Source organism: Micromys minutus (assembly GCF_963924665.1).
Source record: "Micromys minutus genome assembly, chromosome: 21".
In the NCBI taxonomy this organism is placed as follows: domain Eukaryota; kingdom Metazoa; phylum Chordata; class Mammalia; order Rodentia; family Muridae; genus Micromys; species Micromys minutus.
The window spans coordinates 34850654-34922742 of NC_137956.1; positions in this window are offsets into that span (position 1 = coordinate 34850654).

Below are 72089 nucleotides of genomic sequence, written 5' to 3' on the forward strand. Positions count from 1 at the left end.
TTCTTTCCCTGATCGAATAAGGAACAAAAGCCTAGAGAGGACAACTGACTTGTCAAGGCTGCAAAAATGAATCGCCTTGTGTCCTTAGCGCATGCCCAGATCATTCACTCGACGGCAGGGATGCTGAGTCCTCAAAGGCGAGATGGCCGTGACCAAGTCTGGAGCAGGGCTCCGGGAGCCCTCCTGACCTCCAGTCAGCGTGCTGCCCCCTCCCCCCTCCAAACCTCATCTCCCTTCTCCAGCTCCTTCCACCAAACATCTGAGGTTTCCTTGCATGGAGATGAGAGTTTCACACAGACAATTATCACCTAAAAATGCTTTTCTAAATTGGTGTGTCTGGGAGTGTCGCATCCATTGGCTGCAATATGTCTTCACACCAGACTCCGAGAGTTTGTCGGTTGAGAACTGAAGAAGCTACTTGGCCACCATTTCCAGTTTTTAGCTTTTTTTTTTTTCTACAAGTAATTTTTAGGAACTCCATTGATCATTGTAGATTATCCCCAGTCCTTTAGACACATCACAATTGTGTGACCATGAGAAAGTGTCTAGGTCATAGCAGAAGAAATGGGTAGTAAAGGTCACAGTTCTTAGAATCTTGAGACCCTGTGTCAAAAATTAATAAAAGCGTTTGAAGAACGCAACTCTACTGCAAACCATCAGGATCCCAGGGCTTGAACTCAGGTCATCGGGTTTGACAGCAAGCTCCTTTATCTGCAGAGCCATCTTGCTGGCCCTTGATTAGTTTTGGCTTATGGTCTATTTTGCCAGACATTAGAATAATGGCACTGGTTTTTATTTCCTGGTCTTAGCTACTTCTCTAAGTGTTCACTCTAAGTCAATGAAGGAGATGTTAAGTGTCCACTTGCTTTACATGTTCTGTATCATTTTTTTACCCCACTGGGTCTCCCAACCAAAGGATGCTTTGAATTCTGCCACCTTTTCCTCATTGCAAATGTTTTATGGGAGCCATTCCTAAGTCTAGATCTTGGTGACATTTCACAAATAAATTCCCAGCAGTGCAAATGCTAAACACACTGTAACCGAGCTGCCTGGATACCGCTGAATCGTGCATCAGGAACTGGGCGGGGTTTTCACTTTAATGCTGGTCCTATCAGCAACCTCATTTCCACAGGCCCCTCCCCATTGCTAGCTAGCATTGAGCTTTTCCATTTTTTTGACCACAGGGGAAAGAATGGTAACTTGTTTAGATTTTTGTGTATTTAATTACAATGTTTAAGGCTTAAAAAAAGAAAACTTCTCAGCAAATACATTTTTGGAATTCATTTCAAGCCCCTTTTGAATTAATGTAGGTTATAAAAAATCCTATATATTGCATTTATTTAAATCACTGAAAAAGCAGCTTCCCTGCCACTAACTCGGCAGTTTTGCATCCTAGCCACATACTGAGAGACACCTGAAGTGCTTTTCAAAAGATACCTTTGCCTTGATAGAGTTTAAAAAGCTCCTTAGGTGATTCCCACAAACATAGCCAGGACTGAGAACTGTCGCTCCAAATGCATTATAGGGGATATTATAAATACTACTCTCGAAAGGCGGAGGGTTCCTGTATCCAATGGTACCCAGTGAATGAGCAAGCATTCGGCATCTCTCAAGCAGCTTTTAAAACAAACAGGAAGGGTATAGCTTAGCGGTCCTCACCCTTCTTAGTGCTGAGACCCTTCAACGCAGTTCCTCACGTTGTGGTGACCCCCCAACCATAACATTATCTCATTGCTGCTTCATAACTGTAATTTTGCTACTGTTATGAATCATAATACAATATCTGCTATGTGACCCCTGTGAAAGGGTCATTTGATGCCCCCAAAGGGGCTGTGGCGTACAGGTTGAGAAGTGCTTTCTGGTCCAACATTCTTGGTGCTGAGGTCACAGCCCCCTTGCTCAACCTCCTCCTCCGCTCCACCCCCGCCAACATGTCAGCAAACAATGAGAAACTCACACTTTACAAGTTAATAACTGATATGCCCAAACCAAAGCGCGTTAGCAGCAGAGTGGTACTTGATCTTTTTCTGATCAAAGGCACGAGCGCCGCTGTGGCAGGCTGTGACCGTAATTGGTGCATGTTCTCCTAGATGATGGAAAGTATAGACCATCAGCAATGAAAGCCACTGCCACCCTGCAAAGGAGGTCCTTTAAAGTTTGTCCGCCACTCTTTGGATTCCCTGGCTCCTGTGACAAACGTGTCACAAGCTGTCATCTTTCTCGTTGGAGCTAAACCACGGCGGCTTCCTCTGCCAACTCAGCGCAGACCTAATAGAGAGAAAGCAGCTGGGAAGGGACCCAGCTTTATTGATTCAACTTGAATTTTCCATGATATCAGAAATAGGCGAGATGAAAACCACCACGATAACTTATCAGATGATTTAGAAATCTGTGTTTGCCGTCTTTTCTGCATTTTTCAAGATTACATTGGCAAATACGTGTTCAAAAAGCAATGTCTGGTAACTGCACACAGTTATGCGGTGATGATTTGGTACAGGTGTATAATATAGACTGACCAAATCAGGCTAATTAGCGTGGTCTTGGCTCAGACATTTTTCATTACTGTTTCATCCATTTGCAGAGCTTTGAACTCCTGTTTCTGGCTCTCTGTGGATGCGTAAGTTACTGTAAGCTATGGACGGCCGATGAACACACACTTGTATTAACACGTTACTGAGAAGCAGTGGTAATGTGAGTGGAGAAACAATCATCAATTCTTACATTTCAGTTCTTTCTGGTTTTTCAATTCACATTCACTTTACCTAGTCTCTCACGGAAGAAGATACTTTTTTTTCCCCCTCAAGCAAAAGTTGCTGATAAGTCTCAGAGCATTGTTCACAATGGCCAGGTCACAGAACCAGCCCTGCTGCCCACAGACAGATGAGAAAATAAAGAGTATGTTTTATATATACATGCACTGCAATTTAACTATACAAACAATGGAGTCTTGTCATCCACGGGCCAGGGGGTGGAACTGGAGGTCATCCTGCAATCCAAGAGCGGTCAGACTCAGAATGACAGGTATTGCATGCCTTCCCTCCTGTGGAACCTGGGACTTACACAAAGACATGAAAGTGGAGGGGACTGTTTGGCAAGAGGAAGGGGACAAGGGGGGACAAGAAAGGGCAATGAGCTGCATACAAAGTGTGTTGTACACATTCATGAAGATGTCACAATGACGTCCATGCTGCCTGGGTTTTGTTTCTGCCCCTCACCCACATTCCTCTTGTGGACATTTGCAAGCCCTGGTTGGTATGTCATTTCCTAATTCCCTACACTTGTGTAATCCAACTCAGATGTCAAACTCCCCAAAGACATCAACGCCAGAAGACAATCTTAGTCAATGTGCACTGCTGCAGTGAAATATTGCAGACAGGGTAATATTAATTTATCCTCACAGATGAGATCTTGATGTAGAGCTAATTCTAACTTAGTTTGGCTTCAAAGTCTCAATCTTCCCATCTCCGACCTCAGTACTGGGATTATAAGCCTGTGCTACCATACCTGGCCTAGTTAATTTATAATGAGCAGAATGTGTGTGTGTGTGTGTGTGTGTGTGTGTGTGTGTGTGTGTAAATCTGTGAAAGTGGGGAATCCAAGATCAAGTGACAGCAAAACTAGTTTTTCTGATTCTAAGATGACACTTGGAAGCTGTGTCCTCTTTACACGGTAGGAGGCATAGGATGAAGAGGCATGGGAGGGGTCAAAGTCCTCTTTTATAACATCATGGCTGACACTCCCTGAGGGTGGACCCCTGAACACCTAATCATCACTTAAAGGTCTAATGTCTTGCTATGGCTATAGCAGCAATTCAATATGCTGAGCTTTGGAAGAGATAAACATTCACTCCGTAGTCATGGCAAGCCATGTGTATTTTAAGCCCTTAACTCCAAGTAGTTGTCACAATAGTGACTGAACAGACTAAGGTTAACTTCACTTTGCAAACACTTTACTTTTTTTTTTTTTTTCTTTTTTTTTTTTTTTGTAAGATCTTTTCATTGCCCCATGTTTGGCCGAGCTAAACTAATCCTTAGCCCCACATAAGACTCTAGTTCCTAACTTTTAAAGCTAAAATTATAAATGTGTGTGTGTGTGTGTGTGTGTGTGTGTGTGTGGCCATGCATCATTGTGGTGCATGGAAATTATGAAGAAACTCTCAGGAATCTATTTTCTCCTTCCATCCTGGGATGCAGGGGTCACACTTGGGCTATCAGGCTTGCACTGCTGAGCAATCTCCATGGCCCTAGTTTTTAATTTTGCATTTGTAGAGCCTGTCTTTGGATAGAAAAAAAGTCCATCAGAAGGGTTTTCAGAAGACTGGGCTGGTAATGGTTCAATCTTTGAAGACCTTCAATGGTCCTGGAGCCAGAGAGGAGCTAGCAAGTGGGGCCAGAGTTGCTGATACCAACAACTCTTTTTTAGCAGAGTGTATTGAGCCCAAATAGACTTAGAAAGCTATTTTTAAAAGCCCTTCATTCTGTGCCTGCTTTATATGGCAGACACTAAAAATATTAATAAGTAGAAACCGTTCTGATCCCCGGACGTGATGAGCTTTCAGTTTCTGGAGCCCCCAAGGTGACAGACTGTCATGGAGAGGTTTGCACGCTCATAGCATCCAACTCTGAAGAAGACAACACTGGTATTTACAAGTCTTAGCTTGGCATTTAACTGTGTCAAGTCGTTCTGTTACGCTGGCATCTCTAAAATAGCCTTAAGAATAAATAATTTACAAAAGCAGATTGTACTAAGTGTCACAGAGGCTTCTACATAAATGCCTTAAGCCCAAGAGGGAATCAGCAGTGCTGATGAGTTCCTCACAGTAGATTTCTTCCCCGAAACTTCATCCAGCTCTACTGATACAGGTCTAAGGGCGGTAAACAAAAGGATGTTTTGGTCAGCAGGGTACCAGCAAGAGAAACACTGCCTGAAACAATGGTGGAGACTTAATCAAGGAAAACAAGAGTTGGCAAACAGACTTGTCCCCAGACCAATTTTACCAGCCCATCCTTGCCAGGAAAGCCAGGTGCAGTACCCGCATGGCTTGAATAAACCATTATAATAATTATAAATAGAAAGCCAGAGCAAGGTATGAACCCTCTAGAAGGAGTTTGGCAGTGCTTAATGAAGCTGAGGATGCTGACACTCTCATGACCCAGCAGTTCCGTCCCTAGGTGCACAGCCTGCAGAAGTGCATTGCTCCTGTGCTCTGCTGGACCGCAATAAGAGAATTCAGCACATTCCTTGCAAAAGCCCCTAATCAGAAAGAATCGAATGTCTGCTAATAAGAAAGCCCATAAATAAACAGAGGCACAGTCTCAAAAAAAACAATACAATTTAACAAACAGCCACAACATGGTGAATGCTAAAGACACCATTGAGTGTGAATGTTAAATTAGGCACCATTGAGTATACTATGTCTAATTGGCCATGACTATCATGGTGTTCAGAAATAATATAATTAGTTGGTCAAACTATAAAGAATAGCAAAGGTGTGGATGGCCATTTAGAATAGTAGAGGCCCAAAGAGAAACGGTCTCGTAGCAAGGAGAGGCCCTGATATTTTCCCACAGTCTGTGAGGCTGTCTTGTAAACATTTCAGTATAATTGTAACATTTTTTTTAAGAAACAAAAATAGGAGAGATAGATTTTATGTCTCTTAGATTTTCACTCCTGTGTTACCAGGAGAGCTAAACAATAAATGGTTTTGTATCTTCACATGAACATTGTTAGAGGAGAACCATCGCTCTCCGAAACTCCTGCTGACAAAATGGTACTCAGTCCTGTTCTCTAAACAAAGTCATGGCACGAGTGAACAGGAAAGAATTAGAATACAGAAATTTGTTTTTTTTTAAACCGAAATCAATGTCTTTGATCTAAAAGGAGAAGAATAGAAACAATTTCCGGAAGTCACTACCTGAAAGCTGTCCAGGGATTTTTATCTCTGGATGGTTGCAGGGACCGGGAGGCCTCCTGTGTAGTCTTTTCTTTCGGCTTAGCATCTCAAACTATTCCCTTCCTGTGTCTGACCTCCGTTGGGTAGGCCACAAGCATGAAGTGTGGAGTCACTGATCTATCCCCAGGCCTAAGAAATGAGTCCTCGGAGCCCAGGATCCCAGAGTGCTGGTATCTTGGCGAGTGCCCCTGGCAACACTGAGACCCTGTTTCCTTTTCTCCATTATTAAATTGGGGTCATGGCTGTCATCTTCTGCTTTGCTGTCTCAGCACACAGATTCATCATTCCAAGGCCAAGAAATCACTTTGTTTAAAAATGCCTACATCCATGAGTAAACTTTCCTACATTCACGATAGTGTTCATTTTATTTTTCCATTGCACTAAGTCACCAGGACCACTCTCATGTGAGTTTATACTGTACTCAGAGCATGATCCCCTTACACCCAATGGCCATGTGAGTTTATACTGTACTCAGATAATGATCCCCTTACACCCAATGGTCATGTGAGTTTATACTGTACTCAGATAATGATCCCCTAACATCCAGTGGTCATGTGAGTTTATAATGTACTCAGAGCATGATCCCCTTACACCCAATGGCTCTCCTGCTTCCCACCTCAATCAGTTCCTTTTGTCCCCCAAATAATTTTGATTCTATTTCTTGTCATATGTACACATATGATATGTGTATACATATATATGTATATGTGTGTATATATGTACACACACACACACACACACACACACACACATATATATATATATATATATATATATATATATATATATATATATATATTCTTCTCTAGCCTTATAAATAAACTTTATTCCATCATTAGGAAGCTTTAATTTTTTAACCTCTGGTTAATTGGGGAAGTTTTATTTTTTTATGTATAACTGAAGTGACTTTTCAGGCTCTTTCCATTTTTTCCTAAATGCCCTGGGATTTGGAACTATTTGTTGGGTGAGAGTGAGCAAAATGGAGGAAGGCAGAACATGTGTGGAGGGGCACGCTGTGTGGGTGGTTGCTCTTTGAACTTGAAAGCCTCTGCAGTGTACTGTGAGGCCAGAAACCATGTCACTTCCCAACTGAGAATGTGACTTTTGACTCTGAACATCTTTCCCTTGCTCTTTATGCATCAGATAGAGAGAGAACTTTTACCTCATTTCTTCTAAGATAAAAGTTCTCATGTCAAACAGGGAGACATTGAAGGGAAATAAAACCTAGGCAGGCAGAGCACATAGAAAGAATTACCACCCCCAACTACCCCTGATACTTTAATACAGAGTTAAGATATTTAATCTATTAAAGAAAGGGCTCATGGATCAAACTTCCACAGACAACAGACCTAGCATTTGCTTTCTGTCTACACTGGTCTTAAATCATGGACCGAGAGGATCAAGAGAAAATTGTGAATAGTATTTCACCTCAGAAACATGCACACAGACAAATAGCTTTACTTACACTATTAGATGATTTGTAGATTTGCTCTTGACCAAGATGGTAGAAGTTCTGCCTCCCTTCCTGTATTGCTGAATTTATGTCTTTTATTGTTTCCTATTATCTTCAAGATTTTCCCTTAACAGACCCTATTGTGGCAGCCCAATTTATAACAGCAAAACAACCAAGAGACTCCCCAAAAGGTCCACAGATAAAGAATGAACTGCTAAAGAAGTCATTTTCACACAGTAGAATAACATAACAACGAAAGCAAATCCGTCACACTGCCCACGGAAGCACATGCCGCATGAAGAACACCAAGTACCCTGGAGTTTATTCTCGGAGTGATAATTCATGGTAGTGCTTAGAGAAGAGAAAGTCTGTCATAGATAGATAGACTTCAAGGGTGCAGAAAGGGGGACAAACAAACATTTGCTGCTGGAGTAATTCAGGCAAGAAATGGCATTGTCTTAGACCAAGATGATGGCAGTACAGATGCTGAGAAGTACTTTGAAGCTACAGCTCACAAAATGGTTTGGATGTCAGTAAAAAGAAATACGAAACAGGTATGAAAATGAAGACGAGTCATTGTTTCTAATACGAATAATGCCACAACCATATAATGATGTTGCAAAAAAAAAAAAAAAAAAAAAAAAAAAAAAAAGGAAGAATGACAAAGCTAACAGCTTCAGCGGCCCAGGGACTGCAGTCGTAATGGAAGTCAGAGTGGAGACTCAGGACACAGCTGTCTCCCCTCGTCTCAGGGGAGGATGCTTCCTAAGGTTCGTGTGGATACCCGAAGCCACTGACAATGCAGATCCTAGTAGGGGCGTTTGTTTTCCTGTACATATCTATGCCTATGATAAACTTTAATTTTTACACCAGCCACAGTAGTCAGTAAGAAAATTAAACAGTTATAGAAATGCACTGCAATAAAATTGTGTAAACGTCATTCCCTTTCCTGACAATATCATACTGTATTGTAGATACGAGCAGCTTCAGTGTATGATAATTTTCTTTTTCTTCTAAAGTAGATCGTGTTCAGGGTTCCCTTAAAGCAAACACTTTAGGCCTTCTCTTCGTCACATTCCAATTGTTACTCTTACCAACCTTACGCTTTGTGTCATTTTTAAGCCAAGTAAGGGCTCCTTGAACATAACCGCCTATACAGTGAGTGAGTTCATCTGTAAGTAAGATGGCTACTGAGTAACTAACGTGAGGGTAGCCCATATCATGGGAACACTCTGGGAAAAAAAAGAAAAAAGGATAATCCATAGCAGGTAGAACTGGGAAGTATGCCGTGTGGATTTTACCATGATACTCAAGAGGCGTGCCGTTTACCTACTTATTTCTGTAACTTTCCATTCAGTATGTTGAGGCCATGGGTAACAGAAACAACAAAAAGGAAACCACAAACAGAGAATGACTATACCTACACCATGCTCCTGTCCATAGCTAAAGGCTACAACTTTAAAAATAAAGATCTTGGGCTGGAGAGATGGCTCAGCGGTTAAGAGCACTGACTGCTCTTCCAGAGGTCCTGAGTTCAAATCCCAGCAACCACATGGTGGCTCACAACCATCTGTCATGGGATCTGATGCCCTCTTCTGGTGTGTCTGAAGATGGCTACAGTGTACTCATATATAATAAATAAATGAATCTTTAAAAATTAAAGATCTGATCTTATAATATGAACTGAACTGAGTTTCTTAATTTCTACATGGCTCCTATGAACAAACTATTCCAGTCCCCTTAAATATTATGTGGGATGGGTTTCTCCTCTCTCTGTGTCTGTGTGTCTATGTCTCTGTCTGTCTATCTCCCCACCCCAGCTTATCTATTTATTTACATCCCAAACACTGTCTCCCCTCCTGGATCCTCACAGAGTCTCTCCTGCCATACTCGTTTCCTTCTCCTTTGAGAGGGTACCCTCCATGTCTACATCCCTCCCACCCTGGCTCATCAAGTCTGCAGGAGTATGTGCATCCTCTCCCACTGAGGCTAGACAAAGCAGCTCTGTTAGGAACCAATTTCCACAGTCACAGTCACGCTACAGCTTTAGGGGACAATCTTCCTCCAGTTGTTGGGGACCCACATGAAGACTGGGCTGCACACCCACTGTACATGTGCCAGGCTCCTCGGTCCAGCCCATGGATGCTCTTTGGTTGGTGGTTCAGTCTCTGAGAGCTCCCAGGGGTCCAGGTTTGTTGAGTTCGTTGGTCTTCCTGTGGAGTTTCTATCCCCTTGATGGCCTTCAATCCTTCCCTTAACTCTTCCAATGTCCCCTACCTCCATCTAATGTTTGGCTGTGGGTCTCTGCATCTGTTTCCAGGGTGGGGAAGAGCCTCAGAGGACATTTTTGCTAGGCTCCTGTCTGCAGGTATAACAGAGTATCATTAATAATGTCAGGGGCTGGTATTTGGGATGGGTCTCAAATTGGTCCAGTTATTGGTTGGCTTCCATCTTTGTTCCTGGATTTCTTTGATACAGGACATGTTTTGTGGGTGGGTTAATGTCCTCATCCCTCCACTGGGGGTCCTGCCTGACTACAAGAGTCAGCCTCTTCAGGTTCCATGACCCCACTGCTGGCAACTTGGCTAAGGTCACCTGCATTGACTCCTGGGAGCCTTCCCATCCCAGGACTCTGGGACTTCTTAGAAATTCCCTCTACCCCCATCCCCAGAAGCTGCAGATTTCTGTTCATTCTCTTGACTCTCTTGTCTTTGCCCACACTTGATCCTGTCCCCCATTCCTTTACCCCTCCCCTCACTCACCCAGTTTTCTCCTTCCCTCTGCCTCCTATGACTATTTTATTTCCTCCTCTAAGTGAGATTTAAGCATCCTCACTTGGGTCTTCCTTCTTGTTTAACCTTTACACATCTTCACTTACCCTATAGCTGACAGAGGGCTAATATCAAAATTATGTATAAAGAAGTTAGACACCAAAATATAATAATTTAATTTTAAAATGGGGGTACAGAGCTAAACAGAGAATTCCCAACAGAGGAATCTCAAATGGCTTAGAAGCACTTAAAGAAATGTTCAACATCCTTAGTCATCAGGGATGATACAAGTCAAAATGACCCTGACATTTCACCTTATACCAATCAGAATGAAAACCATTAAAACCCCAAGTGACAGCACATGCTGGTGAAGATGTGAAGAAAGGGAACACTTCCACATAGCTGGTGGGATTGTAAACTTTAGAAGCACTCTGGAAATCAATCTGGTGATTTCTCAGGAAATGGGAAATAGTTCTACCTCGAGACCCAGCTATATCACTTCTGGACATATATCCAAAAGATACTCTACCATACCACAAGAACACATGCTCCACTATGTTCATAGTAGCTTTATTCATAATAGCAGGAAACTGAAAACAATCCAGGTGTCCCTCAACTAAAGAATGAATACAGAAAATGTGGTTCATTAATACAAGGGAATACTATTCAGCTATTAAGAACAGAACATCATGAATTTTGCAGGCAAATGGGTGGAGTTAGAAAATATTATCATGAGGGAGGTAACCCAGACCCAAAAGGAAATTCGCAGTTATGTACTCACTGATAAGTAGATATTAGCCATAAAGTGCAGAATAGCCACACTCCACTCCACAACAGGTTTCCTATTATTAGAATATGTTATCCAAATGAGACCACTATTATTACTTCTTGACAGCTTCTAGAGTCTCTTCAAGTCTATTTTTATTCATGGTTTTTACATAATTACCAAACTAATTTACTATGATTATCATTTTTAAAATATCAATCGGCTATCACAATTGCTCTTTACTTGTGTAGTGTCTAGAACTGAGCTATGTAGATCCTTCAGGTTTCAGGTTGCTGCCCAAGAGAAAGGTAGAGCAGATGTAGGAGAAGAAAAGTTTCAGATTTCTTATCTTTTAACAGTTTTATGCAGCGTAATTTCCCAATGGTAATATTTAACAAAATAGTTCACCTTCTAAAATATGCTAGAAAAAAATAACATGAGCCAAGTTTATCTCTTCTGTGGGATTTTCTTGTCTCCAAACTGAATTTTATTTTCCCTGCCTCTGCAGTATTTATTTTTCTTTCCAGGTGGATATTGGTTAGGAATAGATTCTCTATAAATGGTTTTCAGTGACACATATGAATTACATATAATAATGGTTTATGATAGTATTTTTATCCATGTAAATATGCGTTTCAAGCATAGATCTCTCAATTATCCTCTCTTCACTTTACCTCCCCTACAAGCTTTTTACTTTCGTGTGTGTGTGTGTGTGTGTGTGTGTGTGTGTGTGTGTGTGTGTGTGTATGCGCATGTGTGACTCAGTTTCATTAGCTTGTCTGGAGGAACATAAACACATTACCAGTTACTATATCACAGAAGATAGTATGTCTTCCTCCTCCATCATTTTTTTTTATTGAATATAGATTCTTAGAGAGTGACAGGTCCCAGCAGAGGCCCAGCTCTTCCATGACAGGGTGTCAACAGGCCCTGTCTTGTGCAGATCCTGTGCAGGAAAACTCTGCTGTTAATTCAGTCATGCAACTGCCAAGTCATGCCTGAAGGTCAGCAGTCCACACTGCTTCCTCTCTTTCCCCAGCTCTTGTAGTCATTGTGTCCTTTCTCCCATGATGTTCTGTGACTCTGAGTGGATGGACTTAGATGTCCCACTTATGGTTAGGCACCTAGTAGTCCTTTACTCTCAGTACCTCAGTAAGTTGTGTATCCATGTAGTTACTGCTGACAGTTACATGAAGAACTTTCTCCAACCAAAGCTTATCTCAGGAGCATGAAAAGTTATTTAAAAAGTAGTTTGGTGGGTGCATCACAACAGCAGTAGTTTCCCTCCTCACTGGCTTTTGGATGGCTTTACAGTACAAGATATGAATTTCCTGCTGTGTAGTATTATCAGATACAAACGAGAAAGCAGTTGGCTACTCCCAAAATAGACTGGCCACTGTTGTCCTAGTGGGCTCATCTTGCCTGGCTGGTTACTATTGTTACACAGAGGCTCCACAGCTAAGTAAGATTGTTGAAGTCTATTCTCCCACAGTAGACCCTATAACATCTTCCAGGACTACAAGATAGGAAGCTGATATGGATAAATCATTGATAGACTTGATCAAGGTTGCATTTAATGCATGATGCTGAAAACACTAGGCTTTACATTCAGGTACAATGGAAGTCACTAATAGCATCCCATATTAAATGACTGTTGTGGTTTGAATCTTAAATGTTCCCCATCAAGTTCACATGTTGGGTTTTGTGTTTGTGTTTGTGAATGAGCGGCTATATCTGAAGAGACTGGAGCCTTTAGGAGGTAAGAGTCTGGCAGTAGATCGATAAAGGTGAGCCTTTGACGTTAGAGCTGACCCGAATTCCAACATGTCCTTCCTGCTTCTTGATTTTCCGTTTCATTGGGAGTCTCTGTCACATTTTCTGGTCATCATCAACTTTGCCATGCCTTCCTCACCCTGATGGATAGAAACTTCTGGAACCATAAGCTGAAGTAACCCACCAACACGTGTGCATACACCCCCCCCACACACAAACATACACAATTTGTTTCTCTCATGTATTTTGTTCAGAGTGACTAATACCAAATTTTGGGTAATAATCAAAATTAGTACCAGACATGTAGAATTATTGTTGATATTATTAAGCCTGGCCACGTGGTTCTTGGGCCTTTGGAACTGGCTTGTGGACATCCTGAGTGAGGTATCCCAGTCACAAAAGAACAGACATAATATGCAGTCACTAATAATTGGATACTAGGCCCAGAAAGCTCTGAATGCCCAAGAAACAACTCCCTGACCATATGAAGTTCAAAGAAAGAAAGGAAGGAAGGAAGAAAGAAAGAAAAGGCCAAAAAGTGGAAGTAAATTAGTCTTTCTTAGGAAAAAAAGTGTATAGCACCCTCTCAGAGTGGGGTACACCTAGACCTTAAATCATTAATAATCCAAGAGCTAAGAATGTAGCTTTGTTGCAATTCTTGGTATTTAAAAATCATTATGTTTAATCTATACACACCAAGAAAACTTTGACTATTTCCATGTTACGTTTTGTTTTACATGTACTTTATGCTCATTGTAACTAGTAAGATTTCAATGTGTACTATTGAACCTTTAAAAAAAATCAAGTATGGACAAAAATATGTTCATATAGTTTTATGCAAAAATGCTTTTAAAAATCTGTACATGTATCTCTGTTTTTAAAAATAAAGTTGTTTTAAAAAAGAGAAAGCATCTCTAGGAGTGGATTAAAAATGATGCTATGGTCCATTACAACAGAGTTGATTTGGGGAGCTCAGGAGCACCCCAGATTCACCCCTCTGCCAAACCCAGAGACTTTATGGAGGTGCTTCTGCATTTAAAGTTGAGGCACAGAAGAGTCTTTCTGCTGTAATTTTGACAGAAGCATGCAGCCGCCACGGTCTCTGCCTTTCCTTCCTTCCTACTTAAACCAGCATGGTTCTGTCCCGGTACTTTTCAAATTCTCCTTGATAATTATCTACAGAAAGTCCCCTCCCCACTAGCATACATACTGCCTTATTACACACACTAACCTAGGTTGAAAATTTTAGGTAAACTTTGAGTGTCTATGTGCACATGTCCTCTTATGTGCAGGTATGGGTTTGCGTCCATGTATGCAGAGGTCAGAGGTCGAGTCAGATGTCCTCTGTCTTCATCTTATTTTTCAAGCCAGGGTTTCACAGAGAACCTGGAGCTTGCCACTTTAGCTAGACTGCCAGGCAAACAAGCCCCAGGGATTCCCCCATCTCCGCCTCCTCAACGCCAGAATTAAGAGTACACCACCGTGCCTGGGATGGTAGGTTCTGAAGATTAATTTGGATCCTCATGTTTGCAAAGTAAACACTTGCAGCAGTAAAACACCCGCTCTCCAGCACCTTCGCTAACTTTTAGAAGTGGAATATGCATATAGAAATGTGTAGGAGGAGTTTCCCTAATTGTTTGATTGGCTAAATAAAGACGGCAGGATCTAATTTTTGGGCAAAGATATGAGGGCAGGTTTTCTAGGTCCCGGAGAGGAAGAGAGCAGGAAGGGCAGGATTGGAATCAGACCAGGCGGTGAAGCAGATAGGAAGCAGCAGATATGTAGGTCTCTCGGGGGCACCGATAGTTTGTAGCAGCCACAGGCGGCTGCAGAGGCCAAGGAGGGTGGGGCAGGATATTCTTTGCCCCAGTCTTTGAGCTATCTGGTCAGTTTTAAAATATAAACGTCTCTCATGTTTTCCTTGCATGGGACTAAAGGGAGCTGGGTGAGACGGCACCAGCCAGAGAGCAAAGACTGCAGCAGCTTGGCGATGCTAGCCCTGGGATCTGGGTGAGATGGCCATTGAGGCACCGGGCAAGGAGCAGGCAGAGGCACGGGAGCGAGACCAGGGTGGGCATCGGCAGCTCGGTGGAGCTAGCCATGGAGCCAGAGTGGCAAGAGAACTGTGTACCTGAGGAACAAATGCAATTGCACAGAACAACACAACTGTATAGCTGTACCTAGCACCACCAGGTAGCGTTTCCGGTGCCCTACAAGCTCCTTTTATTCACATCGACTCCCAGCTCCCTGGACCCCTGCCGCAACATGAGTGGTGGATTCTCTATGGAATGGAAGTTCGTGTTCAGAACTCTATCTTCGCCAGTATCCCCGAGCCACAGTCAAGGTTGCACGGAGCCCTGGTACCGCCATCTGTCCCGGAAGTTTGCCTTATTTTCAGGGAATAGGATGCCATCCTGGGGATTCCCCTGAATTCAGTGGAACATGATCGGTGAGCAAAGACAAAGGATGAAGCATCAGCTCTGATGGAGACCTTAAAGATAGAGCACCACTCAAATCCCATTTCTCTCAATCTATAGGGAAAAAAAAAAAAAAAAAAAAAAAAAAAAAAAAAAAAAAAAAAACAAACCTGTGGTCCAGGGAGACAAAGCTTTGATCGCATAGCCAAGTAACGAGGCTCAGGCTCCTAACCCTTTCTGCTACACAGCAATGTCTGACTCTACCTTCTAACTCATCTGTAGAGGGGAGAGCAGACAGTCCAACTCCCTTACATGGGGTGCTATCCTCACGAGAGGAAGGGAAACCAGCGGTTTTCTCCCAGCCAAATCCACCCCTTTCCCTTGAGTCTCCAAGAGTTTCTGAGGACAGTTTGATACAGTTTGATAGAGTGTATTTGCTGTCTCATTAACTCAACCCGTTGCACTTCCTGAGTGTCTATAGAATATCCATGATGCGTTTGGTGTCATTCTATCTCCCAGAGGCAGGAATGCTCAGTGGTTAGAACAAGCCTGATGACTTGAGTTCATTTCCCCAGGACACATGCACACTGCGGGAGGAGGGAACTGACTTCCACAAATTGTCCTCTGATAATAGAATTAAGAAATAAGACATACGAAAAATTACATATTGAAGGAGGTAGTGGCTGGAGTTCTGGGAAAACAACCAGAGAAGAGAACACAGGGGACAAGCAAGGTAATACCTCGCCAAGGTGGTGGCCTGCTTTTAATAGTATACTATTCGGGACTCTGTAGAGGAAGACCAGTAGAATATAAAGGTTAGAAGGTTCCTTGGATTGGCTTACATGGTTGGGTTAGGTAGTCCAACGATGGGCATGCAGGAGAGGCAGAGACCCTCTAGAGGCCGCTCCATTTAAACAGCTCCATGTCTCAGCAGGTCCAACCCAGCACTGCTGGCCTGAAAGCCCCCTGGAAGGTCAAAGAAACTGACATCAGATGGCCGGCAGATGATGGCAGCAGCCACAGACCCAGCAAGGAAGGTGACCCACTCAGTCACACAGCCTTCTGGCTTCCCTCCATCACCAACCCCATCAGCCTTGATGGTGCCATCTGTCAATCATTACACATGTGAAATGTTCCCCGCCCCAGGCTCATGTGTTAAAGCTGTATGCCCCATTGGGGAGCTCTAGACACTTTGAGAGATGAGGACTAGCTGGAGAAAGTAGGCGTCTAGGGTTAGGTCCTTGACATTATCTTGTCACTGGCCCCTTCTTGCCTTTCTCTGCTTCCTATTCATCAGGCACATACAGTTGCCATAGCAATGGTTTGCTGATGCCCCTGGGTCCAAGGACCATGGACTGAATAAATGTAAACAAAATAACTGTCCTCTCTTTAAGTTGGTTCTTTCTGGTATCTGGTAACAATGTAGATAACCGGAGTGGTGCAAGTGGATAGAATCCAATTCTGGAAGTGACTAAAGGGGTAAACCATGGAGGTCTCTGGGTGGAGAGCGCCCCAGCAGAGGAGCCAATATGGCTCCAGGTGGGTGTAGCATGGAGGGAAAGCAGAAGATGGTAAAGAAGCATCAGGCAGACAAGATGTGCAATCTTGTGGGCTACCACTAGAGCTCTTTCTGCCACATGGAAACAGTGGAGCCCCTGAGGGTTTAGGCTAAGGAGTGCTAAGCTGTGAGTGAAGGGCTACCCTGTGAGCGATGGCTAAGTAGGAGCACTCTGCCAACTCTATTGAATCGTTTCTAAGAGGGCCGACATGAAAGTGTGATTCGTGCTAATTATGGATTAGGCTATCATGGGGTGGAGTAGGAAGTCGGGATGAATCCTGTCACATTGCAAGCATTGAAGGGGTTAAGTTGGAATTCATTCTGGTCTAAAGGAATTTGATGGCTATAAAAATGCGTGAATGTAAAATAACGCTGAGGTTCTTTCCTGGGGCTCATATGTTGAGGAGCTGGATCTTGTCCTGAGTGTGAGCAAGGATTACCACTGTATGCTGACAACTGTATGGGTAAGGGACATCCGGTGGCCTTTGAGCTAATTCATTTTCTCCCTGGTCTTTGGAATGCCCAACTCCTTCATAGACCTGCCTCTCATGCTGTGAGAAACTCACATAACAAAGGAGTTCCAGCAGATGGCTCCCACAGAACCCACCCAGCTCTTAGTGACTCCGGTCCCAGCACGGGAAGGAAGACAGAGTTTTGGACATCTACCCAGCTTTCCCCTCAGTGCCATCCTCTATAAAACCCACAAGAGTGCAAGTCTTAGATTTACCCTGTATTAGGAGGATCACAGGCAATTTCTGTGGAAATTTCTCTGCCAGAAACACTTAGACCATGGCTCCAAAGATATTTCACAGAGAAAAGAACAAGATTGCCCGAGTCCGCTGGTCTTCCTTTAAAGTTTTCATGACTGGGTCAAAAATAAATGTTGGACAGTGGGCACCATCAGAAAGCTCCGGGTGCTGCTGCTGAGACCTCAGATGTGGAAGGCAGTTTCCTCTCCCATAGCAAAGGGCAGTGATGAAGCTGCAAAAGTGGGCTGGGCAGAGAGGAGCTAGTTGGAGGAGAGCCTGATGGAAGAGTTGGAGGAGAGTCTGATGGAGGAGTCGGAGGAGAGTCTGATGGAGGAGTTGGAGGGGAGTCTGATGGAGGAGTTGGAGGAGAGTCTGATGGAGGAGTTGGAGGGGAGTCTGATGGAGGAGTTGGAGGAGAGTCTGATGGAGGAGTCGGAGGGGAGTCTGATGGAGGAGAGCGGGTAAAGCTGATGTGTGCCCACTCTACCGATAAGCAGGAAAAGGTGGCTGGCAGAGGAGATGAGTAAGTGGAAATCTCACCCTGGCTTTGAATTCTGAAAGGTAGCTTCCCCTCATCAAAGCAGTGATGTGAAACAGATGACACAGGTAACTATAATAGGGCCCAGAGGACTTTAACAGAGCTAGACGGAGAGCCCTGGATTTGAGGGCAGCCGGAGTTACCTAATCTACCTTGCTTCTTTCAGAATTTGGAAGAACAAAAATAATGTATGTTACTTATCAACAACACATCAGGAAAAAACAGAAACACGTGACTTATTAGCATTTATCCAAGGGCTCCTGGACCACACACTGAGCTGAACAATTTATATAGACCATTGTTAGCTGTTTGCTACATCTTTTCCGGTATGTTTATTTTCTTACATGCTGGCTTCTTCCACAGCTTTCTCTTTAAAAGAGCATCCTGTCTTAGGCTAGAGAAACACCCTATGTGGCCAGAGCCGGTTCATCTGGTATCCAGGGTATCTGACAGCGCCTGAGAATAGATGGCCCTCTGGGTCAGCTTCTTCCTAATGACTGAGAAAGGCGGGAATGTAAACACCCTAGGAGACAGAATCTTCCAGTTCCCTCTGCCTCTGTGAGGTTGCTACATTCTGTGTGGTTGAGCTAAAGTCAAGCCCCAGGCTTTATGGCTCACTCCCCTCCGCCTTCCTGTCTCTGCTTGCCCTGGTTTCTGAAACAGGCATTCTTTTTTCACTCATGAAATATCCTGACAAATGGTTTCCACACTCAGTTGATTTCAGAGTTTGCTCTAGTGGGTTAGCCTAAAACAGGGTCTAACACAGTCTCCACTCCCACCCCCATGCAGCAGAAAGGGTCAATCCCATTTCAGAGACTTGGAAACTTTGGCTTTGAGTGGACATCAGTATCTAAGACATGCCTTGGCTTTGAAACTTGTCCTGACTGATTTAGAGACACAACCTGTCTTAGGCTAACCTGCAAGTCCCTTGGCATGTTGACTGGTCTAGCCTGGGCTCATACCAACAGTGAAGTAAAGGTGGTCTTTATCATGCTGTCTGTTGAAACTATAATGCAGTAGAGTAAAGGTAAGCCAGGTGCTCTGATGCTCTTCTCACTGAGGGCTGGAGTCTGGCTCTGCTCCTTGAATCTTGGCTGACCTACAGCAACCATGACATACAGACTTGGGCGGTGTGATCTGAAACTACCTTTTGCTTTAGTGTTTCAGAATCCTGAATATCCATGTGATCCTGCAGGAAGGCCCTGATAGCGACTGAGCAGTTCATAAAGAGACCAAGATGCCTAACAGCCCTTTGAGCCATCCAAGCTTGGGCTACCACATCACAGAACAGAGATGGGTCATTTCCACCAGGCCTCGTCTGCGTTCCTGACCTACACAATCCATGATCAGAAACCAGAGGAGTTGTTTAAATGGCACTAGATTTGGATAGTTTATGTATTGGTGGATAACTGTTAATATCCAGACACACAGATTGGTACCCAAACACCTGGGGTGTCTACAACCACCAGGACTGAGCATCCTCAGCATCTCCACACTGCCCTTCCCTTCTATCTGCCTGCTTCCCAAGCTTCCTCACCCTGGCCTTGAACTTGGGGAGATGAACTTTTTCGAGTATCACCCACTCCCATTTGACTTCTAACAGGAAAGTCTATCTGAGACAGGGGACCACTCTTTGGGATCAACTAGTCCCATATAAACTTGTTCTGAAGACCACGTACCCTAAGCAACAGTCCTTCTCCTCTGCTTTCTAATTACCCTATAGATTATGTAGCCATTATGACAGGAACTCCAGCAGCAAGTTACCTCGAGACATACTTTCATCTATACTATACAAACATGTCCTTCCTTTCTAATGCTGCCATTCCTCCACCTTAGACCAGACACAGCCTCTCTAAGCTTCCCATCCTAGCTTCTGACATCAGACGGATGTCTCGTTTTATGGCCTCACCAGGCTAATGCCTTTCTGGGAGGGCTGGCTTTCTGTGGCTCCCTGTACACACCCATGCTATAAAATCACTCCACACACACCACACACATACTGTAGTTCTCTTCTGGAGCACAGACACAGGCAGAAAGCACCGTGTAGGCTGTAGGCTGGGAGCAAGGCAGATCTGGGTTTACCACATGGGTGACCTTGGACAAAATATTTACTTCTTGAATCCAAATTTTATCTCCATACAAAATAAAGACTCCCATGTTACCTTGGACAGTTTGTGCTGAGGATCAAGCTTAAAGAAGAAAGGCAGTAACTGATATTCTTAGCCTGAAAACTTTGTGGATAATTCATATTATTTACTTCTATTTGAATTTAATTGGTCTGAGGCAAAAATTATGGCCCTATAAACAGACAGAATATGGAATTCTATCAATCACTACACCCAAAGTAAAAGATTGCATTATTTTGAGTTCACGGGAAAGTGAACACTTTGCAAACTACCTACTAAAGCACACAGCACACACCTTCTCTTGTTGGATCCCAGCCTGCCAAACAGGCAAGGCTATCTCATGCTAGCCTGGCAGGCTTCCTCCAGCTATAGTCTGAGGTCATCTTCTCCACCTTCAAAAAAGCTTTTAAAGATAAGTCGGCAAAAAAGCAGGTCTCGGCTATTTCCACAGTCCACCCAGCAAGCTGGGGCAAGATGAGCCTCTTTCATCTTAAGGTCCCTGTGACAGTCAGCAAAACCAGGCCCCTGGGTCATCACCAGGAAAGAGAGGAGCCTGGATCCTGGGTCTGGCTGAGGTTGCTGACCAGTATTAGTGGCCTCGGTAGCCTGGTTCTACTTGATCTGCTCAGCACCCAGCATCCGAGTTTGCTTTATCCCATTGCTAAGATCTAAACACACACACATACACACAACTTTATCTAGGGGCATCAGAGCCCAAGTATTCATCTCTGACCCCCATCTCTATGAATCACTTTTCTCATTGTTCTAACAAAAAACAAGGAAAGAAGGAAGGAAGGAAAGAGGGAGGGGGAAGAAGGGAGACAGGGAGAGGGGAGGGAAGAAGGGAGGGAAGGAAGGAAGGAAAGAGGGAGAGAAGAAAGGAGGAAATAAGGGAGGGAGGAAGGGAAGGAGGGAGAGAATGAGGGATGGAGGGAAGAAGGGAGGGAGGAAGGGAGGGAGCGAGGGAGAGAAGGGAAGGAGGGGAGGCAGTGAGAAGGGAAAGCAGGTTTGTAGTTCCAGAGATGCACTCTCTCATGGAAGGCATGGGAATGAGAATTGAAGTCGGTCACATTCATCAGGAGGCAGGGGGAGATGAGCACTGTATCTCAACACCCTTTATCCTTTCTCCATTTCATTCAGTCTGACTTCACAGGAAAGTGGACAGTCTAGATGGTCCTGCCCACGTGCAGCTCTTCTCTGTTTAGTTAAACCCATCTAGAGACACCTTCACAGATGCACTCAGAGATGTGTCTCCTGGGTGACTCCAAATCACATCAAGCTGACCGTGACGCTTAACTGTCACATCATCTCAAAGCACAAAACCAAGATAGCTGACCAGGTGTGTTGAATGGATGGGTGTTTATGAAATGAATAGGTGTTTAGAGTGCACAGGCTAGCTCTTGTTTATGAAATGAATAGGTGTTTAGAGTACGCAGGCTAGCTCTTGTTTATGAAATGAATAGGTGTTTAGAGTGCACAGGCTAGCTCTTGTTTATGAAATGAATGGGTAAGTTCCTGAGAGGTGATGGCTCTTAATAATAGAAGCATGGGAATGCTGGTTCTGAGACCACTGAAGGGATCAGCAGCAGCAGCAACAACATGGTAAGTCAATTTAGTAGCAAGGGGGAAGAACAAGCGATGGCTACCAGAAAGTGCCAATCCATGTGGGTCTTCCCACAACCATTAAAACAATTTGGACAGTTCCTTCATGGGAATCCCTATTCAAATGATACTGTGTGACAAATCCACATTTAAACTAACCATAATACATGAACATATATCAGGGCTGCCATTGCTGATAGACCTCTGCTCCAGAGCTGACCCTGTGGTTTTGTGCGTGTGTGTGTGTGTGTGTGTGTGTGTTATGTGCTCACATGTGTGTTGCAAGAGCTCACTGAAAAGTAGTTTTTACTTCCTAGCAGCAGCCATCTGCAGTTCTGCCCTGGCCAGGCACAATGGGGACAAATCCTTCAAAGAAGACAGGCATCAAAAGTCCCCACATCACAGGGCTTCCAAGTCTGGAGGGAGGTGTACACGTGTGGCTTCCAAATCATATGACTTTCTTTACAAAAGAGTCAAGTCTTCCACACCTTCAGTAAACCGGGCATCTGGGTCAAAGCTGCCTGGCTGGGAAAGTGATCCTCATTATTAACTAGATCAATCAGGATGTAAACTCGGGAGACTTTGTTTTGACATGGTGGAAGTAGAAAACCCTCCGAAGTCTTCTGGTCCAACGCCCCCATTTTAAAAGAAAGAGAAGCCCACGTATGAAGGTCACACAGGAAGTGAATGAACAAGAGCAGAACCAGAAGCTTCTATCTTTTGAATTTTTTGCCATAGGGCAGCGTCTACTCACCCACCAGCTAGACAGAAGCACCCCACTCTGTATCTGTCGCCTTCTTGCCTTTCTCTGGTGGATTCTGCGGTTCTGCATTATCATCCCCAGCATCGCTCTGGCTGTAGCACCACAGTGCTCTGCTGATAAACGTTCACAGAAATGAGTTTGTTTTAATACGAACATAAGCACATGTAGTAGTTTTAAAACGGATTTGGCTAATCCCGCCTTATTCCACCTCATTACAGTGAGTCACTGGGGTCAAACTTGTGCATACTCAATGCGAAGAATCATCTTGGAAGTTGCTGTCTGACCTGTGAGTCAAGAGAACATATACACAGCACCCTAACTAGTCCCAGCTCTACACCGTTCTTCAGCTCCACACTAGGCTAAATCTCTATATTGGTATGTGTCTTTTTGGATTATTATATCTGTATTAGTCAGGGTTTCTGTTCCTGAACAACCATCATGACCAAGAAGCATGTTGGGGAGGAAAGGGTTTATTCAGCTTACACTTCCACATTGCTGTTCATCACCAGAGGAAGTCAGGACTGGAACTCAAGCAGGTCAGGAAGCAGGAGCTGATGAAGAGGCCATGGAGGGATGTTACTAACTGGCTTGCTTTCCCTGGCTTGCTCAGCCTGCTTTCTATAGAACCCAGGTCTACCAGCCCAGGGATGGCACTACCCACAATGGGTTGGGCCCTCCCCACTTGATCTCTAATTGAGAAAATGCCTTACAGCTGGATCTCATGGAGGCATTTCCCCAACTGAGGCTCCTTTCTCTGTGATAACTCCAGCTTGTGTCAAGTTGACACAGAACCAGCCAGTAAATTGGCCCCTTGTCAACTTGACCCATAAACAGATCAATATTAAGCTTCAACCCTTACTTTCTAGTTCATCCCCAAGATCTAGATAACCTTAAGAGTCCCACAGTCTTTACCAATTCTTACATTTTAAAATTGTAATACCTTTAAAATATGCAGTCTCTTTAAAAAAAAAATCAAAGTCTTTTTACAATTCAACGTCTCTAAACTGTGGCTCCTTTTCTTCCTTCAAGAGTGAAAGATATCAGGGCACAGTCACAGTCAAAGCAAAATCAATCTCTAACCATCCAGTGTCTGGGAATCCAATTACAAACTTCTGGGCTCATCCAAGGGCTTGAGTCACTTCTCCAGCTCTGCCCTTTGTAGCACACACTGTGTCTTCTAGGCTCCAGCTGCCTGTTCTCCACTGCTACTGCTGCTGTTCTTGGTGGTTATCTCATGGCACTGGCATCTCCAAAACACTACTGTCAGTCCTGGGACACTAATTGCCACTGAGGATGCACCTTCACCGATGGCCTTTCATAGCCTCTCACAGTGCCAAGCTTCAGCTGCTCTCCAAAATCCCTTCATTCCTTCCAAACCAGTACCACCTGGGCGACTCTTACACATTACCAAGTCCAGCCACAGCACGAGATACAATCTTGACTATCTCTGGAACACAACCTCTTTGTGCTCTCACCAAACAGTTCCCAGAAGATTTTACCTCAGTGATGCTGGTCTCTTCTTAATCACCATCAATTTCTTAGGTCCAGCTGACCAGCATCAATAATCCCAGTAATGCAAAGGTTTTGCTTTGCAATAGCCCTGATCAAAGAGTCTTTAATCTTCCCTCTGAAATTTTACAAGCCAGGCCTCCATCTTCTGCACTGTTCTCAACATTATCTTCCAAGATCCTACTGAACATCCCACAGAGCTCTTAACATCCCAATGGCTCTTCTAGCTCAAAGTTCCAAAGTCGTTCCACAGTCCTCCCCAAAACATGGTCAGGTTGTCACAGGAACACCCCACTATGCCTGTACCAATTTTTCTTAGTCAGGGTTTCTATTCCTACACAAACATCATGACCAAGAAGCAAATTGGGAGGAAAGGGTTTGTTCAGCTTACACTTCCATATCGCTGTTCATCACCAAAGGAAGTCAGGACTGGAACTCAAGCAGGTCAGGAAGCAGAAGCTGAGGCAGAGGCCATGGAGGGATGTCACTTTTGGTTTGCTTCCTCTGGCTTGCTCAGCTTGCTTTCTTACAGAACCCAGGTCTATTAGCCCAGGTATGGCACCACCCACAATGGGCTGGGGCCTCCCTCCTAGATCACTAGTTGAGAAAATGCCTTACAGCTGGATTTCATGGAGGCATTTCCCCAACTGAGGTTCCTTTCTCTGTGATTAACTCCAGCTTGTGTCAAGTTGACACAAAACCAGCCAGTACAATATCCTGTAGCTTAATCTTTCAGGTCTTCTTGATATTTGTCTGACCACCAACGCAGCTGCTATATTCAGCAAGTCAAGGGAACTGATGTCAAAGTTATGTATAAGAAGAGACTTTTGGTGCAGAAAAACAATATAGCTATTTCTAGGACAGAATCTAAGGTGTGTGGATCAGTTTATGAATGATCTTGTTCTATTATCTACCTGAAGGCATATGTTGTGCACACAAGTCAGACATGTCTTCATTATCTTTAAATCAATGAAAGAAATAACAGAAATCAGCAAAAATGGAACCCTTAGCACACAGTTCACCTCTGTTCTGAAGGCCTGTTGCACTTGAAGCTAAATCTGGTCATTGGATCTTAGGCCTTCATTGGCTCTGAAGCAGCATTTCCAAGGCAATAACCCTTCTCCCTGCAAGTTGTACATTTCACCTCTTTCCTTACTCTCTGGTTGGTTCCTCTTTGTGCTTTTAGCCTCCACATTTGAAGTGACCTAAGAGTCAATCCTTGGTCTTCTTCTCCTGAGTGCATGTGTGAGTGCAATTTCTATGTGTGTTGCATGTGAGTATGTACATGTGTGTATGTGTGTTTGTGTTGCATGTATTTGTGTATGTGTATTGTGATGCACGGTAAGTGTGTGCATGCACATGGGCAAAGGGATGCATGGTGTAGGTGCAGCCATACTTAGCCATATGGAGGCCAGAGTAGGACACTGGAACACTGGACAGCCTTCTATTGCTCTTCATGACTTCAAGTCAGGGGCTCTCAGCCAGAAGCTTGCCTTTCTGGATAGGCTGTTGTTCAACGTTCACCTGTCTTCACACCACGATAATGTAGTCACAGCAAACAAGTCTGTGACCCTCCCTGATCCTGGAATCATCAGCCAGTATTGGTCCAAGAAGGCAAATGGAGCAGAGACAACGAACTTGCGGGATCAAATGCCCTGTAAACACATGTGGTAATGGTGACCAGCTTCAGGGAGGAAGATCAACTTTACTTGGTGTGATTCAAGGCTTTTATGGTTTGGGGGATGGGGTCAAAAGGTCATTGGCTGAAGATGTACAATACTGAAATGCCTCATTAGCATGGGGAAGCATTCCAGGAATCTCAGGTGCTAGCCAAACGTGTTCTAACTAAAGCTATATGACATTCTACAGGTAGAGGTGTGTGTAGATTAAGGGTAGAGAAGGGGAAGCCCTGCTAGTAAAAGGCACCTAGCTTAGAAGGATATTTGGACAATGGAAGACTTTGACCTTAATTAGCAAGGCAACAAAGTCTGGCCTTTGTCATGAGTGTGGAGGATTTGAACTCAGATCCTCATAGCTGCATAGCAACCTGGGGTTCTTGCATGTTCTAGAATATTGTCTAACTCATGGTCCTCATGACTGCAAAACAAGAACTCTTAGGCACTGAACCCATCTCCGCAGCCCCATCCTATTCTACAATTTTGTACATCCCTGGCTCCCTGCTGCTCTTAGCAGGTCACTGGCTCCTCACATCATGTCTGAAGGCTGGTCCTCTCCTTTGAACTTCCAACTGAGGATTCAGTGACCTATTTTGATTTCCACGTGGGCATATAATGGCAGGCTTCAAATCGACATGGATAAAAGTGAGTTCTATTCTTTCAGTCATTCGGGTCACATCCACGGGAGACAGCTTTGTTTACCCTCACTCTATGGTGGACAACATTCTAGGACATGTGGGAACCCCAATATAAAAGGAGTCAGAATTCCTGAATAGGCAACAGCCACCCAGCAAAGGTGAACCACGAGCCACTAGACTGCTAATAAGAAAGGCTCTACACTGCAGAAGCCGCTGTGTTTTTGGGCTTCCTGGTCTCAAATATCTTGTTTATTCGGTGACCTAACTAACACAGGAAATAGAAGCTGTGAATGTAGACACTGTTCTTTTAATAAGTCTGAGTATGTGAGAAGGAGAGAAATAAATGTTTGCTGAAATGTTTTACTGCAAAGGTGAGAAGCCTGGCTCCAGGGGGAAGCTGTCTTCATGTGGTCAGCTCCCTTTGCTCTGACACAATCAATTTGCTGAATGTCCACCAGGGAAACCATGCCTCCCAGAAACCTGAGGCAGAAGCTAAACTGTGCTGGGATTGAATACTGAATTCCAATTTCCATCTCTCTCTCTCTCTCTCTCTCTCTCTCTCTCTCTCTCTCTCTCTCTCTCTCTCTCTCTCTCTCTCTCTCAAAGTAATAGATACAGTCAAATTTAAAATAGTGTATAGGTGACCTAGTTGGAGAAAGTACCGGTTGAATTTTGAAATTCTTTACATTTAATTTTTAAGGAAAATTCTCCCTGTCTGTCTGTCTGTGTGTCTGTTTCTCTGTGTGTCTGTCACTCTCTGTGTCTCTGTGTGTCTGTGTGTGTATCCCTGTTGTCTGTCTCTGTGTGTGTCTGCCTGTCTGAATTCATGTGTTTCATTGCATACATAGACACATGAATATGCCCGCGTAATATATGTGTGACAATCAGAGGACAAATTGAGTGTACGATCTGATGTTTCCACTTTTTGCATGAGACAGGGTCTCTCAGTGACCTAGAACCTTACCATGTTTGACAAGCTGGCTGGCTGAGGATCTTCCAGGGATCCTCTTGTTTCTGCTTCCAACATCACAGACCCTCCATGCCTGGATTCTTATGTGGCCTCTGGGGAGAACTTCAGGCCCTTATTCGCATCAAAAGTAGTGACTTACTGACTGAGCCTTCTCCTAGCTCTGAATATTTAATGCTTAAGCAACATTCTATACTGAACCACTGATGCTCAGAATTCTCTCTGATAGCAAAAGGGGCATGAGAGTACTACGTCATTAAAGGGTTGGGATAATTTAAAAGACCAACAGCTCTCAGTTCTTAAGCTCTTAAAATACTTCTGTTCTATGCAAGGACTGTCTGCAATTGTTTCCTGAACTGCCCCTTAGTGGCCTGAACTGAACGAATATGGCTTGGTCTCCTATAAGATTAACTTTGATGGTTTGCCCTTGACTGGCTGGTTACTTCTATTAAGACTCGTTCATAAAGATTAAAGTTGGCAGGAACTGTTGAGTTGCACGTCAAAAATTGAAAATGGCTGAAGCTTTAAAAAAAAATGGATCCACATTTATAAAATACTGAAACCCATTCTTCATACATATCTTTGAATCAAATGGTTTGACCCTCCAAAGATTAGAATACGTAGGAAGCTTGACCAATAAAGTTGTGAAAAATCTCTAAGCTCTACATCCAAAGTAAAGGTTACTCTGGATTTTAGGGCACATTAAATATTTTAAATGGACACTATACAGGCCCCATTAAAGAATTCTGTTTGCAGAAATGGCAGGTGGAAGTCTTATTGAGAGCCCAAGAACCTTGGTGATGGATGTCTAGGCTGGGTACTTAACAGAGCTACAGAGTCATGGACAAAGATCAAGTACAGAGATTACAACCATGAAAGCAGATGCCTTAGCCTGTCTTTCAGGAGAGAGAGGGGTGAAGGGATAAAGGAAAGTATAGAACCAGGGTTTGAAGCAACAAGGCAGATGACTTTGAAGAGCTTCTTCCATGGGCAGGACATGACAAATATTTGCTTAGAGCCTTCCTTCTCTTCTGGTTTAAACACACTTGCCATTAGCCTAGAAAGTTTGCATTAGTCAGGGTTTCCCAGATAAACAGAATCAATAAGAAATCTATTTCTCTAGATCTCATCTTTTTTAACCTTTTATTTTTAACAAGAGACTGAACTCAGGTTCTTGCAGGCGCTAAACAAGCGCTCTACCACTAAGTGACATCCCCAACCCTTCTCTGTTTAACTTCAGACACTTGTTCTAAAGAGCTGGCTCACATGATTATGGCTGCCAAGCAGTCCTGTGATCTATTATCTACAAGTGAGAAGCTCAGGAAAGCTGACGATGTAATTCAGTCTCAGTCCAAATGCCGGAGAACTGGAGAAACTAATGTTGTAAATCACAGCCCTAGGGATGGCAATGACGAGAAAATGTTCAAGCTGATGCAGTGAAGCAGGAAATGAAGAACCAGTTCCTCCTTCTTCTACCTTTTGTCTGTTCTAGTCCCTGGTGACCAGAGTGAGGCCCACCCACATCAGAGAAAACAGTCTACCATGGTGAGCCCTCCCGCTCAAGTGGGTGCTAACCTCATCCAGAAACACCTTCACTTTAATCTGTAGCCAGACAAGCCAGCAGATAGATGTCTATCACATGTCTCTTGATGAAGCTGTAAAATGGCCCCAGGTGAGACGCCCATGAAGAGTGATGGCAGGTGAGACCAGAAGAGGTCACATTATCAGCCTGGAACCATGTTTTCAGAATCAGTAGACTATACAGGTACATCTACCCATCATCAAAGAAAGGTTGCCTGCTTCTTACACTTACCCATGTGTCTTAGGTATGGTTTCTAAGGCTATAAAGAGACACCATGACTACAACAGCTCTTATAAAGGAAGACATTTAACTGGATCTGGCTTACAGTTTCAGAAGTTTGGTCCATTATTGTCCTGGTGGGAAGCATGGCAGCATGCGGGCAGACAAGGTTCTGGAGGAGCCAAGAGTTCTACATCTTGATCTGTACTCAGCAGCAGGAGACTGAGTGCCACACTGGGCAGAGCTTGAACATACAAGACTGCAAAGCCCACCCCCAACAGTGACATACTTCCTCCAACAAAGCCACACCCCTAAAAGTGCCACTCCCTATAATCAAGAATTCAAACACATGAGTCTTTGAGGTCCATTCCTATTTAACCCACCACACTGTGCAAAAGGGAGGAAAAAAATAGCTGCTTACCCCAAATTGACTTGAAGACATGTCTATGACATAAGTGAATATCTCACTGGAAAGGACTCCGCCCACCATGCTCAAGATTTACCTTGTCCATATGTAGCGATAAGTTCTTCTAGAATGACAATTACCTGGTCACTTTGGGTACTTTCCTTGTAATAAGGAAATGAAAATCTATGGTCCCAAATGGACTGCCAGTGAAATTATTAGAATTTCCTAATTCTCAACTGTTTAGTTTGTTGCTCAATCTCTCTCTCTCTCTCTCTCTCTCTCTCTCTCTCTCTCTCTCTCTCTCTGTGTGTGTGTGTGTGTGTGTGTGTGTGTGTGTGTGTGTGTGTACAGTGCATAAAAAGAATGATATGCAATGCATTTGGTAGTTTACATTTCTATTGTTTCAGAAAATTGGACCCAATACCTGATTTTGTAGATTACTAACAGTTAGGGTGGTCATACGTGGTTTTACAAATGATAGTTTGGGTTGTCAGAATGAAAGGATTCCTATAAATTAGCTCACTAACAAGTTAGGGACATTCTCTTGCTGGTTTTCTAGCTTTGACCTTTCTTTCTTCATAACGTGTCTGCTTTCTTTGAACTTTCCGGGTACTTAACCTGTATCTAAATGGTTGGCATCCAGCAGCCTCCTATGCTGGCATGGACTTGAACCTGCCCATGGATTTCTGCAGAAGATGACCACGTAGATACAGAATGGCGAGGTGGATGGGATGTGAACATGGTTATGTCAGGGCAAGGAGCTAGGAACAAAGTCACGATGTCCAAAGACCTCCTAGCAGAAGGTTCTAGAGAGGGGAAGTGTATGAAAGGGAGAAAGGAGAAGACATAGGAAGAGTCTTGAACCTGTTCCCCACGCCTCTGTTTACTTTTTAATTCTGCCAGCCTGGCTGAAGGACCACACTTCTCTGCCCCATTTCATCCCATTCAGAACTTTGCTGAGAGATTCTCTGAGTCCCCATAGCTCTATCTACCACAGGGATATTGCAAAGACCATTCCCTTTCTGTCTAGACTCTCCCTCTTGACAAGCCCAGCACCTTCTCCACCAAGAAGAACATTTTTAGAGACAAGAGAAAGTTGCTCGACTCTATGATTCTCTTGTCACACAGGAAGGAGAACATGGCCCTTCAAGAGCATGTGTCATCAGCTGTCTGTCTGGCTTCTCAGAACTCTTCACTGTGCAAAAAGAACATCAGGCTGCAGACACTACACATAGAGATACTACAACTCGCTCCAAAAGTTGACTCTCAGTAATCAGGAAGACATGTCCTTAGTTACTGATACATCCTTGTGAACAGAAATCTTGATAACAAATTAATGTAGGTGGGCTTGTGGTTTCTAAAGGTTTCAGTTCGCCGAGGAGGGCAAGACCCAGCAATTGGAATCATGGCTGCTGGAACCTGGGGAAAAAGGTTTGTTGATATGGCAACAGACCAGGAACCAGGGAATTCAAACAGTGGCCAGAACCAGAGGCAGGTGTAACTCTCAAAGACCCGCCAGTAGTGACCTGCTTCCACCTACAGACTCCAAAACCTTCAAAATGGCACGCCACACTGGGACCAGAACATTTAAGTCATGAGTCTGTGGGGACATGCCATCAACCCATATCAGAAGCTTGGGATACATTTAGCTCTTGGGAGAATTCAAACAACCAAGATCCACATTCTTTGGTATTTCTGGGACCAAAAAAAAAAATGTTAAGATTAAAAAGTCTCAGACAGGAGGTTTGACTTCAGTTATACAGAAACCCATATCTCTATAAAATACCCACTTCACATCAGAAAGGAATTAGAGGGTTGGTTCTCATTGGACTGCTATCCAGATACTTTGTTCATCTTCCGTGAACTTTCTGTGGTTTTCAATCTGTGGGTTGTGGCCCCTTGAGTGGGGGTCAAACAACCATTTCACAGGTTTAGAGAAGAGAAGAGACCAGAAGAAGAGAAGAGATTGAAGAGGAAACGAGACATTCATCCGGCCAATCCTATCAACCCCAGTGGAACTTCCTGTGTGTACCATTAGCTACATTTGGAAGGGCTGCCCACCCTACACCTGCCATTGGTACTGTGCAAACAGACTCAGATAACTGGGGTATTCTCTCAAGGACAGAGGGAGCAGACAACCAACAGCTACGGCTGTGAAGTCAGTCACAACACCAATAACAATAACCCACAATGCACTGTGCCTGTGGCTGCCAGGCCTTTATTACTGTGATCAATACCCAGGAGGAACAATTTCAGCGAGGAAAACCTGGCTCTGTTTTTAGCCTCTAGTTTAAGAGGTTTTGATCCACGATCAGCTTCTTCATAGCTTTTAGCCCATGGCAAGAGAAAAGCATGAAGAAAGGGCACAGAAGAGGCAGGCTGTCTACTGCACAATGCCCAAAAAGCAGAGGAAAAAGCAAAAGGGGCAGAAGACAAGAGACATCCAGGGCAAACCCATGTGATCTACTTCCTCCAATGCCATCATATTATGAATTGATCAAGGGACAAATCCACTGATTAGAATGATTACTTCCCAAAATACCCTCAGCTGGTAACCACACCCTTAGTATGTGAGCCTGTGGAGAAAATATCATATCTGTACCAAAACATGTATAATACACAGTAAGTCACTTTAGGTTCATAAAATTCTTGTATCATTCTTTATAGATGATACAGCTGCGTAGGGATGTGATTGACAGTACCAGCTCCGAGGTTCATACTCTTTCATCTAAGCCACACTAGCTTTAGTAGTTAAATAAAGAAGATGTCACAGAGTTCATTGGAGGTATGGATCCTTTCAGTTATTTATAGTTCATGGCATAAATTAACCGACATCAACTTCCTCAGCAGGTCTTATCAATGAAGCTCATATAAAGGAAGATGACACAGTGCCTCTTAGTCCAGTGAGAGGACAGAGGACTGCAGAATGCTGGGGTGTTCAGAGAGTTGACGCACCATCAGAAAAGGCTCACACTCACAGGGTGGAGTTGAAAGGTGACAAGCAGGGGTGAGCATTGGATAGCCAAAAACACAGAACATATGAGAGCCAGTCAAAGGTGTAACTAGGCTGTGATGGTTTATGTATGCTTGGCCCAGGGAGCGGCACTATTAGAAGGTGTGACCCTGTTGGAGTAGGTGTGGCCTTGTTGGAGTAGGTGTGTCTCTGTGGGTATGAATGTTAAGACCTTCATCCTAGATTCCTAGTAGCCAGTATTCTGTTAGCAGCCTTCAGATGAAGATGTAGAGCTCTCAGTTTCTCCTGTACCATGCCTACTTGGACGCTACCTTGTTCTCCCCTTGAGGATAATGGACTGAACCTCTGAACCTGTAAGCCAGCCCCAATTAAATGTTGTCCTTATAAGAGTTGCCTTGGTTGTGGTGTCTGTTCACAGCAGTAAAACCCTAAGACAGAGGCCAAGCTAAAAACAAAATAGACAATGAACAAAATACCCTAACACTAAGACTATTTTTTTCTCTAATTAAAAATGATAGTCATCTTTTTTGGGGGGTATCTCACTATAAACCCCCTTGAGGCTGGCCTGGCGCTTGCTATGTAGACAGGATGGCCTCAAGCTCCTAGTTCACTCTGACCCTGCCTGCTGAATGCTGGAATTACAGGAATGTGGCACCAACCCCGGCCCTAAAGTCATATTTTTTTAAACCAACAATTTTCATTGATTCAATCAATGCTCCCCACCTCAAAAAGAAAAAAGTTGCAGGGATGCTACGCACTCCTAGCAGGGAGCAGAAGAGTTTTCTAGGAGGTTTCTGGGTATTTCTTTTCTCTGGGGTCTTTTGTACACTCTAAATTTGAAGGGGACACAAAAGGTTTTATTTTGTTTAAGATGCTTGAGCTGCCTCTAGAGAGCTGCCCCTCCGAGGTCCATAGCTGTGGTCACAGTGGATTGAGATGCATAGATCTTGAATTTCAAGGGAATAGGGAATGTACTTAATGACATGTTGCTTTTTATCACAGCGTTTGGCCAGCAGTCAGTCAGCGGAGAGGAGCAGTAAAAAGAAACAAGAAAAAAATAAAACAAAACAAAAAAAACCAAAACATAATGAAGACAGTGTTTTCTTGAGGAGTCCTAGCAAAAATGGACAACATCTGTCACACCTGGAAATAGGCACAGCAGGAGCAATGAGTAAAAGAACACTACACTCCTGTTACAGACACACACATGTATGTACACACACACATACACAGGCACACATGCACACACACATACCTGAACATGTACACATGCCCCCCACACATGCACACTAATGGACACATGTGCACATGCACAGGCATACATGCACACACACACACATACACACATGCACAAATATGCATTCACATAAACACACACATGCATGAATGTGCACAATGCCCTCCTCAAGCACATGCATGGGCACACATGCACACACATATGCACAAACAAACACCTGCATGCACATGCACACACAGGCACAGAGGTACATATGCTTGCAAACACACACACACATACACACTTGTACTTACAACTGGTTCCTGGACATTTCGAGCACAGGAGCAGCTCTGATGACCCCTATGTCTTGGTGCTCTTGACACACACAGGGCTCCATCTTAACTCCTGGTGAGAACCGCCATCTAACTTCTGCCACCCAGCCTCGTCAAGTGCTCCAAGAGGAGGAGAGGGTGGGAGTGACACACATGGATACGGACTTCGTTTCTCTCTGGAGTAAAGGAACTTTGGGTAACATCCAGAGTTCCTTGTGTTATTTTGATTCACTTTTCCAGCACACTTTCAGAGTGGAAATTCACATTAGCACCCTTCCCGACTCTCCTCCGTAGCTCTCCCTCGACTTGGCTCTGACATACACGACTCCAGTGAAAGGAAGTGTTTGTGGATGAGATACAGAACCAAATGCTAATGGCAATCCTGAGACAGGACGGACGGATTAGCACACTCTCCATCCCTCACCAGACCCTAACACGAACAACATTCCTGACAATGTGGTCCATCTTATGAGGCCGGGCCCGATGGTGGAGAAAATGCTGAGCGGTGCCTGGGTGCTTCGAAACAGACATTAGATATGCGTTATATCTTTTGCAATGATATTATCATGTGCTAAAATGAAAATGTTTTAAAAAGGAGAAACCTTTTGGGATGCGGCAATCCTCTGCCGGTTACTCAAGTCCCGTGGCTGCCACAACTTCAGCTGCCAAGCTTGTGTCCTTACAGAAAGTAGATGTTAGCAGGGAAAAAAAAAAGATTCAAACAAAATTAATATGCATCTTTTAAGTACAAAATGGAGACGTTCTAGAAAGTACCAAGATCTAACCCAGATCTTACGTTCTGATCCCTTTGTTGCTGCTTTGAGGATATTGCCAGGGCTCTGGGACCTGGAGGGACAGGGCCTCTCACATGTCTAAGTTCTGTGGACTCATCATTTCTGGAGGGCTTTAATATCAGCCCTCCTGGACTGCAATTTAATACCACTATGTTTGCGTTCTTCCTGCCTCCAGTTCTGAAAGCGTCAGCAAAACGCTTGCATACTCCTCAGAAATGGTCACAAATTCCGAATTTGAAAAGAAAAATATGTTTTCTGGGCTTTCTCTCCTGCCCCTAGGTGGGAGGTGGAACACAAGGAGGCCTCACCATGCACAGATCCCACGTGTCGCTTGCAGAAGGGTGACAGACAATATGTTTCATCCATTTGGGAACCGAGGGGGTGGCACAACCACTAGCCTGCCCTTTGTGTTATGGGAACTGCAGGCTTTTACAACAGAGGCCAGAAGGCCTTTCGCTGTACCCCAAGATCTCCCAGATTGATTGGCAAAGGCTTCCTGGAACTTCCACAGAGATGCCACCCCAAAGCTTTTCTGGAGTTGTATTTGATCATGGCTCTTGGTTCTCGTGACCAACAGAACAAAGGGAGTAGTACAGCAGAAATGCAGTGTACTTTCTATTGCCAAACATGGTCCTCTCTAGAACAATTCTAGTAAAGCCTCCACAAAGAACTATACACCTATACTTTACATGATATAAATTACAACAGGTTGGTTACAATAAGTTGCCTAGTAGACATTTTAAGTTTATAATATCTACCACCACACACAGGTGCAGTTAACTCTCACCCACCCTGAAGACTCGGGCATACACATCATTTTTTAGGTCATTTCCTGTTGTGCCTGCACATTGTACTCTTTGTTCCTTTCTCTCCTCTCAGTTTGAAACAGTTATTAGTTTGATTTTTAAGGCTTCTGTGTAGCACACTTATGGCACTGAGGACCCTGTCCTGTTATCTTCACATTACACTGCTTATCAGACACAAACACACAGACACACACACACACACACACACACACACACACACTGATGGTTCCTGGCACTCAATAGATATTCACTGAGTATTTGCTGAATGTCCTGAAGAGCAAGGATTCATCCTTTTTCTTTTTCGGGAAAATCCCTTCATCCTATCTCTTTCTAGGAGACAAGGGCCGACAGATCTAAAAGTCCTTGGCCTGCCATGTATTGGTTTAGTGACCTTGAGAAATAGAATACACATATCCTCCCCATTAAAGCCAAGGGGAAGAGGCTAGAGTTTTCAAAGTCGCTTTTGTAATGACATCACCTTTTCACATAAAATTCCACGAAGCTCATGGAGAGGCCCGGCATGGTAAAGGGGGGAGATAAGTCCCCTTGGAATGAAGGTGTGTGATGCAGGGTATCCAGTGACTCTTGCACAGCCCCTCCTGGGCCTGCACGCAAACAAGCCAGCAAAGAACACATAGAAACTCCACTTTAAAATCTCTCAATGTTTAAGTAATCGTGCATTCACTGAGAGCAATTTTTAAAAATAGTCCAAAGAGAGATGTCATGTGCACATTCATTCACCCATCTTTCTGCATCGGGCCCATAAAACAGCACAAGATCCTTTGGAGAAAGAATGAGGGATGTACTGAGGTTTCGGAACTGCATGGGATGGGATGGGTGTGGCAGCCAGCACTCAAGAAGCTCGGGCAGGCAGATCTTGGTGAGTTTGAGGAAAGTCTGGCTGCGTAGTGGTTCCAGGCTAGCAAGGGCAACCGAGCAAGGTCCCGTCTCAAAAGCCAAAGTTATTAAGATGGTAAAATATATGCTTTGTGCTGTAAAAATCCAATCAAACGGTACAAAGAAAACCCTTGAAGATGTGACTCAACTAGAAGACGTTCCTCAATGGCTAACTACAAAATTCGGCCATTGCATGGATAATTTACGGTTGAAGCAGGGCGTGAAGGCACATGTATACACCAGAGCTGAAGGAAATATGGGAGTTTGAATCCAGTCACGACTCACGGTGAGGCACAGCTGATAGACAAGCAAGCAAGCGGTTGCATCTTGTCTGCTGAACTCCAGACATTAGCACTGGACAAACGTCTAGCACAAGTCAGTGTAAAATGCCGCCCGGGTTTTATGCTTCCCTTCATTGTGAAGTTTAAGAGACTCGGATCTGGCCTCTCACACGCGTGCTCCCCAGTGGTGTCTTTATTATTTTCGGTTTTCTTTCTTTTTTTTTTTTCCTACTAGTAATTCCCCGGTGACGTTTTACGATCTCCAGAAGTCGGTTTCTCGGGTTTACTTAACTCATCTTGATTTACCGGATGGTGGAGATGTATCTGTTTCCCTCCGCCCGCAGAATGGTCCTGGTGTTCTTGCCTTATTATATTTTCCATTTGTAATGTCACACTGGAGTGTTTATGGCCACACCGTGGCATGTTGGCTATGCGGGAATGGTCGTGGCCCACTGAGACTCTCTGTCTCTCTTCTGCTTGTTTTTTTTTTTTCTCCTAAAATATTTACACATAAAAAGCACATATAACGTTACATAAATTCAGTAGGTGTGATCATATCATGGGTTCTGATTGGAAAATGCAGTATTTCATTTTGGCTTGGCTTTCCCCTCCTATGTAGCTCCCTCTCGGTCTTCATTATCTCTACAGATAATGTTTCTCATATTAAGAGCCTACGGTACATACGATGCTGTAGCCTTTAATGCTCACGTGCTCCTAAATGAATGGCCACGTATAATATACAAGCATTTACACTGCATAGATGAATATAAATATATCCACAGAGGGGTTTGGTCATTACTTTGCAGAAATTGAAACCTGCTCATATTTTCAAATCTTGATTTTTCTTCATAATAACACCCAAGTGACTAGATAACATTTTATTCTGCTGTATGCTGTAATTTATTCACCCATTGCCTTGCTGATGAGCAAACCCACTGTTTCCATTTATTTTATTTAGCTCCTCTGAAAGAATGCGTAATAAACATGCTTGTATATGTGTGTGTAGGGGCTGTGCTTTTCTTCCTATGGGCACAGGCGTCTAGAAGAAGCATGTCAGTGAAAAATATTCACACACACACACACACACACACACACACAATTTAATAGGTGGCATCAGAAGACATCCTAATTAGTGACAGAGTCCTTGCCTATCACGCATGAGGCCTTAGGCTTACGTTCCCTTCTTCCTTTCTCTCCTTCCTCCTCCATCCCCCCTCTTTCTCATGCACAAAGGAAGTGTGTGTGTGTGTGTGTGTGTGTGTGTGTGAAAGAGAGACAGAGAGAGACAGAGAGAGAGAAAGAGACAGAGACAGAGACAGAGATGGAGACAGAGAGACAGAAAGAGCCATGCGTGGAGTAGCACAGTTCCTCTGCCAGGACCTTTCTAATCCACAGTACAGGCTACACCCCCCTCTGATTAGTTCCTGCCAGTCTGAAGCGAGTCTTTTATGAATCACTTTGAGATCATTTTCCCATATTCCATGGCCCATTTTGACCCTGCACTGTTCCTATTGAACTTTAATGTCCCCATCCTTTACCTTTTTGTTCCCCATGAGAAATCTCTGTTGTTTTGTGGCAAGCATTTATTCCTTGTCTATTTTGTTAATTGACTTTGCTTTTAGTTATTTTTAGGAATTGTTTATCTGCTGAGTGGCAGACAGATTGGACCCAGGGTATAACATTGCACAAAATAGATAAAATTCATTCTTTCGTGGATTACATGTTTGAATGGTGAAAGCTCTTCACAAATTAAATAAACACCATTTATAGCATTTTAATATGACCAATAAAAGTTTTATGCAGGCAAACAGGTCTGGCTTCTGGAACTCCTGGCTTTCTGGTTTTAGCTAACCAGGGCTCTCCTAGCTCCTGCCATGGACAAGGTTGATTCCGTTTTCTTGTACTCTTCTGCTTTTAAAGCATGACAGACATGAACATGATGAGCCCAGGTTAAAATTAAATAGTCACGGTGCTGGAGAGATGGCTCAGTGGTTAAGAGCATTCGCTGCTCTTCCAGCGCTCCGGAGTTCAATTCCAAGCAACCATATGGTGGCTCACAACCATCTGTAACTCCAGGCCTAGGAGAGCCAATGACCTCTTTTGGCCCCCAAAGACACTGCACACATATTGTCCACATACATACATAAGTACATACATACATACATACATACATACATACATACATACATGCAAGATACCCACAGGCATAAAATTATCTTGAGTTCTGAGATTGTATTGAATTATTTTGTCATGATACCATTAACTATTTCCTTTCTGCTGCAGTTCAAAGCAATGCTATTTTTTTTTTTTTTTTTTTTTTTTTTTTTTTTGGTAGTCTTTCGAGGACATTATAACACAGCAAGGTGAATGACTAATTACTCCACCAAATCACAGGAAGCTGCCATTTTGCAGATAAAATGTGGTTGAATGCCAGCAGTTACACATGGTTTAATCCACAGATAAGAAACGAAAATGAAATATTCATTAAAGGCAACTGCGCACTTGATACTGTGGTGTTGTTTTATGGATAGCGTTTCACTTGCTTTTGCTCTGGGAATGCTGTGAGCGCCACTTTAAGAGAGGACACACTTGTGGGTGTGGATGCTCACTCTGTTAGTGGCTGAGATGAAGAGCTTGGGTTAACCTCACATGATTGACAACCAAGTGCATCCTCTTTGAAGCAGTCTCCAGGGTCTTGACTAGTGCTGAGGACTTTAAAAATAGTGCCCAGATTCCCCATCTAAAAGAGCCTCTGAGTCAGAGGCTCCCAGGAAATGGGTGAAGTGGAATCTTTTCCTTTTCTTTCTTTTCTTTTTTTCTTTTTCTTTCTTTCTTTTTTTTTTTTTTTTTGGATATAAAATAGAGTTTATTTAGGGCATGGGAGGGGGAGTTGAGAAAAAAGTAGAGACAAACTCTCACACACACACACACACACACACAGAGAGAGAGAGAGAGAGAGAGACAGAGACAGAGACAGAGACAGAGAGACAGAGACAGAGACACACAGAAAGACGGAGAGAGATATGGTATTCGGTGTGACCTTGTGGTTCTCACTGAACAGCTCTGCTTTCTCTCTTTTGTACAGAACATCGTTTTCAAACTACTGTTTCAAAGCTCCGGGCCCCCTTTCTTTTTCTCATTTTACCTCTAACTCAGACTAATTACAAAGAAATGAATATTTTATCATCTTTCTTATGATAACCCGAGGCTATTGAATCTTGGGGTTGGAGCCACTATTTAATTCCATCTTATAAAAATGCTATTAAAAGTGATTTTCTTCATCCATAAAATACACATGAGTATTTGATAAAATTTCCTGATATTTAAACTAGGAGGTATGATTTTGTTCTCAAGAACCAGTTACACTGGGACACTATTAAAAAAAGATGAATCCCTTATAGGCACATTGATTAGGGTTTCATTCTCCCTTCCTTGTGATTGCTTTTTAATTAGTTTGTTCCAAAGCCTCAACTTGGCCTCAAATTCCCTCTTCTTCTGTTATTGGAATGAAACCACTCTGACCTGCCTGTTGTATAATCATACTTCTAGGTGTTCTCTATCATGAACGCCCTTAATCAAATGCCAGGGTAATTGTTAGCATAGGGTATCTTCTTCCCTGTGTGAAACCCGATGAGGGTTAGTTAGTGTGTCCCACATAAACATTTCTGCCTCTCTATACACCTTTACCAGCAATAGGCAGCCCTCAAAAAAAAAAAAAATAAATAAGGACATCATATACAACAGGGGTCAATAAATAAATAAATAAATAAATAAACAAACAAACAAATGTCAAGCATATGAGAATTCTTGTTCATACCTCTCTGCAAATCAAAGAGCTCAGAGGCATAAATCACTCACAGAGCGGGGGTCTCAGTTCCATCTATCAGGAGAAGATAAGGTCCTGTGTGTGTGTGTGTGTGTGTGTGTGTGTGTGTGTGTGTGTGTGTGTGTTTGTGTGTATGTATGTGTGTGTGTGTTTGTGTGTATGTATGTGTGTTTGTGTGTGTGTTTGTGTGTATGTATGTGTGTTTGTGTGTGTGTTTGTGTGTATGTATGTGTGTTTGTGTGTGTGTGTTTGTGTGTATGTATGTATGTGTGTTTGTGTGTGTGTGTGTGTGTGTGCACCGTGTTTGTTTGTGTTTGTGTGTGATGGCAGCAGTTTATCTGTCTCATTATCTGTCTCCATTCAGAGCTCATTCTCTTCTTAAAGTGTCATAAGTGTGTGTGTGTGTGCCTGTGCCATGCACATGTCCAGTGCCCAAGGAGCCTGGGAAATCATTTCATATTCCAGATGGTTGTAACTGAGTTCCAGATGGTTGTAAGCCACCATGTGGGTGCTGGGAACAGAATATCAGAGTATACGGTGGCCAGCTTAAACTCTAGGCCAGACTAGGGCATGAGTGGTCCAGACATTTGGTTAACCGATATTCTATTTGTGTCCCCTGGGGGTGAGCTTAGGTAAGTTCTTCTTCTGAATCAACAAACCAACAAGAAGACATTGCCCACACATCTGGGTGGACCTCCTCCGAGGCTCTTCCATGGAACTAAATTTATTTGAAGATAACAGACAGTTGTATATGGAGGTATGTAATCTGGGATGGGCTCCCCATAGATCACATTCCTCCAAGCAGAGTAAGGAAAGGGGGGATGCTTTTTAAAACTAAGAGACTCGTATGAACTGCTTTGAAATCAAAGGTTTCTAAGGTTAAAGGTCGCAGGGGTTGCTACAAGAGTTGGTCCTGGCTTACTGCTAGGAGAGCCCTGACTCAGCGCTCCACACAGTTTATTTGGACTGACAGTTGTGAGCAGGTTCTTGTGATGAGTCCTTAAGTCTTGTTAAAGTCCTTCTTAAGTGACATCTTTTGTCATGGTCTAGGCTGAGTCCACTCTCTTACATTGACAGAGGCGGATGGCAACAGAAAGTGGAAAGGAAAAATTAGAGCTCACTTGACTTGAATGCTTTCAAGCTGAGACATTGATCTGAATTCAGAGCAACACTTTCTGGCTGCTACGTTCCTTAGACTTTCAGAGGCTGTGGGACTTCTCCGGCCCCCACAGTCACATGAGATAATTACTTATGCTAAATCTCATGTGGTGTCTTATTGGCTGTTTCTCTGAAGGACCTTGGCTCTCTAGCCCGGTCTGGTCTTTTTGTCTTTATTATGCAAAGGATAAAACTCAGTCTCAAGATGGTAAAGGGCCAGGTTCAAGTTCACAGAAAAAAAGCAGCTAATCTTGGATGCAATGGATCCCCTTGGTGTGTGAGATTATGCTCTTCATTATGAGTTCGATGTACAGTTTTAACTGTCACAAGCACTGCACTGGTCTCCTGTGAGGGCGTGGGCAGGCAGCTGCAGCTTAGTAAGAACAGCAAACAAAGCAAAGTCTTAAATGGTCTTAGGCTCAAAGTCATACAGGAGTATAACCTAGGTCTGATATTTTTAATTGGTTATTTTTTTATTTACGTTTCAAAGGTTGTCCCCTTTCCAAGTCTCTGCTCTGCAAACCCTCCATCCCATCCTCCTCCCCTTTGCCTCTAAGAGGGTGCTCCCTCCCCCACTCACATCTCCCTATACTGGGGCTCAATGCCTCAATGTGGAGACAGGACCAAGCACGTCCCTGCCCACTGATGTCAGATAAGGCCATCCTCTGCTACATATGTAGCTGGAGCCATGGACCCATCCATATGTGGTCTTTGATTGGTAGTTTCATCTCTGGGAGCTCTGGAGCGTTAGGTTAGTTGATATTGCTGTTCTCTAATAGGTCTGAATTTTAAAAAGCAAAAAATTGGTAGCAATGTGGAATAAGCATTTTGTGATATGGGAATTTGGACTCAAGCCATTGTGCCGTCTTGTATGGACTCTGTGGAAGGTGTGATGCCCCGTCTCTAATGGGCCTGAAGTCTCTGCAGATTAGTGGGGCTGCTAGTAGGGAAGAAGAGCTAGACAGGAAGCAAGAACAAGAAAGGAAACCTAGCCTCGCCACCCTTCCCTGAGTGCTTCCAGCTTTGATGACATATAACGATGCCAAAAATGCTTGTGCCTTCTGCCGAGCTGCAGCACATACGCTGGGCTTGGGGACTGGAGGAAGGGAAGAATGAGATCTGGTAGAGCAGGAAAATGACAGCGGTAGCTGTGGCCCCTTGCCAACAAGGTGAGCCAGCCAGTTCGTGTCAATGTGCTTGGGCTGAGGTAAGGCACAGTAACCTCTGCTAACCTTGCTCATTTGTTTCTGCTCTTCACATCTCAAGCAAATTTCTCCTTGGCCAACCCTCCTGCAGCGTCGCCCAGGAAAGGGAGCATAACAGATAAAATTCTGTATTAGTTAACTGTACAAAAGCAACAGAGGGAGACTTGGGTGGGAGTGGATAGCCTTAGACCTCTACACAGCACACAGCTGCACTGCCAAATTGCCTATCTGCTCAGAAGCCCTCCATCTCTTGTCTTCTGCTAATGGACTATGCCCCCAACTGATTGGGTGGCAGACATAGGTGTCCCTGTCTACATTAATTATGTTATTATAGAACACTGTGCCCAAGGTCAACCTAAAGAAGAGACCTTGTGGCTCATGGTTCCAGAGGGATACAAGTCCACCATGCCAGGAAGACACATCAGCAAGTGGCACGGCATGGCACTGGGAACAGGGAGCTAAGAGCCTGATGGCATCACCAACAACAGCCATGAGGGGGGGGGGAGGGAGGGAGGGAGGGAGGGAGGAAGGGAGGGAGGGAGGGAGGAAGGGAGAAGGAGGGAGGGAGGGAGGGAGAGAAACAGAAGTTGGGCAAAGCTATATAATTTCAAAGCCCATTCCTAGTGATGTAATTATTTAATCCAGGCTGTATTTCCATCCCGAACAGCACCACCATCTAGGGACCAAATCATCAACTATCTGAGAAATGGGGCACCGTTCTCAATCAAACCACCATGCCTATCTTGGTAGACCTTAGCCCAGTCTAGAAAGTACTAAGACTCAGGGTATGAAATCTGTAACCATGGGAAGCAGGTTTGACATGAATTAAGTCATCTTAATTACACGGGAGTTTTAAAGACAATGGTGACAGCTGATTCTGCTCACATTTTGGGGGAATTAACTGTCTAATCTCTACAAAAGCCACTGAAAACCACCTGCGAACTGCACTCTGCTATTTGCTTAAAGTTTGCTTATATTTCACACAAACGCTTTCTAGACTAAATTTGTAAGGAAGTCTATAATGCAGAAAAGCTCCCTCTGGTTCCAATCAGGAGCTTTTACACGATATTTAAAAACTATAAGCAGTAAAGTGATGTGCTTGTGTTTTTATCTTTTTAAGGGCTCGTAGGTCAAATATTAGACTACAAGGCAATCGTTAAGACTGGTTGTTGGTAGGTTTAGTCATTTGTAAAAAAAAAAAAAAGTTCTGGCGGAGACTGAGCCAGGTAGATGGATTTCAGTAACACTCTGGAAAATAAATTATTGAGTTTGGTGATGAATTAGGGATGAGGTGAGGGAATAAAAACCTTTCTAAGAATGATCTGATGGTCCCTAGCTCACATGAAGAGATGAACAGAAACTGGATGCTTCGTAGGAAAGATCACACCACAGGCCAGTTATGGATACTCAAGATGTTAAACTGAAAGGGGGGGGGGGGGCTTCAGAGCTCCAAATAGAGATGTCGGTTAGGACGTTGAATAGTCTAGTCCTGAACCTTAGAGGGAAATTTTATGTTAGGCGTAAGTTTAGAAGTTAAGCATGTATAAGTGGCAATCAAAGCAATAAAAGGGAAGACGTTCTCTTTTAAGGAGAAAAATAACGTGAGATATAGACAGATGTATATGTAGATGTAGATATGCTGGTAGATAGTTTACACTTCCTTTACATCTTGAGGGAAATTCTCCCTCATGGGTTGGCTATTTCCCCTACCCACTCATGAAAGGTAAAGCATGGTTCTAAGACATCAACACTTTATAGACTGCCATGGTATGTAGGGACTCTTAAGAACTTATTGATTTGGTGGGGACAGTGACAGCAGCACATATGAAACAATTTGGACAGGCAGGGTCTCCAGAAAGAATGCCCCAGTGAATGTATTCCCATGGTGCGGCTGTGATACGCTCTTGGCTAACTAGCATCGACTGGATTCACAGCGGTGTCCGCATGGGTCTGTGCTAGGTCCTCTGCGTACACTACAGGTTACAGTTTGGTACCTTGGTATTCCTGTGGGACTCCTGAAAGTGGGGGATGTCCCTGACTCTTTTGTTTGATCTTAGAACCCTTTCCATCCTCCTACATTACCTCATTCTACCCTGATATAGGGATTTGTGCCTAATCTTATTGTAATTTGTTATGCCATGTTTGACTGATATCCCTGAGAGGCCTGCTTATGTCTGAAGGGTGGGGATAGTGTGTTAAGAGAGGCCAAGTCATGCTTTCAAATAAGAACTTTATTTGTATAATGTGTATTGTGCTTTAAGTCTGTTGTAGAAATCGATACATTATGCCGTGATGATGGTACATGGTACATTTATATATCTGCCCCCTTGTTACTCTTTTAAAAGCTACAGTTAGCCTGAGACTCAATATAGTAACGTGCATTATTAGTTTAATCCGTTTCAACGAAATAGAATAGCAAGTCAAAGAAAATAACAGAATAGAATAGAAAAAAAATCAGAGCTGATTTTTTTTTTTTTTTTTTTAATGCAGCCACTATGGTTGTTATCTGCATGGAGTGCTTGTACTTGGTGGTGAGGTAAAATTATAGTAACTTAAACCAAAGATCACTCATTTCTTCTAAAGATAAAGAAAGCCTTCTAGCAAGTGTCACTTAACCCTAACAACCAGAAAAAAATGTATATAATCTACAATTTGCTAACTTTTCTGGAACACATCACAGAGGTGAGGTTTCCAGGTAACCAGCTAAGAGGAATGACAAAGGGGAAAATGTTCTTCTGAAGACAGACGGAACTCACCTCTGAAGAACCATGGGCGATATATAAGGAGAAGCCAAGGTAACTCAATTTTAAATAACAAGCAAAAGGGGAGAGTGGATACCTCCCAATAACACAGGATGAGAAGAGATAAAGACACATTTGCCTATCGTTGGAAACTATTCTGACTTGAGGCAATTAAGAAGTCTATTTTAGCCCTGCCCAATGTTATGGGCAATTTATTTCAAATAATACTCAGAAATACTCAGGCAATATAGTGTACATGTGATCCAGAAGAGATGTGCACTATTAAAAGCATTGGACACTTTGGGGGCTGGAGAGATGGCTCAGTGGTTACTGCACTGGCTGCTCTTACAGTGCACCAGGGTTTGGTTCCCAGCACCCATATGGCAGCTCACAACCATCTGTAATTCCAGTTTCAGGGGATCCAACGGCCTCTTCTGGCCCCTGAGGGCACTACACACAGGAGATCTGATGCCCGAGTCTCCATAGGCACTGCACGTGTATGGCGTGCAGACATACATATAAAATAAAAATAACCCTTTAAAATTAGCCACTAAATCCATTTCCTTTGACTCCATCACTAACAATGTTGGATAGTAATTTCTAAGTCATCCTTCAGGTGATCTTTCAGCTTCAGGTTTCTCTACCTCTTCTTCCTAATTAAGTATCATCAAAGTATTAAAACATTTTAAATTGAAGGCATCTTTTTCTAGTAATATGAAGTCATTTCTGAAGTTAGCAATTGTCTCTAAATTTATATTCTTAAAATGGAAGCCATTGATTCTCCCATTTAACAAACTGTAAGGGAGATGGTGTTGGGTAGCGATGGTATTATTCAAAATATAAATATTTATGTTCTATCGGGGTTGTTCAAATAGTCATCTAGGGCTTTTAAAAATATTGATTTTATTAGAAAACAAAGTAATTATTACAATAACATAAACAAGTTTCTTGTCATTTTTCCACTTAAGTTCCTTAAAAAGTAGAATATTATTACATGGAGATGTTGACTGTGTGCTATTATCAATGATTTTCGTTGATGTTTGTATCATTTACTTTTATGCCATTATGACCAAAATACCTGACAGAAAATTACTTCAGGAAGAGAAGATTTATTTTAGCTCCGAGTGGACAGGAAACCAAGAAAGAGTGTGACAGGAGTTTTCACATCTCTACCACTCTCAGGGACCTGTCACGAATGACTTACCCGGGGCCAGGGGTTTTTCTACCTGTGGGTAGCAGCCTCTTTGGCAAACCTCTATCTCCAAAACTATTTACATTAAAATTCATAACAAAAGCAAAACCACAGTTATGAAGTAGTAACGAAAATAATTTTATGGTTGAGGGGTCACCACAACATGAAGAACTGTATTAAAAGGTAGCAGCATTAAGAAGGTTGAAAGAACTGTGTAAACCCTACCTATTAAAGGAGCCACCATTGTTTAAAATGTGAGCCTTGAGGACATTTCAGATTCAAATCACAGTCATGAAGAAGTTAAATGTGGGATCTTCTGTGGCTATCTCTGATTATCTACTTCATTGCAGTATCAGAGTGGCCATCATTCCCCCCCCCAATGCAATTTTTTTTCTCTTTCTTCAATGGTTGGGTTAGTTGGCGGTTGCTCAGTGAGAATTTCATGGGCTTCCTGTGGACATTAAGGTAATGTCTCTTCTCAAATTATTTTATGAGGCTTGTCATATCTGACAACACCCTCTCCTGACATAACTTCCTTTATATGTCCAGGTAGACCTCTGAAACCCACACTCTGATATGTTGAGTTTCTTTGGTGCCTTGAATGGGCTGTATCCCCTCTTCTTTCCAAACAATTTAACATAGTCTGGGGGGGGCAGTGGATTCAGACTATAAAGTGAGCTTGGGAAGGTATGCTATCTTACTGTTTTGCAACATAAGCAGATGAAGAGAACCTTAGAACAACATCTCCCACCTAACCTAAAGTTTCCCAAGTGTTATTTCTGCCACATGCCTCTACGCCTTCGTATCTACAGCATATCACTGACCTGGAGTTCCACGGTGCTCTGGCCAAAGATGATTAAGATTGTCTTTGTAGGAAACTTCACAATTGTCTGGAAGCCATAGACCCCATCCCACCATGTAGGGTACATGAATTAGTAAGAGATCTGGTTCCAAGGGACATCCTGCAATATCCCTTAGACCCTTTCCTTAGACAGTTTGGTCCTGCCCATGGTCTCCAGCCCTGAGAAAGATTTCTACACAGTGCCAACCAAAGAAGACTAAACCTGAGCAGTGATATCAGAAGTGGGAGAGCCATTTCCCCAAACAGGCTAATTGGAAAGGCATGGTATAGTGAGAAACTGGATAGGGGACGAAGGAAAATGGACCCTAAAGATGACTTTGGTAACAAGCCCATTAACAAAGAAAGAGAAGGGAAGGAGAGCAGAGTAAATAAAGGATCAGTTATGGACTGCTTTAAGCTCCAAAGACAGATCTCTGTGCCGGGAAAGGGGATATCTATTCTGATGTGCTAAAATTACAGATATAAATTTTTTATCTGGGGTCACCTGGAAGTTAATAAATAATACTATGCGGACAGGATTATGCAAGCAAACAGACTGGAAGCCACTCTTGTGAATTTATTTCTTGAACACTGCTCACAGGTTGCTTCCTCTTTATTAAAATTCTAGCTCTTAATCTACTGCTAAAAAGACATGTGCCGTGTTCAATGAAGTGTTCCGAGAAGCAGCATGGGGTTAAAGTTCAGGCTCGAGCGGGGGGGTGGGGTGGGGGGGATGAGCTATGCTTTTCCTCTTTCTGGCCACAACAGCTAGATCCTATGTTGATGTGATGAACAGATGAGCAGCATGCTCCGGGTGCCCCTCTCATTGGAGATGTGGGATTTGGAGTTGGGCGTTTGCATGAGTGCCTTCTCACTCTCTCAAAGGTGCTCCTAGCCCTACAAAGAACCGAAAATGCATTATTCTACAGGGGAAAAGATGAATTTTGAAAGTGGCCAATTTAGGCACATGCCAGTATATGTTTATGACATTCAATGGAATTTCTGAACCATCCGTTAAAGATGAATACAAATAAAATTTCGAGAGCCTTGCTATGTGCTTCTGTGGTAAACTGTTGCTAAGATATAGAGAAGGAAGAGTTCGAACTGGAGATTTCTTACCAATTCTCAGAAGTCCATAGCGTTCATTTCTTTTTAGATTTACATATTCATTTTACTCCTTATGTCTGAGTTATTTTGCCTACATATATGCACGTATTGTGCCATACGTATGCACTGTGCCATTGGAGGCCAGAAGAGGGCATGCGGCCAGCTAGAAGTAGAGATTCAGATGGTGGTGATCTACCACATGGCTGCTGGAAGTCAAACCCAGGTCTTTTGTGTGAGTAGCAAGTGCTCTTAACCATCGATCTGTCTCTCTTGCTCTTTAGAGTCCCCAGTACTCTAAAGACAAATGTATTCAGTTATTTGACATGTCCTTACTCTTGACCTGAATGTGAAGAAATCTGTCTTTTAAACTCACGTCAGAGGAGGATGTCATATTACACTGCTCTGTAATAGGATAGTTAACCAAGGGTCTTTTCTCCTGGGAAACCAAGAAGGGAGGTCAACAAATGGATTTCTTTTCTTTCTGTCTTTATTTTTCCCTGTGATTTATAATTGTCCTACAATAAAAGTACATTATTTTTATTGAGGTAGGACTAGAACATTTTTTTAGCGAAGTCTATTAAAACCTCAAATATTAAGACTGTCAATATCCAGACATTGAAATATTGATTGGTATGTTTGCGTGATTGTATGTGTGCGTCCAGGTATGGTTCATACAGTGTGCATGCATGTGTGTATGAAGGCAGGTCGAGGTTTGATGTCATCATCACTCTCTACATTGTTTATTAAGACAGGGTCACTCGCTAAACTTACAACTTAGCAATTTAGATCCACAGTCTGCCCAATGAACCCTTCCAATACTAGGATTATAGGAGTGTTCTATTGTGCTTGGCTTTTTAATTATGATTGGGGGGGGGTGTCAAACTCAGGCCCTCCTATTTATAAAGAAATCACTTTCTTGACTGAGCCACCTCCTCAACCCCAACATTTAGAGTCTTTTTTTAGTGTAAAGAAACATCTACAGAAACATCGTGTTTGGTTAAAGGAGCCCTGCCTTTTTAAGATGAAAGAGTCCCTCCTGCAAGTTCAAGGTGTACATCTACCTTGCAGTCAGCACCCCAACCCCCCTGCCTCTTCCGAAATGGTGCTAATGAGAGTAGATTTCTATGTGCAAACCTATCTGGCCAGTGCATGCTTTTGAAGTAGAGTGCTTGTAATTACAGTTATTTTAAATATCCCTAAGCTTTAACAAGGCCGTCTCTCCCAGAAGCAAATCAAAGACACAGGACTCCAAAGTGCTGACTCACCATTCTCATTCATGACTAATAGCAAGAAAAGCGTCAACATGCATTTAAAAAAAAAAAAAACACTTTAAAGCCTGAAAAAGATCAGCTGTAATTGCAAGAATCTGAATCAGATGACTCCAAGGGGAAACCTAAGAAAAGTCAGAGAAATCACGGAGACCTTGAAGGCAGGAGTGAGTGTGAGTCCTCGCTGTCTGGCTTTAGATGTGGTTAAGGGTGCCCCACAAAGGTTCCTGTGCTGGTATCTTGGTCCCCAGTGTGGTTGCATTAAGAAAAGGGGAAATGTGTTAGAAGTGTACCCCAGCAGGAGGTGACTAGGTCACTGGGGACTTTGTTTTCTGAAAGGATTCCTGTCATTTTCACAGAAGCCCCGCAAGCTGGCCTCTTGTCCACCAGTGCCTTCTGCTCTTGCTCCTACCACTGTGATGTCATCCACCTTAAGAAACCCTCTGGAGTCATAAACTCTTTTCTTTCTTAGAAAGGCGGCCCTGGGTTTTGTTATAGTGAGAGAGCACGCCGGCAGTGTTCTTACCTGACGCATCTGCGACCTCCTTCACCTCAGTCTCTTCACTGGTGACATGAAGGATATGGCAAAGTGGCTGCAAGGATTAAGGGGTGTCACACAGCAACAGCGACACTCGACAGAGGTTAAAAGGAAACTAATCCCTAACTTGGGGGAGGACTTGCCATTTCTTACTCTCCTTGAGTATATATACACACACACATACACGCACGCACTTACACACACACATACACACACGCACTTACACACACACACATACACACACGCACTTACACACACACACATACACACACGCACTTACACACACACACACACACACACACACACATACAGGCACGCACTCACGCACACATCTGAAACTGCAAAGGCGAAGCCACTACCCAAGGGAACACAGAAGGCCACCTCTAGACTCAAGTTACTGAGTAGGCTGAGCTAGATCTGGTTAAAAGAGCAGAAATCCTAGGAGACAAAGAAGAAAAGCAATCACTTCACGTCTGATGTTTCTATCATGGTGGGCCACAGACCTTGCAAGTATACACATTTATAGGCAACATGTGCCTCCCAAACTGAATGTGCATGGGTCACTGAGTCCTTAGGGGATTCAAACCAGAGCGTTCTCAGTTCTAAGGACCACAGCCTCTCAGGAGGACCCAATAGAATGGGATGTGTTCCATGAGCAGCACTCACTTTCCCACAGCAGGGAAACGATGGGACCTCAATGGCCACTTACTAATGACTTCATTAATAAATATACAACCTGCCTATCCTATGCTGCAATGCTCAGGCCGCCTTCTATAGGAAGGGTGTGGTTTCTTACATTTTCCCTTACAGAGGTCCATCTACTGGGGCTGGTAAGACAACTCAGTGAGAAAGTATGTGCTGCGCAATCATGAAGACCTGAGTTCGATCCCCAGCAGCCCCATAAGAAAGAGCTGGGCATAGCATAGTGGTGGAGGTGTGAGCTTGCCATTGCCTGGACCTGGGGACACACAGATACCTGAAGCCTTCTGGACGGCCAGCCCCACCATGGCAAGATCCATGTCATGAGCGAGCCTGAATCAAGGAGACAAGGTGGTCAATGACCGAGGGATGACGTATGAGATGAACGTCTGGTACACACACACTTATAATCATATATAATCATACACACACATGCGTATTTTTTCTATGCAAACTTGGTTTCTTGTTATTATAATAAAGGACCTGATTGTAATTTTTCCCACATGGCTGTCTAAGGCAACATATGATGTTCATTTTTTAAAAGGATATTAATTTTTAAAACTGTGAAGACATTTACAAAATTGCTATTATGATTGTGTCTAAAAATTAAGATTTCTGGGCTGAATGGTGATATTGTGCTCAGTGATGCGAGGAAGGTTTTTTTTTTTTTTTTTTTTTCTTTCTGAACGTCACCTGTTGCCCTGAACCTCTATATATTAAAAGCAAAGCAAAACAGACAAAAAAACAAGAATGCCCTCTGTCACGGTAATTCATGACCAAATTTACATGGAAAAATATTCATTTCACAATTGGGTTTTGCATTAGAAAAATGTGAGGGGAATGCTTTTGTGGGCCCTCATCAATTTCCATAAGTTCCGATTTTCCGGATTCAAATCAGTTAATGTAATTGAGCCTAAAAGGGCTCCAAGCTGTGGAGGTATGCCAAACAGCTCGCCAAATCATACTTGGATATATTTTGTTTCTTTACGAGGAAATTATAATTTTTGACTAATGTGCGTGTGTGCACATGCGCGCACTCACTCCTTTATAAGATAATTGTGGATTTCTACTTTTTACATCACCAACATAAGTCGTTCTTTTATCCTGCCATTCCAGTTCCTGGAAATGCTAATGCCGCTTTCTATTCAAGGAGTCCTCTTCAGATTCTGCCAATAACACAGACTACTGAATACACAAAGACTGCTATTCTGCTCCCGCAACAGAAACCTGGAGGCGCATTAAAAGGGACGCAGACATTTCTTCAATGATCGCTTCCTTGGCGCCACCCAAACAGGTCTTAGAAGAATCTTCCTGACGATTTCATTTCCTGGGAGCTTCGCCATGCCTTCTGCTCTTGGCTCAGAGGAACTGTGCCAAGTTTGAAGAAGAATATATGTGTGAGGAACTGGGGGAAAAGTCGTTTTTAGGTTATCTGTTAGTAAGTTGTCTTTCCCTGGTTGCCGGCGTAGGGACTCGAGAGCCAGCTCCGTATCCGTGTGGTTCCATCCTAGAGTCCTCGGGACGGGTAGCCTCCACGGCGTTCTGAGAAGATTCGTCTCCTGTGGACTACAGGAGAATGACGGCCCACTATATACGCTGAGTAGGTTTCTCACAAGCAGTGAATGGTCTTGAAGGTTTAAGTGATTATCAGGGGCTCCATCCATCATGGGTATAGCTGGGTCTTCTCTCAAATGCACAGTACTGTGGAGTCTGCCTACTACCAATCGCTTGGCTCTGAAATCAGCCTCCAACTCTGACCTTTCGCTTCTCGTTGGCATCAAAAGGCCCCTATCCAGCCCCATTTGCTTCAGCTTAGACTGCCCTAGAAGCATGCGGACTGGAATGGGGAGGATATCTGGTTGGTGTTTGGGAGAGAAAATAAAGACAGAATCACTCAAGGATTCCATGAACTGAGGTACCCCTGGTAAAACCATGTTCTGTGAGGTTGCTTAAGGCGTCCTTTGGGAGCAAGGACCCTGGAGGAGATTATCTGGTATATAAGTCCTGTCTTTGACATTTAGCTCTGTGGGGTACAGTATGTTATTTAGCATCTTTCCAGCTTAGTTTCCCCATCAGTAAAACTGGACTAATAGCAGGGCCTCTGAGGATGCTCACTTAAGTGAACTGATGTCTATAATGAACCTCCAAGTGTGCTGAACACATTCTCAGGTGGTACCCAGGAAGAATTATGTCAAGTGAAGCGTCATCCCACCTTCTCAAGACCCCTCTCCCATCACTTGCTGGATCCCATTGATGTTCTTCCCAGACACCTCTCAGTCACGTGTGCCCTTCATTTGTCTCCTGGTAATAAGCTTTGGTCTGGAAGCTTGTCATTTCTTGCCTAATGCCTACGTACTGGCTGGTTTTGTGTCAACTTGACACAAGCTGGAGTTATCAAAGAGAAAGCCTTAGCTGAAGAAATGCCTCCATGAGATCCAGCTGTAAGGCATTTTCTCAACTGGTGATTGAGGGGGGAGGGCCCAGCCCATTGTGGGTGGTGCCATCCCTGGGCTGGTAGACCTGGGTTCTATAAGAAAGCAGACTGAGCAAACCAGGGGAAGCAAGCCAGTAAGTGACATCCCTCCATGGCCTCTGCATCAGCTCCTGCTTCCTGACCTGGTTGAGTTCCTGTCCTGACTTCCTTTGGTGATGTACAGCAATGTGGAAGTGTAAGCTGAATAAACCCTTTCCTCCCCAACTTGCTTCTTGATCATGATGTTTGTGTAGGAATACAAACCCTGACTAAGACAGCCTGTGACTTCCTTCCCAGTGATGTTCCCATACCTCTTGTTCCCATCCACCAACTCCCAGAGACATCATCAGACGATCTAACGGCATTATTTCCACTCTTCTAATGACTTCCCATCAAGGAGAGGTGAGAGCCAAACCCATGGCTTATGATGCTCCCGTTATGATCTTCCGGGCTCAGCACAAGAAGAGTACCTCCTGTTACCATGTGTTATTGCCTAGCTACCCCTTAACATGATATTTCCTGCCAACACACACGCAGGGTCCCCTTTACTTTCCTCATGCTTTCGCTCCATCAACCTGTCTGTGGTGAAACGGCCCCTGGCTCCTCCTGGGAAATTTCCTCACTTCTCTCTGGTAACTACGGTTGTTTCAGAGTCCTGCAGTGAAGCCACTTATCATGTTGTGCTGTAATCTGTGTTCTATGAGCTGCCGGAAGGTAAAGATGTAATCTTCTCACCTGATTCACTTATTCAATCACGACAAGTGATGTTTCTGTGCCCTCGATGTTCCTGCTGGTGCCTAGCTCAGAATGGATGTTTGTGAAGTGATTTATTAAGTAAATAAATTAATAAGGACATTGTCGTCGTGTGGGGTCTAAGTGTACCCCTTTTCTCAAGTTCTAGGGGGACAAAAAAGCACAGACTCCTCTTAGAAAATGGACAAGGTCAAGCCATTGACGTCAAGCCATTGAGATGGCTCAGCAGTAACAAAGAAAGTGTGCCACTAAGCTGGAAGGCTCATCTTCCATCGGAACCCACAACTTAGAGGACAAAAGTGACTCATAAAACTTGTCCTCTCACTTCATATGCACACGGTGGCATCACCTACCCCACACTCCCACCCCCCAAACTCCCATATGCTCCCAAGATCTTGTGTTAATTGGAAGCTATGCCCTTCAAATGGAGTCTGGAACCCAGCTGGTCCAGGACCAGCATATTGAGACCCGACACTCACCACAGGAGCCCTTCAGAGTTTATGCTAACCTGGGGCTGAGACTTGGAACCTACAAACTGATGGCTTGGTCTGACCCAGAGTTAAATTTCCTGAGGGGGCTGTCATTTCTCTGCATCTACATCAGTAACTTGCCTCGTCTGGGTTGACAAACAGCCAGGCTTGTGAATGTATCACCCCAGCAAACGAACAGTTGCCATAGTAATTCTTTTTCTAGGGATGTATTTGCACAGGACTTAGAATTAGAGTTGAAAATAGAATCAATCACTTATAAATAAAGAGTAAACACTATGGCCTCTCCTAGTCTAGCTGAATCAAGGAGGGCTTCCCCGGTGAGCAGACTGATTAGCAGATGAGATGGCAACTAGAAATCCACTGTAGGTTTAAAGACGTTATCAGATGCCTGGGGGTGGGGGGGTTACAGGCTTTCAGAGGTGACTTGACTTTATGCCCTGTTAGGTTGAATGTTTTCCCTTTTACGCAGACCATACAACTGGCAACTCAGTTTGACATCCTTCCTGGAGAGTCTGAGAAGCCTGCAGAGAGTTGTACTTCAGACAAACTGGTAAAGTCCCAGCGTGGTCCTGGGGAACATCTTGCTTCCAGGATTGCTCCTCGGCGGATGCTGCGTGATTTGGAGACTGCGGGTTCTCCAATGGGAGAAGATAGATGGGCATCCTTAAATGTCTTTTCTGGCGACATCTAATCCCATTCCTATGGGGAGGAGCCATCCTGACCCTTTGAAGACTCGACCTGTTTGCACTGAAGCATGGGCTGTTTCAGTTCATCATATTTATGTGTAGAACATGCATTCAAACCACAGTGCACAGAAACCGCACGCATGCCTCCTGCATGATCGGCTGACACAATCGAGGTCAACAGATGCAGAGCTTGAGGCCAGAGTTTGGAGCTGAACAGATCAGAGGACAGACTGCCCCTGTATTGTTTATTACTGGGTTCATGTCTCTAAATTTCTTAATAGTCTTCTCACACTTAAAAATGTTTCAATGTCTTAAAAAGTGGGGTAAAGGAGAGATGGCTCAGTGGTTAAGAGCACTGGTTGCTCCTCTAGAGGTCCTGAGTTCGATTCCCAGCAACCACATGGTGGCTCACACCACCTATAATGGGATCCAGTGCCTTGTTTTGGTGCTCAGATGTACATTAAGACAGAACACTCATATGCATAAAATACCTGTAGTGGCTGGTTTTGTGTCAACTTGACACAAGCTGAAGTTATCACAGAGAAAGGACCTCAGTTGGAGAAATGCCTCCATGAAATCCAGCTGTAAGGTATTTTCTCAACTACTGATCAAGGAGGGAGAGCCCAGCCCATTATGGGTGGTGCCATCCCTGGGCTGGTAGACCTGGGTTCTATAAAAAAGCAGGCTGAACAAGCCAGGGGAAGCAAGCCAGTTAGTAGCATCCCTCCATGGCCTCTGCACCAGCTCCTGCTTCCTGACCTGCTTGGGTTCCAGTCCTGACTTCCTTTGGTGATGAACAGCAATGTGGAAAGTGTAAGCTGAATAAACCCTTTCCTCCCCAACTTGCTTCTTGGTCATGATGTTTTGTGCTGACTAAGACAATACCTAAATAAATAAATCTTTAAAAACTGTTTCAATGTTAGAACCCAGAAGCTTCTCTGAATTAAAGCAAGTACTGTGTTCAGAACCGTAACTGGTAGCTATGAAGCATTACTCAATGACAGACTCATAATTTCCCTAGGTATTACAGTTTTCTATAGAATTATTAAGACAAATATACAATACCATTTGAAAAAGAATATATTAAATAATATATTTGAAAAGAGCTCTATATTTTAGGACCTAATAAAGCATGTCAATCACAGAGGTGATCTTTAAAACAACCACATAATCTTTATAATGTTAAGTCTTAATGCCCAAACCAAAGCATAAACCAGCTTTGTTCTTGCCTTATTAATTTTACATACATCTTCACCCTATATAAGCGGGATACCTTATATCCAACTGTTTGTTGATCAGGGTTGGGCAGTTGAAAGATGGAAGGATCTGAAGGGGTTTGCAACCCCATAAGAACAACAATACCAACCAACCAGAGCTGCCAGGAACTAAACCACTATCCAAAGAGCACACATGGATGGACCCATGGCTCCAGCTGCATATGTAGCAGAGGATGGCCTTGTTGGGTATCAGTGGGAGGAGAAGAGCTTGCTCCTGCCAAGGCTCAATGTCCCAGTGTAGGGAAATGTCAGCGCAGAGAGATGAGGGGTAGGTGGGTGAGCACCCTCATAGAAGCAGGGGGAGCAGGGATGGGAGGGGGGTTTATGGAGGGGAAACTGGGAAAAGGGATAATATTTGAAATGTAAATATATCCAATAAAAAATTTAAAAAGATTTTAGATAACTATGCTTCCTGAGCCTTCCAACCTCTCTCTTAGCTGCTTGCAGCCACCTTTAAAAAAAAAAAAAAAGTTTTGAAAACAAGTGCCTGTTCTTCTCGGCCTAGATCAATCAGGAAGTAGAAGAAAGAGCCTGGACACGGTGAAGACATGTCCTCCCTGCTCTCTGCTCTTATCTAGCCTGACCTGTCTAAGCAGCTGGGAGAACAGCTGTGTGTCTGGCTCCCGCTCCACAGGGAGGCTGCATTTAACAATCCGAAGGGAGTCATTTTCCACTGGCTTAAAGAAGTCTTTCTCATCCCCTGAAACACGTCTCCTGCTGCCAACTCCTCACCGGGGCACTGCTTCAGATTATATTCAGCCACGGTGTCTTCTCTACTGAGGCTGCCCAAGTAACTTGTAACTGCTGTCATTTAAGCATGAACCATGCAGAGAGCGGCAGCAAAGGCAACTTTTGGCACTACCTGTTCTAACCCGACCTTCTCATGTGGAAAGTCTGTCTCTGACAGTACCTTTTATGGTTTTTACTTATTTATCTTTACATCCCGCTCACGCCCCCCCCCCCGCCACTCCCTCCCACAATCCTTCCCCCTATTCCCTTCTCCTCGGTGCAGGTGGGAGTCTCGCTGTGTATCTCCCCATCTTGGCACATCAAGTTTCCCTCTGAGGCCAGACAAGGCAGCCCAGATAGAAGAACGTATCCCACGTATAGGCAACAACGTTTGGGATAGCCCCTGCTTCAGTTGTTTGGAACCTACATGAAGACCAAGATCCACATCTGCTACATATGTGTGGGAGGTCTTAGGTCAGTCCATGTATACTCTTTGGTTGGTGGTTCAAGTCTCTGAGAGCCCCAAGGGTCCAGGCTAGTTGACTCTGTTAGTCTCTCTGTAGAGTTCCTATCCCCCCTTGGGGCCCACAATCATTCCACCTATTCTTCCATAAGAGTCCCTAAACTTTATCCACTGTTTGGCTGTGGGTCTCTGTATCTGTCTGAGTCAGCTGCTGGGTAGAGCCTCTCAGAGGACATCCATGCTAGACTCCTATCTGCAAACATAACAGGGTATCATTAATAGACACAACTGTTTTTAATGCAAGTTCTCTCACATTACTATTGTAAAGATTCTGCATCTATACGTGTGCCTCTACATGTGTTTTAAAAGATTCTGGAATAGAAGAAATTATGAACACAGCATGGTAGTTCTCACACTTTTTGGGAGTATCAGAAGAACCATTTAAGGGTTATACAATAAAACCCTGCCTCCTCTTTCTCCTCTCCTATCCCAGTTTTCAGTCAACAGACCTGGTGTGGACAAGAGAATTCACCTTTCCTACAAGGTCACAAGTGTTGCTGCTGCTGCTGCTGCTGCTACCACCACCACCACCACCACTGCCACCCTAGGGAACTTATTCTGAGAATATAGTTCAAGACATGCATCTACTCTATCTAGTGACCCATATTCTGCTAGAGACATCATTGATAGCTGCAGTCAAACAAATCAGTTTTCATTGTGAAGCTTCTGACTGAAGACTACTTATGAATCCTCAACCACTACAGATGCTAGCCTGCCTATTTGTTGGATTTTTTTGTACAGACTTTTGTTGCCTAGGGAACAGACTTAGGAGACTTTCTTAACTGGAGTGTTGACCCTTTGAGATATTACTTCTTTAATCTAAAATGTGCCTTCAAGTAAGTAATTTACGTTTCCTATATCACTGTTACCAGATCTAAGAAACATAGACAGACATACAGACAGACACACACACACACTTACACACACACACACATGCAGACACACAAAGAAAAATACACAAATACGGATGTGGGACTTGGACCAGAAGTCCCACACAGATCTCTGGTCAGAGATGGGAGTGACTTCTGCTGCTTCTGCTGCTGGGTCCACCTTGTCCCCGTTTCCACCACTGCCACAAGGCACAGGGTCAAGCTGAATGGAGTCATCGAGAGGCTCCGCCATGGGTTGCAAGAAGCTTCAGGAGAGGAAACGTCTTCCCAAACAGCAGTGCTATCAGCTCTTAAAACAAAGGCTCTCAGATGGTGGAATGATTCTTTCACCTTTACTCTTGAGTGAAACCCCCATATATAAATACAGTTTTTGAAATGGTTCCGAGTCTGACAACCAGTACTTCCTATTGGCTTGGCCCGACGGCTTGGGAAGACCTTGTCTGCATATTTGGGGGTGGTTCTGCTTCAGCCTGGAGCTTACATGACCTGTGATCGTATCTTACTTGTGGAGGAGGGACTTGGAGTGTGGCTGACACCCCAAGGGGCAGTGCAGTGCTTATGGCATACATAGACACACACAGATACACATAGATATACATACACAGAGAAACACACACATATACATAGAATCACATATACACAGAAACACAAATGCACACAGAGATATACGGAAAGAGATTTTCACTGACACACACACACAGACACACATAAAACACATTTACACACACACACACATACACACAGAGTCCATGTACTTACATAACATTTTAGTCAGTGTTAAACTACATATAGGATGGTGACTTTTCCCATTTGCTCTTTGTTACTGTGATAAAACAATGCCCAAGAACAACTTAGGGGAGGAAAAGCTTTTTACTGGGGCTAATGGTGGCCAGCACATGAAGATGTCTCACAGCTCAACTCTGAGCCTAGATGGCCTGCTCAAATAGCCAGAGGGGTGTATGTGTTGGGGAGATGGACCAGTCACAGCCATAGACTTCCAGCTCAGCAAGGAAATTGCTCTCTATTTAGTCAGGTGGAAGCGGACACAGGGTTGTCCAGCACTCACTTAGATATAGGACAACCCAAAGTCTTGTAAGCCTGTTTCAACTAGCCGTTGTGGAGACTATGTGTTCAGGGACCCAAGAGATCAGCTCCAAACATTGTGTGATTTTCTCCATCTAGTGTTCAAGAAAGCTGTGGCTGGTTTTTCGCCTGGCAGTCATTAAGGTAGCCAGGGAAATAAAGAAGAACCTAACAACTGCTAACGGGAAGTCAAGTGGCTCCATTCCCCAACATCTTTGCTTGCTTACAGAGAAATAAACACCAAGAGGGCTTACAAGCTGGAAGTGGTTTTGAATAGAATTTTAGCAGGGCTTTAACCTTGCCCAGTGACCCAAGGGGAGTAGGTTCCGGTTTATCTGTCTCAAAAAGACTTGTATAATCCTTTAAGCCAAATCAGTCTGCCATCATATATCAAGTTAATTTTTCTCTCATGTGTTGTATGTGCATGTATGATGTATGTGTGTGCAGATGTGCATGTCTTTACACATGCAGAGGCCAGAGGAAGGCGCTGGGTATCCTACTTGATCACTCTCCACCTTATTCCCTAGGCATGGTTTCTCACTAAATCTAGCATTAGGGTGGCAAGCAGGAAGCCTCAGCCGATCTTCCTGACTCTAACCTCTATAGTGCTGGGGTTACAGGCATGAGTGTCATGTCCAGCCTTTTACAAGGGAGCTGGGGATTCAAACATGCTTGTGCTGAGTCACCTCACCAACCTCCATGTTTGTCATTTAGAATTAGATATCTTCTTTCAGGAGGAGCCCAGCAGAGTGGTAAGATCTCAGGCTCATGTGATACAGCCTCTGCTCTGTTCATATATATCTCTATCTATCTATCTATCTATCTATCTATCTATCTATCTATCTATCTATCTATCAATCTATCTACTGATAGATCTTAAGCTGTATGACCAGGACCTTACTACCACGAACTAACAGTGTTAGCCTCCTCATAGGGCACTCAGTTGATACTGCAATGTTAAAGACATTCCTTATTGCTTCATAGGCACACATGTGAGAGACACTGGCCACTGCCTAAATCCTTGGTCATTGCCCTTCTCAAGAAGATGCTTTGTCAAGGCTACACCTCTTTTTCCAGAGGCCATTTTCATCTGCTGAGTAGTTGAACATCTAGGAATAACTCTCAAGGACTACCTTAGCATTAGAGAGCTCATGCCGTCTGGGCTGATTGGTTCTGTCAAAATGTCTCCCTAAGATTGGCCCCACAGGCAAGACTGTCCAGTATAGTTAATTAATGATTAATTAATTGATTAATGATTGCTGTTGGAAGGACCATTGTGAGAAGTGTCACTCTTGGATACCTGGTCCTGGGAGCTACAAGAAAGCAAACTGAGCAAGCCAGGAAGAGCAAGTCAGTAAGCCCCATTCCCCCACAGCCTGCATTTCAGTTCCTATCTCCAAATCCCTGCTCTGGCTTTCTCAGATGGTGAACAGTGATGGAAAGCAAGTATGAGCAATGTGAAGCCCCTCCTTCCCAAGTCCCTCTAGACATGGTGTTCAGCACAGCAGTAGAAACCCTAACTCTGACCGTATTGAGTGGCTATGGACACTGTGGGCCAAGTTCAACCTCAGCCTAAGGCTGCCTCCTCCTGCTGCCTTCTACAGTTTCCAGCCAGGATCCATTTGTGAGAGGACCACAGAAGCAACAGCTGAGAAGCTCAAACTTCAGCCACGTAAATTAACCTTTGGCTCTTTTCTCACCTAGGAGGACAAAGACACACCTTGGGGTGTGTTGTGAAGACTAAGTGCTTCCCATAGGGACTGACTTGGCACCAGTCATTACTCTGTCGTGGGTCAGGAGGTAATGAAATACACCAATATCTCTTACATTCACACCCCTCTTCCTAAAAACACTACAATTCCTGGGACATACACAGCAGTGTGTTAACTGATTAGGATGGAAGATATCAAGCCTTTATAGGGAGTAGTGGGTTCTGTCTGAAGAATGAAGTCAGAGTAATCATTTTCACATAGGCAGAGACCAGTACCAAGAGAAGATGCTCAAAGATAGATAAGAACTCTGAAAATAAAAAAGACATAGAACCTACACACACACACACACACACACACACACACACACATACACACACTCACGCACGCATGCATGCCAAGCACTGGAATTAAATAATTTCATGGAGGAAAGGGGACACAGATATCCAGCCCAGGTATTGATGGTGATGTCTAGTAAAATCTAACAGACGTTTACTGCTTATTTTCTTTGTCCTATTTGAAATTATATTTACATTTGTTTTTCATTAAGAAGTGTTTTACTAGGGTGAAGAGTCTCATGTATTCAAGCTCACAGCTCCAGGGGCCCTTGGACATGGTGCTGGCATCTGCCCAGTCTCCAGCATCATGTGGGAGGGGGGACGTCTGAGGGAGCAAGCAAGTGCATGCGAAAGAGCCTGTCTGCAGTTTCAATAATGAGTGTTGATGTTTCTTTTTTTATGGAAGTCAAAATGTACACATTAGTAATGCATACACACAGGAGTATGAACATATAGCAACTAACACACAAACCCATTCCTGGAATATATGCTGCTGATGCTGGCATTTTGGTTGACTTGGGGCTCTTACCATGCCTGGCTTCATGATCCAATACTACCTTCCAGTTGGTTCTTTTTTCTCTCAGTCTTCAGTGGGCTGTGAGGTCATAAGACCAATGCACCAGTCACAACAGCTTATGTCTCCAAACCATGAGACAGCACACACTCTTTACATGTCCTCTCCCTAGGAACTTTTAGGAATCCTCAGAGATTTATGTTGGTAAACCAGCTGAAGAAGAATGAATTTGAAATATAAATAAATACTACCTAGACCCATCATTCTACAACTGTAGAATTCCAAGGACAAAGAACTCCTTAAAAACAAGATAGATGGCCAAGTGGTGGTAGTGCATGTCCTTAATCCCAGTACCTGGGAGGCAGAGGCAGGTGGATCTCTGAGTCTGAGGCCAGCCTAGTCTACAGAGTGAGTTCTAGGACAGCCCTGTTTACGCAGAGCTCAAAACAAACAAACAAACAAACAAAACCCACAAAAAAAAAACCAAAAAACAAAGAATGCAGAGCAGAGATGTCACCACTAACTCATGTGTTGAAGGCCTGGTCTTCAATCTATAGCACTGCTGTGGAGAATTTGGAGGTGCAGCCCAGCTAGAGGAAGTGGGTTGGTGTCTTTGAAGGTTCCTAACAGATCACTTCTTGGGTTGCCCCTCCCTGCTTTTTGCTTTCCCTGGTGTCAAAAAAAAATTCTCTAGTACAACCACTTATTACTATGACCCCAAGAGGCTCTTGACAAAACCCCTCCACTGGTCATTGAGAAGGAAGTGATATCAGAGTAACAGCACATTTGGCCCAAGACAGACCTCAAATGTGCTCGGGCACCAATCACCCTTGAGTCTTCCTTTCAATCTTGGGAAATCTGTGATGGTCTAGTGTGCATGTGTACCATATTGTTGATGAAGATAGACAAGTGACCCATTCATTCATGTCACCCTGCTGACACTCAGCCAACTGCTAATATGATGGTAAAGTTAAGCTAGAGAGCTACTTCCTATCAAGAAATAAGAATTACCCTCTGTCCCCAACTATGGCTTATGAAAAATAATGTTTACTTGTTTTCAACCATCAAATCTGAGGAGAGTTCATTGAACATTGAGAAAATAACTGATCCAAGTGTTCATACATAATAAATACACACTACAGTGCCTAAGACTACGGATGGTAGATAACATAGACATTTGGGATTCTGGTTCATAGGGATTCTCAGTGATGTCTCAATCCCCCTGCTCAGTGATAAGTCTCTTCTCAAAACAGGGAAGAGAGTAAAAATCAAGCATAGATGGGGTAGATGATCTCCAGGCCACACCCCTTACTGAGGACGTTAATATTTGCTGGGGACAGAAAATTTCAGTCATTCTTTTGTGAGGCTGTGGCCACTGCTATTATTCCAGTGCTCCAGTGGCTAGCCCTACACTCGTGTGTATACAAACAGCACACAGACAAGACTTAGTGAGTTATCTAAAAGTAAATAAATAGCTAATGCCAGTAGTCAGGAGGTAGGGCAAGCATATGGCTATGATTTGAGGCCAACCTGGTCTATGTAGTAGGTTCCAGGACATCCAAGGCAAAAAGATGGAAGGAAGGAAGAAAAGAAAGAAAAGGAGAAAGAAAAAAGGAAAATTGTAAGGAGAATTGCTGAGGGAGGATATGGGAATAGAAAGAGGGAGGAAATACGAAGTAGATATGATCATATTTTGTTGTTCAACAATAAAGAAAACTTTAAAGATACATAATGCAGGTTTCCAGTTTCAAGTCTGACATGTGAAGGGCTGAAAATGATCTTAACCTTAGAATAATAAAAAAGAAAAAAAGGAAGAAAAAAAAGAACACCTTAAAGAGAATTGCACTTGAGATCACTTACCCTAAACACCAAATGTGAGGGCCACACCCTGGTGGAGACACTTAGCGGGTAACTATGGTGTACAACTGGAGGGCTAGTATGAACCAGCATGCAAAATGAGTGGCCATATAGTATGACCTCACAGATTTCCACACTTGCAAAGATTTGACCCCTGGGCATCCTAGTAGGTTTTTTTATGGAAGGGTCTGAGAAAATCTTATTTCTCTAGTAGGACAGGGGAAATGTCTCTAGGCATTCTCCATAATGGAGGCTACTTCACTAAGAGAAAGATTTTTCAGTTTGGAAAACAGGCCACTAGGCCTGGCCTCTTGATCTGCATTTAGTCCTGAGAAGTCTTTCAGACCCTTCCGATTTGGATGGTGGAGCAACTAGTGCCCACATCATATTCTAGAAAGGTCTTCACTCCACACAATCAAAGTCAACTTCATCTGCTCGCTCCTGACATCCTCGTGGATAAACACCAAAGGAAGCTGCAATCTCCAGATGTTAATTTAACTCCTCAGACATTCTTTTGTTAAAATTGCCAGTTGAGCACATGGGGCGGACTGCAGGAATGCTTTGTCTGTACAAGACTGAATTTCCATTTTTCTCCATTGTCATCGGGTAATTTTTAATCACTGTTTTCAAGTTAAGTCTTATCATTTATGATTAATTACCAGCAACAAATAGTGCACATTTTCCGCAAACGGGAGTGAAGGCTTTGCTCTGCTGCCTTAATCTATCCCCTTAAGGAGAAAAGCTAGACTCCAAGTTGACATTTGAACTAAGTTTCCTGGAGGACTATTTAAATCTCTATCAACATTGCAGAATCGGTTCTAGTTTTCTCTACAAACAAACAGAAAATTGTACTCAGGTTTTAAAATATTGATTTATTTATTGTGTGTACGTGTGCATGTATGTATATGTGCTTGTCTGTATGTGCACTATATGCACACATATGTGACTGGAGAATAGCGGAGGGGTGTCAAATCCCTGGAACTGGAATTACAGGTGATTGTCATCTACTTCGTGTGGGTGCTGGGAACCAAACCCAGATGCTCAGACAGTGCCTTTAACAATGGAACCATTGCTTCATCCTCAAGTGTTTCGTCTTTAAAGGACCCGTTTTGGTTCTAAATATCCATAGACAGGGATAAAATTAAAGATCTATAGTCTCAGCAGCATCTGCAATCACATATTTATTATAACATGTCAAGAGACAACATCATAAACAACTAGCTCTAAAACACCTACTAAAAATAGATCTTTCCATAAGATGGAGTATTTTTTTTCTACTGAATATTTATGCAAAGGAATGTAGCCTGCAGTTAGGCAGCCCCGGTTCATAGAAACACAAAAGAAACACGTGTCAGAGGCAAAGTGATGGCGAAATTAGGAATTTCAGTTCGTTCAATGCAGGGATTTGTGTGGAGTAATTGACAGTTTTTTACAACATACTATTAGCAAATTGAATGTGTATGCTGGAACTTTCCGGCTTTATTTGGTTTGTGCCTTATAAATACAGTACACAACTGTATTTCTTGAGGCGCTAACTATTGGTTCTTTGTTCTTCAATCCTTAGGCCTCAGTTAACTATGCATTATTCCTTCTTCATGGGGTATATGTGTTTCCGTTTGAAGTTACGGGAGAAGAGGGTTGAAGTGAGTGGAATACAAAAGGTCCTGAATAAATGATTTTATCTTTCTATGTGGTATGTGTGCAGATGTGTGGGGAGGAGCATGCATGTACTTTGGGGTCATGAGTTTGGGGTCAGAGGACAGCCTAGCTCCTCGTCCTTGCCTTTCACCTTGCTTAAAACAGGATGTCTTCTTGTTTGCCACCTCATACAGTGAGCTATGTGAGCCATGAGCTTTGGAGATTCTCCTGTCTCTGCCTCCTCTGACCTCACTGTAGGCACACTGGGATTGCAGACACATGCTGCTGTTTCTGGCTTTACGTGGGTTCTGGAAATTTGAATTCAGGCCCCTCATACCTGTACAGCAAGTGCTTTACCCACTGAGTCACCTCCTATCCAGCCCTTGATATGATTTTCAGCCAGCTCCGCTTACTTGTCAGTTTCCACAGTCACATGTGTTTGTATTAAGCACTTAGTTCTACTATGAAAGGAAGAATGATGGGCTGAAGAGATGGTTCAGAGGTTAAGAGCACTGACTGCTCTTCCAGAGATCCTGAGTTCAATTCCCAGCAACCACATGGTGGCTCACAACCATCTGTAATGGGACCCAGATGCCCTCTTCTGGTGTGTCTGAAGACAGCTACAGTGTACATATATACATGAAGTAAAGAAATAATTCTTTTTTAAAAAAGATGGAATGTCAAGAAAGAATGTAGATACGTTTGGTACAATGCTTGGGTCACAAAATTGTCATTACAATAAAGTAGGTAATTCATGGTCCAAATGTTCAACCAAGTAGCACAGGCTACTTGCTCCTGTGGGTCCCCCAAGGGAAATGACAGTGACAGAATCTATCCTGGCAGTGCTGGCATGGGCTCTGTAACAGAACCCGACTGACCTGGTCTCCCCTTCACTTCTCCTGCTAGTTAACTTTGGTTGTTCTAGATCCTGCCATATAACCCTTCCTGGACTCTTGGCTCTTTCCCCTTTAGGCCTCCGGGGTAAGAGTGGCAAGAATTGCTGCTTAGGGCTAGTCTCTAAGTTGTTTCACAGTTTGGGCTTGAAATCATGGGTCCTCTATTCCTCCCATTATAATCCTCAGAATCTGACTCGTAATTAGGTCTGAAATGCTACGACCAACCTGAGAAAGTCAAAGGCAGTCGGGTGATTGCCGTGATAATCAACAGATGGAAGAAGAAGTGAATAAAGGAACCCTGGAGTTTCAGCAACAAGGACGATTTTATGGAAAGAAGCACGAAGAATTCAAGGATCTTCACAGCTCAGTCTTAGTCCTCATCCAGATAAGTCCTTACCTCCACCCTCCTCCTTCTTTGATGGTGGCTTAAACACACCATCTTACACACTACCATCCCATGAGTCAGCTCCAACCTCCTGTCCGCTCATGTCTCCACAAGACACTCAGATCCACAGAAAAAAGAAACTTGTTGGTCAAGGATGGGGTCACAGACCTACCCTGTTAGGGATAGTAGTCACGAGTGAGAGAATCAGGAGCCCCAAAGAATGGAGAGAGTTTGTCAGAGGACAAGAAGAACCCAGAAAACATGACTGGTGCCCTCTACTAAAAACTGACCTTGTTGCTGTCAATTTTTATCTTTGACATCAATGCGGGCTGCGTTAGCTACCTTTTCATTGCTGTGACCAAATGTTTGACTAGAAACAACTTAAATGTTGAAAGGTTGGCTCAGAGTTTTAGGGAACACTCGCATTATGGTGAAGAAGACCTGTTAACAATAAGCATAAGGCAGCCGACCACATCTCACCTCTAAGTTGAGCATCTAAGCACTACGAAGCCCCAGGGTCTATTGGCAGCTATCCACTCCCTCCAGCAAGTTCTACAGCCTAAAAGCTCCACAGCTTTCCAAAAACAGTTCCACCAACTAGGAACCAAGTGTTCAAACACATGAGCCTATGTGCCATTTCATGTTTAAACCACAACCCTCTGTCATTGTCCCCTTAGGCTGATGACCACCTTATGATGTAAAATGCACTTGGTCCAATTTCAAACACCCTCGTAGTCTTTTAACAGTCCCTAGTCTTAACTATTCAGAGTCAAGAGACTCAGTACTATCTCCTAACCCGAAACCCTGTAAAACCAAAATGTGATTTAGATATTTCTAATATACACACATTATTTTTAATAACGGCACACAAAGCCATTTCAATCCAAACGTGAGATATAGGAGGAAAGCAAGGAAAGATCAGAGGAGGCAAACCCCAGACCCCCTTGGCTCCATAGCAAAATCTGAACGCCAATGATTTTGAGAAGTTCTGCCCTTCAAGCTCTGCTATGTGTGACCCCCCCCCCCCATCTCTTAGGCTCTATTCTGTGTCTGCTGCTTTCCTTGGCAGAGCTCCCATAGCATTGGCCACCCCAGTGTTCTGAGCTCTTTTGTAACATCAGCCTCACCTTCACAGCCTCATGTGATTGTCTGTTGGGGCATCTGTGCAGTGGATCTGACCTTCTACACATTGCTGGCTCGCCATTTTTCTGAAACTATGGAGGGGGGAGGGGCGCTATGACTCTTTGCTGTTCTGCTTAGCATTCCAGCAAAGCCAGTATGATGGAGCCAAGACTTGCAAGTTATGCTGCCAGCTTGAGATGTAGCCTGACCCTTCTCATATCTGCAGTGACCTCTGTGTGCCTTCGTGGCTGAAACCAAGAAAACACTTTTCTAGGTAGTTTATTTAGAGCAGGGAACTTTCAGTGGTATTTGGGGCTCTCTTAGTTCCAATAAACTTGCATTTTCACAATTTGGAACCTTGGATGGATGAAATTTTGCCCTCAGCATGCATTCCCTGCATGGAGCACACTCTTTCTTTCTAATGGTATGAATATCTCAACAATTACAGCCACTTTTGCATCCACTTTGTCCACAATTTTAAACTTTCTCATGCTAGTTCCTTCACCAAACTCCACACTTTTACTACTCTTTCCTCACAACACACACACACACACACACACACACACACACACACACACACGCGCACACACACACACACACACACACACACACACACACTGCAGACCTGAATAAGAGCAATGAGAAATAGCCATGACAACCTGAAGACTCCCTTTTCAAGTTTCTCCACCAGATCACCCTATTGCTTTCTAACTCCATCTCACCCAAGCTCTCAGAACAGGAATGAAGCCTTTACTCTTGTGGAACTGTGACATGAACAGCTTCTAATCCAGTTCCCTCCAAAAAGTTCTTATTTCCCTTCTGAAACTTTAGGACCCAGGCCTTCAGTGTCTGCATTTGTCTCAGAATTCTAAGTTTACAAATACCTACCAGAACAACCCACTAGTCTCTGCTTACAGCATTCTCGAGGTTCTCTAGCCCACAGCTCCAAAACTTGTGAAATTCCTCATACAAACCAATCCAAAGTCTCCAAGTCATGTAATCAGATTAATAACAGCAATGATCCCATTCTTGGTTCCAATTTCCTGTATTACTTCTCTCATTGGTCTGAATAAATACCTGAAAAGAAACAACTTAAAAGAGGAAGAGTTTGGGAGATATGTGCTAACCTTTGTGGGAAAGACATTAGTAGACAGAAAATGAAACAACTACCCACAATTCATCCATAGTCAGAAAACAGGATTGATAGGAAGTGGCTGTCCTGGCTGTAAAAGCTTAAAGCCCTATCTACTTCTGCCTGTGAAACCCATGTCCTAAAGGTTCCATAACCTTCTAAAAGCCAAGTATCCAAATGCACAAAGCTCTGAAAGACATTTAACATTCAAGCACCAAGGGCCAACTCAATGAATTTGTAGACTCTCTTAGAATGAGTCTTTGCCTGCAGAATAGACTTATCTTAACATCTGCAGTCAGTCTGGTGCCTAACATACTTTACGGAAGCGAAAATGCAACTGTCAGGTTTGTTTGTTATTCAAGTTTCTCTGACTGGCACACATTTCCCTTTTAGACAAACCACACGTCAAGCAAACAGAAGCGTTATCTGTGAGTGTGGAATTAGAACCCTGGATAGCATTTGAGTGCTGTTTTTCACAAAGCAGGTGCCCCAGGCATGAGACATTCCGAGAAGTATCTTTCTACCAAGACGTTCTGTTGGGGCTGCTGCTGAACCAATCTGAAGTACAGTTTGTTCCCCTGGGATTGGCCTATGAATAGAAGCAGGGAGGAAGTAGGGAGGGGCAGGGAGAAAGCTTTACTGTAAGGTTGCTTTGGCAAAGCCTTATAACCATCCACCAAGGAGCTCTGGCTCATCCCCTGTCCTTCAGAACTGCCTAACGTCAGGCTGAGGTCACCAGGCCTCTGTGCTCCTGCCTCACTCAGCCACTGGGTTTGAGCTAGGAATGGAGAGGTACGACCACGAAGGAATAGAGTGACATGACAGTCTCATTTGCCACACTCAACCACGAATGTCTCTCCATCTCCACCTAAGGCTTTGTAGTCTGTAGGTTCTAGTTTATTGACACAGTGCTTCTCCTGTGACAGAACTTGTCTGACACTCTCCTCTTATAATGTTCTTTTTCTATTCACACCACCTAGCTCCAAAGGACAAGGTACAACACAATTGTCTAAAACTTCCCATCACTATATGCTGATGATAAGCCCATTATCGGATGAGGCTGAAGAATTGCCGTGAGTATTTTGAATGCTTTTTAATCTTCTAGACACACACGGTCGACTTCTTTTTACTGTCCCTATGACAAAGGATCCGACATGGGTAGATGGCACCACACTGTCTCTGAGATGACTTTGGTGGCAACAACCAGACATGGCTGTTCTTAATACTACTTTCCTTTTTCTCATCCCTCCTCCCCTTCCTCCTCCTTCTCCCTCTCCCCTCATATCTATAAGTTATAGGTGTTTACAACTAACAGATTGTTTAAGAATGTACTAGATCTTGGGAAAACCCTAGTTTGGCCTGGTTGTGTCATGTTCTTTCAACTGAGACAAATTTTAGGCTGGACACTGTCATCACCCTTAGATTTAACTGAACCAGACAGATAATAGAAATAAACAGTGCTTCTAATATCAACACCGAAGAACCATGAGTAAGATGCACGTGAGTTACAGTGGCAACATTCAAGAAATGCAGTTGATGATGTCACTGTCAATGTGATAAATGTGGTTATTTTATTCTTTGTTATAAAAATCTGCCATAAAAACCCAAGTTACAGTTGACATGTTATTACTTGGTAAAGCCATTGTAGGAACCTCTAGGCATGATTCACAGCTCGTGTTATTCATGGGTCACAGAGGAAAAGGCTAGAATTGGGAGTGTGCATCTCAAGTTACTTTCAGTAATCAAATTACTGGCTGTAACGCATACATATGTGTATGCATGCGCCAAAATGTAGGCCATTTGAGGGGAATATCAACATAACTGAAATCTATCTTAATTTCGCCTTATGTAAGGTAATGTCTAAGAAATATTTCTGCAATTGTTCTTATTAGCCTACCATCATGCATGAATTTTTATGTGACACTCACTCCGCTTCTGGACCCCTTCCTTGCCTGCCTTTCCAAGCCTTGAGCCCCCTGTTGCCTTCAATTTCTCCTGCAATTCTCTCCCTTATGATAAACCCATTATACCTTGGAGCAAACATTCTCTTCTTGGAAATTGCTTCTTTCCAGTTGGCAGCCCAAAATGTAAGCATCCTAGAACAGAAGAACAGCAGCCTGGCTCAGTCAGCCAACACAGTAGCCGTTAATCAAGTTTGGGGCCCATAAAACAGTAAAACATGCATGTTTAATTTTTTAACTTCCATATTACTTCATAAACACCCCCATCAAAGCCTATAGGTGGCCCATTTG